Below are 72,089 nucleotides of genomic sequence, written 5' to 3'. Positions count from 1 at the left end.
CTTGGCTACAAATTTAATTTAAGGAAAACTAAAATAGCATCTCTCAGCGTATTGTTCCTGGTACACGAGCTATCAAACGAGGGGAAGAGCATTACATCCACGCTGGATTCAGTGGGCATCCTCCCTGACTGCCACCGATGTAGACTACATCTTTGATCCAAAACTTCAGACACAAGAATTTCTCCTCTGATACGAACAGGAGTACCCCGATCCTCTAGACATTTTGCCCTTTTGACAGTTACCCTACTGTCATTTACACTGATGGTTCAGCACAACCGGCTGTAGGTACTAAACATCAATACTCAGCCGCTTGCGCAGTTGTGACCGGAGTGATGAAGGATGGTGTATTCCACCCTCACAATACCTACACGCAGACCCTAGGGGACTGCACAGCTCATCTGGCTGAACTCATATCCCTTATTTTAGCGCTAGCACATACAGAGCCAGTATTACAGACTTTAACTGTCTGTGACTCATACTACTGCGTCCAGTCCTACAAAGATTATCTTAATCATTGGCGATTGAACGGGTTCAGAGATTCTGAAGGGAACACCATAAAACACAAAACATTGTGGGGGAGGGTGGCTGATCTTAAGGATAAGCTACCAGATGTCCATGTAGTACATACATTGGGCCATCAACGTGTAGGAGTACACGTTATCGGCAATACTTTGCCTGGTGAAGCAGCCAAATCTGTAGTAGCTACATCTTCTGTGACTGCAGTGACTCGTTCTCAGATGAGATTGGAAAATGAAATTCTGACTGCCGTGAAAGTTTCAGCTGAAAGCAAGTCTCTCCCAAAAGCATACCCTACAAAATACTCTTACCATATCAGTGCACAGAATGTTGCCTATGCAACACTTCTTGGGGTTGGAGATCAGGTGATCCCCAACCAAGACCAGAGATTAACTCTCATCAAGGTACCGCATGAGGGTGTCACTTCTGCTCATGCTGGTATTTTGGCCACAGTAACACTCTTACAGAAACGCTTTTGGTGTCCAGGTCTATAAAAACAGACAAAACAATGCGTCCTTTGTTGTGCATTTGCCAGCAAATCGGGGGATCCAACATCAAATGCCCACCGCAGACATCCCTCTTAGTGTCCAACAGGCCACTACAATGTGTGTACATGGACCATTGAGGTCCTCTTCAACCTGATGGTGCATATAAATACATCTTAGTCGCTGTTGATTCTTGTTGTATATTCCTGTGGGTATGGCCACAGCGGTCGGCTGACGCTCGAACTGTTATAAAAGACTTGATGATCTTTATCGGTACTTACGCGGTTGCAGCTTTCCATTCAGACCAGGACCTGGCCTTTGCCTCCAAGGCATTCAGGGACACCATGGGGACAATAGGTGTTAAATTTCATTACTCCTCACCATACCATCCCGAGGGAAATTCGGTTGGGGAGAGGCGGAACCGTAATCTAAAGCAGTCCTTAACAGCTAGAGTATTAGGTTCAGGCCGCAGTTGGTTACATCACCTATATGGGGTCCAGAGAGCACTGAATAATCTGCCAAGACGGTCCTTGGGGGCACGCACTCCTTATGAGGTTCTCTTTGGGATACCTATGTATGTCCCAGATCTTGATGGCCCTGGTTTGGTGGCAGCAGACACACCTTTTGACATAAATAAACTTCTCACTGTTTTACAGGAGCTTCAGCAATTTTGTGATGATAATTCATCCACCAGTGCTGCCACCTTAGGAATAAGGGATTTACTAACAACTTCCACTGGCTGGATTCCTAAAGTCCGGGATCTGGGGTGGGAGAAGATCGCTGTGAAGAAGGAATTCGGTCCATCCTACAGAGCACCGGTCCCAGTCCTGGGAGTACAAGGTACTAGAACTGTCATCTTACCACCACTGCCTGGTTCCAGAGCAAACAGATGAATTTCCATTGATGACATCAAAGTTCACCATGTGGCCGATCCTGCACAGTAGACCCAGAGGTCCCTTGGGTAGTTCCCAGTCCCCTCTCACTACCCAACAGGACATACCTCTTCAAAGCAGAGATAGCAACACTTCTTCTGACTACACAAGCATGTCCAACAATGCTACAAATACCTCCTCGACCGCGGTGAGGGTGGAAAATGAGCTTTTGCTGATTTCAGTTACCACGTCAACAACAGCACCTGTCTAAGATTTGGCTGTTTTCTACACCAACACAACACAACACATATTGATGAAACTGTCTACTAGGAGCCTCCACACAAAGTGGATCCATCCACCGGTAATGCACCTGCTCCTGCATTTGCAGAGACTGCTTCTGATTATTTCATCAACATTGATGACTTTTCTTCAGATTCATCCACTCCTGCGATTGAAAATGTTTCAAAGACACGTAAGCTGTATTTATGGCTTAAAAATAACTATTTAATTCACTACTGGGACTATTTATGGTTCTGCTTGACATTTTTTGCATTTTTTTCTATGGATTGGTTTCGTGACTGTTTTCTTTTTGCTTATAAATGGTCATTACCTTCCTGAACGCTCCTCTGTTGAGCCTGTGGATGAAGTCTTAACTCCATATCATTCCTCACATAAGGTCCGAAGAGACTTGTCCCTTGTGAACATTTCAGCTGTACCAATTCCTGATGGGATTGTGTGGGACAACATTCCATTTAGTATATACGGGCCCACTGAGGTCATTCAAATTCCATATGTCTTCAAAATTTCTGTGACTGATGAAATTACACCTGGTGTTGTATCTGATGATTGGGATGTGCATACAGTTGATTCTATGTTAACTTAAATGAAGGACTATTCAGTGTTTGAAAGTGATGATGTATACACAAGTACAATGAATTATGTGGAAATGTTCTGCTGTAATAACGGGGGACATTAATACCTGCACTGTGCCACTAGACATTGGCCAGTACTTAACTAGACACAGTGGGAGCACTGTTCTACACCACCTGTGGGGAGCCCAAAACGCTATTCAGATAAATGTACTTATTTTTCTGGGCATGATACAAAACATCCAGAGTCATACTATTTTAAATTACCTCCTTCAAAAATTAGAAAAAAATTTTGCTAACCGATACAAAACAGATTTTTTCCGGTTCCTTTGTTTCCCGTCTTGCAGTTGAAGGTTACTAATACTGGCAACACACTATTGATTTGAAGAGTGTATGGGGAACACAAGATTTGTAAATACAGGGTAGGGAAGCTTTGTATAGAACGTGCCTGATTCCTGTGCAAAGGATCTTTTTAAATTATACCATTCAACAGACTTCGTGTCTGGGGTAAGCAAAAATAAAGGAAATTAACACGCCTAGTATTCCCACACCGGCAAAGTTTGATAATTGGCAATCCTTCCTGAATGTCACTGAGGAAGAACTAGATACAAAGGTTCAGGCTGGTACCTATAATTCCTCACTTTCTAGTCCAGGCGGGTGGTTGATATGGCCATAAACCAAATGGGTGTCAGGCATGTTTTGTGAATTCCTCAGGGGGTTTCAGGATTAGCCAGCCAGACCCTCGCTTTGTTTCGGGTCAACACATGGGTGTAGCTACAACAGACAGTGTGGGTAAACTTTGCCAACAATGGATACAGACTAACACGTTAGCCACAGTTGAGAAACATCTTAACACTCTTTCTGAAGATACAGACTTGCAGGACTTTTTGTTAGGTCCTAGGAAGCCACGCTCTAAAAGATTCATCTATGCTATGTATAATGAGATCTGGAAACTTTCCCAGATAGAAGCTTCTGCACGTTTAAGGCAAATAGAGAAGGAAATCTTAGAAACGGCTTTAGCTGTTGTCTACAACTGCATGAACACTCCAACAGGATTTATTCCCTGACAAACATAGTATCATCTGCGATAGACATCATTCACACAGACATGTCCCTTTTTATATCATGGGCAAAATCAGCTGCGTTCCGTTATGCAGTTAGGTTGTACATCGCAAGCTTTAAAAAAAATGGCCGAGTGCCATGGAAATACATTACTGGTAGTGACTTGTTTACTGCTTTTAATTTATCAGAGGAACAACAGACAATGGCTAAAAGGGAAGCGAGTTTCACCATGTTTCATATAGAGAAGTTAGAAAAGTTGCCTTTCACAGTTGCGGAGAGTCCTTCAACAGTCTGGCTCCTACATGGCAATATTAATCTGCCCATTTCCACTTTTCGTTTTTCAAAATGTCTGAAACATCTTGCCGTGGCTGTTATGAGCAACTGGGCGATAGCTATATTAAAGATGAGTGGGAGTTGCCCTTTGATCACAGATGTCTGAACAGCGAAACAGAGGTCTTTCCTAGCGGAATCGAATGCAAGACTACTGTTAGTCATTCAATGATCTGCAAGCAGGTGTCACTTCACAGCCTTTGCAATGCCATGGTCGCGGCCTTGGCCTGTTTTCTGAAGGGCACTCCCGTCCCTTTGATTCGACCAGCATTTCATGTACTTTCAAATGGAAGTTATGTGGTGCTGAGCGACCAAAACTGTTGCGGCATGCGACCAGGATTTGCCTACGCAATTTCAGTCTATAAGGTTGTTACGTGTTGTGCACAAGTTTTATTTCCCCCACACGAGATAAAAGTATCAGAAATGTGGCGGCACATTGATGCTGCTACTGTAAATTATAACAAGCTGAGCAGACTAAAGGCGCTACTGTTCCTAAAACAAGTCGTGTTGACATCAGCTAGAGAGACGTATGATCTCCAGATTGCAAGATCATCATCCAAGATACAATCACTATTAAATACCAACTTCCCCAAGCACTTTGGAGAGCTGGTATCCAGAATTTTAATGCCTCGAACACTACTAGGATTGTCCACTTCTTTAAGGCCGTAGGGTCTGTTTTTGTGTCCATCTTCCAGAGTGTCTTCGGAGTCATTCCATCCGCCATACATTCACTCTTTTCAAGTGTGTTGGCGGCTTCCCTATATTTTTGGCATTGATTGGTGGGATACTGCTGCTATTTCTTCTGATTCGCAGTGGTTGTGTCTTTTCAGCTACACAAAGCAATGGATCCGCTGCCACCAGCCCAACTGTGCCATGAACGCATGCTTCAGATCTTTAATGCACCGTTCCTGGAGGAATTGGAGTGTGATTGGTCATTGTCATTCCGACCACTCCTATGGTGCGTGCAACCAGTTTTTTGCTGCATATGGTGCCTCATCGAACACTTGCCTACCGTGTATCTTGCTGTTACAATAGTGCCTCCTGTGGACCAAGCACTGCTGATGTCTCCGATGAGGGTACATTCACGGTCGTGCCCTTTGAGAGTAAGGCTGATTCACAAGGCCACTTATGAGCCACCCTTGGTGAACGATCTGGCTCTTTTTAGCGCTGTGGAGAGTGGCACTCCTGCAAGTGGACATGCACAAGAGACTACTACGCACTACTGCTCTGTGGATCCGTCTGCCTATCCTGTGATCGATCTAACATCTGACAATGTGGCCTCTTTCCTGAGGTCCTTTCCATTCCATGGCTTCGAAGATGCTCTTCATGATCGTGATTCTTGTTAGGAAGATTTGATGATTGGCTTATTATATCAAATTCTAAATTTGCATTTATTGCCCTTACTTTGGCCTGCTGTGCTTGTCATGGTCGACATTATTTCTCTTTGTATGTTTTTTAGCCATTAGGTTTTTAACATGTTTTTAAATATGATTTTTGCCTACATTTTATGCTTTTAGCTTTTAGTCCAGAGCACTTTTTAGCATCGGATTCATTCACCTTCGGTGGCGTCAATAGTATGGCATCATACTTGTTACGGCAATGGGGAGGGTGTAGTGAATCCTAGTTTGTTTTCATGGGATACAGGAGTTAGCTTAGCCTTTGGCTTGCAGACTCGTGCCCCCGTCACCTAGTGACTTTTACCCTACTTAGTTTGCTCTGTTTTAGCACATTTATTTAATTAAATCTTTTAAATGGCTGCCTTATTTCTAATTAGGCCAATGTTTTAGTTTCACGTTATCAGTACCACCACGTTAAAGCGCCAATATCAAGTGAGAAAGATAAACAAACTGTAGGTGTTCACATTAGGTACTTGCCCTCTTCACGCCTTCGAGGGATTGTTTACATAAATTGCCATCCAAAGCCTATCATGGTATCTATTGTTTGGGAACAACCTACATCAGGGGTCCGAGCAGATCTGTATAAATACTCCTCACTTAGACAGATAGTCAGAGGGATTCCGACCAGATGCCATCGCTGCTATCGATGCTGCACGTTGCCTCGACGCTGACCCAGTCTTCGTGTCCCTACAAAGTCTGAGCTAGAGACCTCATTCCAAGGTAACAAGGGTTGGGGGCTCTCCTCATGGACATGGTACTGGCAGATTAGGTTTAACATACCTAGCTCTCTCCTGGGTTAGGGGTTAGGCCTACATGCTAGGGTATTAAGACCTATCACACACTTCATGTTATTTCGTGATATTGCAAGATGGTGGGGGTCTTTGTATTCATGACTCTTGTCTTTACCATTCTGTATCTTGCACTGTTCATTATCCTAATCATTGCAGCCCATGCAACTTATAGCAGATTGCAGTTTTGTTAAATAAAACCTATTGAAACTTTACTGCATCTCCTTCATTGCCTGTGTGTGATTGAGACATGTTGTTAATGTGAGAAAGGGGTCATCTCCGTTTAACCACGACACTCCCTGAGATGTCACACTCTTGAGTCCATGCATGAAGGCTGCCACAAATCACCTTTTACTGTTTGGGTTTTTGGGGAGGTGCTGCTTGTGAGCCGGGAGGGTTGGGACAACAGTTGCAACTTGTTGTAGGACTGGCATAGTCACCCACAAACATAAGTACTTCCTTAAACCAGCAGTCTTGCCTAGAGCAAGAGTCAAACTACGACACATCCCCCAACAGGGACTGATGACACCCCCCTTGCCCCATCCACTCATAGGGAGTGATGGCAGCCCGTCCCTCCATCCATCCACAGGGAGTGTTGACATTACCCCCACTTCATCCACCCACAGGGACTGATGACAGCCCCCCCCTCCATCCACCCACAGGGAGGGAGGACTGCCTTCTCCTCATCCACCAATAGGGAGTGATGACAGCCTCCCCCCTCTATCCACCCACAGGGACTAATGACAGCCCCCCTCCCTCCATCCACCCACAGGGAGTGATGACAGTGCCCCCATCCACCCACAAGGAGAGATGACAGCGCCCCCTCCATCTGTCCACCCACAGACACTGATGACAGACTGTAGGAAGTTGGCTCTGTATATACTATTTCAAAGTAAGAAATAGTGTGCACAGAGTCCAAGGGTTCCCCTTAGAGGTAAGATAGTGGCAAAAAGAGATAATTCTAATGCTCTATTTTGTGGTAGTGTGGTTGAGCAGTAGGCTTATCAGAGGGTAGTGTTAAGCATTTGTTGTACACACACAGGCAATAAATGAGGAACACACACTCAAAGACTTACTCCAGGCCAATAGATTTTTTTTATATAAAAATATATTTTCTTAGTTTATTTTAAGAACCACAAATTCAAGATTTACAAGTAATACTTCAAATGAAAGGTATTTCACTTAGGAACTCGAGGAACTTTGAATAATCACAATATCATGCACAGTCTTGGGAAAAATGGCAATAAGCTATTTTAAAAGTGGACACAGTGCAAAGATCAACAGTTCATGGGGGAGGTAAGTAAATGTTAAGTTTGCAGGTAAGTAAAACACTTACAGGGTTCAAAGTTGGGTCCAAGTTAGCCCACCGTTGGGGGGTCAATGCAATCCCAAAGTTACCACACCAGCAGCTCAGGGCCGGTCAGGTGCAGAGGTCAAAGAGGTGCCCAAAACCCATAGGCTTCAATGGAGAACAGGGGTGCCCTGGTTCCAGTCTGCCAGCAGGTAAGTACCCGCGTCCTCGGGGGGGCAGACCAGGGGGGTTTTGTAGGGCACCGGGGGGGGGGAGACAAGCAGGCACAGAAAGTACACCCTCAGCGGCACAGGGGCGGCCAGGTGCAGAGTGCAAACAGGCGTCAGGTTTCTGATAGGAATCAATGGGGAGACCCGGGGGTCTCTTCAATGATGCAGGCAGGCACAGGGGGGGCTTCTCTGGGTAGCCACCACCTGGGCTAGGCAGAGGGTCGCCTGGGGGTCACTCCTGCACTGGAGTTCGGTTCCTTCAGGTCCTGGGGGCTGAGGGTGCAGTGTTGGTTCCAGGCATTGGGTCCCTTGTTAAAGGAAGTCGCGATCAGGGGGAACCCCTGGATTTCCTCTGCAGTGGGGCCTCAGGGGGGTCGTCTCTGGCTACTCACGGGTTCGCAGTCGCCGGGGAATCCTCCCTGTAGTGTTGGTTTTCCGCAGGTCGAGCCGGGGGCGTAGGGTGCAGAGTGGAAAGTCTAACGCTTCCGGCGGGAAACGTGAAGTCCTTAAAGTTGTTTCTTTGTTGCAAGAAAGTTGCAGATTGGTGAACAGGGCCGCTGTTCACAGGAGTTTCTTGGTCCTTGGTTGCAGGGCAGTCCTCTGAGGCTTCAGAGGTCGCTGGTCCCTGTTGGATGCATCACTGTTGCAGTTTCTTCGAAGTTGTGAGACAGGACAGTAGAGGTGGAGCTAAAGCAGTTGTCGTCTCCGTCTTCACTGCAGGGCTTCAGGTCAGCAGTCCTTCTTCTTCTTAAGGTTGCAGGAATCTGATTTCCTGGGTTCTGGGGTGCCCCTAAATACTGAATTTAGGAGTGTGTTTAGGTCTCGGAGGGCAGTAGCCAATGGCTACTGTCCTTGAGGGTGGCTACACCCTCCTTGTGCCTCCTCCCTGAGGGGAGGGGGGCACATCCCTAATCCTATTGGGGGAATCCTCCAAAATCAAGATGGAGGATTTTCTAAGGCAGGGGTCATCTCAGCTCAGGGCACCTTAGGGGCTGTCCTGACTGGTGGGTGACTCCTCCTTGTTTTTCTCATTATCTCCCCTGGACTTGCCGCCAAAAGTGGGGGCTCGTCCGGGGGGGGGGGCAGGCATCTCCACTAGCTGAAGTGCCCTGGGGCATTGTAACACGAAGCCTGAGCCTTTGAGGCTCACTGCTAGGTGTTACAGTTACTGCAGGGGGGAGGTGTGAAGCACCTCCACCCAGAGCAGGCTTTGTTTCTGTCCTCAGAGAGCGCAAAGGCTCTCACCCCAGGGGATCAGAAACTCGTCTCTCAGCAGCAGGCTGGCACAGGCCAATCAGTCCTGCACTGAAGGATTGGGTAAAATACAGGGGGCATCTCTAAGATGCCCTCTGCGTGCATTTTTTAATAAATCCGACACTGGCATCAGTGTGGGTTTATTATTCTGAGAAGTTTGATAACAAACTTCCCAGTATTCAGTGTAGCCATTATGGAGCCGTGGAGTTCGTTTTTGATAAACTCCCAGACCATATACTTAATATGGCCACACTGTACTTACAATGTCTAAGAATAGACTTAGACACTGTAGGGGCATATTGCTCATGCAGCTATGCCCTCACCTGTGGTAGAGTGCACCCTGCCTTAGGGCTGTAAGACGTGCTAGAGGGGTGACTTACCTATGCCACAGGCAGCATTTTGTGTGCATGGCATCCTGAGGGGGATGCCATGTCGACTTTGCCTTTTTCTCCCCACCAACACACACAATCTGCAATGGCAGTGTGCATGTGTTAGGTGAGGGGTCCCTTAGGGTGGCACAACATATGCTGCAGCCCTTAGGGACCTTCCCTGGTCACCTGGCCCTTGGTACCACTGGTACCTTTTACAAGGGACTTATCTGTGTGCCAGGGGTGTGCCAATTGTGGAAACAATGGTACATTTTAGGTGAAAGAACACTGGTGCTGGGGCCTGGTTAGCAGGGTCCCAGCACACTTCTCAGTCAAGTTAGCATCAGTATCAGGCAAAAAGTGGGGGGTAACTGCAACAGGGAGCCATTTCCTTACACAGACCCACCCACATTCCACCCACAGTGAGTGATGGCAGCCCCCCATCCACCCACCTACAGGGAGAGAGGACAGTCCCCTCCCTCCATCCACCCACAGGGAGTGATGACAGCCCCCCATCCACCCACAGGGGGTGATGACAGCCCCCCTCGATCCACCCACAGGGACTGATGACAGTCCCTCCTCCTCCTCCCATTCACCCACAGGGAGTGATGACAGCTCACCCTCCCTCCATCCAAGCACAGGGAGAGATGACAGCCCCCTTCCTCCACCCACCAACAGGGAGTGATGACAGTCCCCATCCCTCCATCCACCCACAGGGACTGATGATAGCCCCTCTCCCTCCACACACCCACAGGAAGTGATGACAGCCCCCCTACCTCCATCCACCCGCAGCAGGGGGTGATGACATCCCCCCTCCCTCTATCTACCCACAGGGACAGATTAAAGCCCCTCTCCCTCCATCCACCCACAGGGAGTGATGACAGCCCCACTCCCTTGTAGGAGGCTGGCCTGGTTTGCAGTGGGTACCTTGGGTACTTACACCTTACACCAGATCCAGTTATCCCTTGTTAGTGAATGTAGTAGTGTTCTAGCAGCTTAGGCTGATAGAGGTAGCTATAGCAAAGCAGTTTAGGCTGAACTAGGAGACATGCAAAGCTCATGCAATACCACTTATAGTTACACAGTACTTATACACAAGTAAAGACAATACTCAGTGTTACCAAAAATAAAGGTATTTATTTGGGTGACACAGTAGCAAAAATATCTTAGAGACAATACTCCTTCTGGAGGTAAGTATTATACACAATATATACACTAGACACCAAAATTAGACAAGTAAATAGTCATAGTACAATGCAAACAGTAGGAAATCCTATAGAATGCAATGAGAGAAAATAGGTCTAGGGGCAACACAAACCATATACTAAAAAGTGCAATGCGAATCACGAATTCCCCCCTAGACAAGTGTAGTGTGTGCAGAATCACTGGGAGAGTAAGAATATAGTAAAGGTAAGTAAATTACCCCACCCCAGAGACCAGAAAAGCAGGAGTAAAGTACTGCTAGTTTCCTTAGGACACACTACACCTTGTTTAGGGGATTTTGCAGCAGCCAACCAAGTTTGCAAAAAACAACTGCTGGATTATTGGACCTAAAGACCTGCAAAGGAAGGGGACCAAGTCCAGAAATCAAAAGAAGTTCCAGGAAGGACAGGAGCCCCTGCCAACCCAGAAGAGGGTGCAAAAGAAAAGTCCACTATTAGTTGAAGACTGCAGAAATGCACCCTAGGAAGATACCAGCAGGTTCCTGTGTGATGCAATAGATGTCTCACGGTGTGAAGATCGTTGCAGATGAGATTTCGTGTGGGAAGGTGCCAACATGCCTTGGCTATGGCAAAAGTGTGTTTTTCATCAAAATGGCACTGGATGGACCAAGGAGGTACCTGGGGGCCGCAACTCTGTGTGAGGAGGAAGAGGAGGCTCTCAGCACTTTAGAGAGCCCTCAGGATGCCAGCCAGCACCCCCAGAAGCTGCAGGATCTGGGTTCAAAGGAGGTGCAAAATGCAATTGATGCAGCACAACAAGAAAAGGTCCCATGCCGCCGGAGAACAACTCAGTGAGTTGAGCATCGTAGGATAGAGTGCTGGGGACCTGGGCCAGGCTGTGCATGAAGGAATTTTGGAAAGAGTGCACAGAGGCCTCAGGAGGCAAAGAAGACACAATACACAGGGGTACCATCGTTCTTGGGGAAAGCAAGGTCTTACCTCCTCCAAATTGGATCAGCAGGACCTCAGGACAGTCTATGTCAATTATGTCCACCCTCTGTGTCCTTAGGAGCATGCTCGTCGCCGTGAGAGGAGTCTCAGGGTACCGGTCGTCGCCTTGGAAGGTGCCTGCTTAGAAAAGGGGAGTGACTCCGTCACGCCAAGGAAGATTTCTTCGGTCCTTCTGGTGCAGGATGAAGACAGGGAGTCCCCAGAGCATGCACACCATGGAAACTGTTGCAGTTGCTGACTTGGATCTGAGGTTGCTGAAGAAAAGTGTCTCTTGTAGACACTTTGTTGCAGTTACAGCGCTTCTTGGAGCAGGCTGCGGTTGATCCGAGGTCAGAGGATGCTGAAGTTGTTGCAGAGGATTCCTGAAGGAAACTTGCAAGCAGAATCTGAAGAGAACCCACATGAGAGGTTCTAAATAGCCATGAGAGGGGGATTGGCTACCTTCTCAGGTATGGACCTATTGGGAGGGGTCTCTGACGTCACCTGCTGGCACTGGCCACTCGGAGCCCTCCAGAGTGCCCCCACACCTTGCAAAGCAAGATGGCTGAAATCTGGGACACACTGGAGGAGCTCTGAGCACCACCCCTGGGGTGGTGATGGACAGGGGAGTGGTCACTCCCCTTTCCTTTGTCCAGTTTTGCGCCAGAGCAGAGACTGGGGTCCCTGAACCAATGTAGACTGGCTTATGCAAGGAGGGCACCATCTGTGCCCTTCAAAGCATTTCCAGAGGCTGGGGGAGGCTACCTCTCCCCAGCCTGTAACACCTATTTACAAAGGGAGAGGGTGTAACACCCTGCTCCCAGAGAAAATGCTTTGTTCTGCCTTCCTGGGACTGGGCTGCCCAGACCCCAGAAGGGTAGAACCATGTCTGTGAGGTGGCAGCAGCTGTAGCTACAGTGCAAGCCTCAGAGAGCTGGTTTGGCAGTACTTGGGGTCCATGGTGGAGCCCCCAGGATGCATGGAATTGGCTCCCCAATGCCAGATTTGGAATGGGGGGACAATTCCATGATCTTAGACATGTTACAAGGCCATATTTAGAGCTACCATCGTGAAGCTACATATAGGTCTTGACCTATATGTAGTGGCGTCTCCGCACTCACAAAGTCTGGGGAAAAGGCCCTGAACTATGTGGGAGCACCTTTGCTAGTGCAAGGGTGTCCTCACACTTAGTAACTTTGCACCTAACCTTCAGCAAGTGAAGGTTAGACATATAGGTGACTTATAAGTTACTTAAGTGCAGTGAAAATGGCTGTGAAATAGTGTGTGCACTATTTCACGCAGGCTGCAATGGCAGTTCTGTGTAAGGGTTTGTCTGAGCTCCCTATGGGTGGCAAAAGAAATGCGGCAGCCCATATGGATCTCTTGGAACCCCAATGCCCTGGGTACCTAGGTACCATATACTAGGAGATTATAAGTGGGGTCTAGTGTGTCAATTGAAATTGGTAAATGAAGTCACTGGCCTACAGTGACAAATTTAAAAGCAGAGAGAGCGTAAGCACTGAGATTCTGTTTAGCAGAGCCTCAGTGAGACAGTTAGGCACTACACAGACATACACATGTAGGCCACAAACTATGAGCACTGGGGTCCTGGCTAGCAGGATCCCAGTGAGACAGGCAAAACAATACTGACATATAGGTTTTTATCTATGAGCACTGGGGTCCTGGCTAGCAGGATCCCAGTGACACAGTAAAAACACACTGACACACACTCACAAGCAGGCCAAAAGTGGGGGTAACCATGCTAGAAAGAAGCTACTTTCTCACATCCTTCCACCCAGAGGAAGTGATGACAGCCCCCCTCCCTCCATCCACCTACAGGGACTGATGACAGCCCCCTCCCTCCATCCACCAACAGGGAGTGATGACAGACCCTCTCCCTCCATCCACCTGCAGGGGGTGATGACGGTACTCCTCCACCACAGGGACTGAAGATAGCCCCGTACCACCACATGCATTGACAGCAACCCTCCTCCCTATCCACCTGCAGGCACTGATGACAGCCCCCTCATGCGTCTACCAACCTCCACTTCTACCCACAGGATATGATGACGGCGCTCCACATCCACCCACAGGAAGTGATGACGGTGCTCCACTTCCACCCCAGCCTGTAACACCTATTTCCAGAGGGAGAGGGTGTAACACCCCTCTCCCAAAGGAAATCCTTTGTTCTGCCTTCCTGGGCTTGAGCTGCTCAAGCAACAGGAGGGCAGAAACCTGCCTGAGAGGTGGCAGCAGCTGGGGCTGCCTGGAAAACCTCAGAAGGCTGGAATGGCAATACTGGGGGTCTTCTAAGGAGCCCCCGGAGTGCATGGAATCATACAATCAATGCCTGCAAAAGCCTTGGAGTATGATTCCAACATGTTTCATTCTTATAAAGGGGTACCAGTATGCCAATTTGGGTGAAATACTGGGTTACCAGTATACAACAACAAACATTAGAGGGGAGAGGGCATAATCACTGGGGTCCTGGTTAGCAGGATCCCAGTGAACACAGTCAAGCACACTGATATGAGGCAGAAAATGGAGATAACCATGGCAGAAAGAGGGTACTTTAATACACAGCATTGCTGCTGCCCTCAGTGTGCACCCTTCAGAGAAAGACCCTTGTGACAGCGGTGCTGCTGCCCTCAGTGTGCAGCCCTAAGAGACAGACCATTGTGACAGCGGTGCAGCTGTCCTCAGTGTGCACCCCTCAGAGACAGACCCTTGTGACAGCGGTGCTGCTGTCCTCAGTGTGCACCCTTCAGAGACAGACCCTTGTGACAGCGGTGCTGCTGCTGTGAGTGTGCTCCCTTCAGAGACAGACCCTTGTGAGAGCAGTGCTGCTACCCTCAGTGTGCTCCCCTCAGAGACAGACCTTTGTCATAGCGGTGCTAGTGACCTCAGTGTGCACACTTCAGAGACAGACCCTTGTGACAGCGGTGCTGCTGCCCACAGTGTGCACCCTTCAGAGACAGACCCTTGTGAGAGCAGTGCTGCTGCCCTCAGTGTGCACTCCTCAGAGACAGACCCTTGTGACAGCGGTGCTGCTGCCCTCAGTGCGCTCCCCTCAGAGGCAGACCCTTGTGACAACGGAGCTGCTGCCCTCAGTGTACACCCTTCAGGGACAGACCCTTGTGACAGCGGTGCTGCTGCCCTCAATGTGCATCCCTCAGAGACAGACTCTTGAAAAAGCCGTGCTGCTGTCCTCAGTGTGCACCCTTCAGAGTCAGACCCTTGGGACAGCAGTGCTGTTGCCCTCAGTGTGCATGCTTCAGAGACAGACCCTTGTGAGAGCAGTGCTGCTGCCCTCAGTGTGCACCCCTCAGAGACAGACCCTTGTGACAGCGGTGCTGCTGTCCTCAGTGTGCACCCTTCAGAGACAGACCCTTGTGACAGTGGTGCGGCTGCCCTCAGTGTGCATTGCTGAGAGACAGACCTTTGTGACAGCGGTGCTGCTGCTCTCGGTGTCCACCCTTCAGAGACAGACCCTTGTGACAACGGTGCTGCTGCCCTCAGTGTGCTCCCTTCAGAGACAGACCCTTGTGACAGCAGTGCTGCTACCCTCAGTGTGCACCCTTGAGAGACAGACCCTTGTGACAGCGGTGCTGTTGCCCTCAATGCGCATGCTTCGGAGACAGACCCTTGTGACAGCGGTGCTGCTGCCCTCAGTGTGCACCCCTCAGAGACAGACCCTTGTGACAGCGGTGCTGCTGTCCTCAGTGTGCACCCTTCAGAGACAGACCCTTGTGACAGTGGTGCGGCTGCCCTCAGTGTGCATTGCTGAGAGACAGACCTTTGTGACAGCGGTGCTGCTGCTCTCAGTGTCCACCCTTCAGAGACAGACCCTTGTGACAGCGGTGCTGCTGCCCTCAGTGTGCTCCCTTCAGAGACAGACCCTTGTGACAGCAGTGCTGCTACCCTCAGTGTGCACCCTTGAGAGACAGACCCTTGTGACAGCGGTGCTGTTGCCCTCAGTGCGCATGCTTCGGAGACCGACCCTTGTGACAGCGGTGCTGCTGCCCTCAGTGTGCATCTTTCAAACACAGATCCTTGTGACAGCGGTGCAGCTTCCCTCAGTGTGCACTGCTCAGAGACAGACCCATGTGACAGCGGTGCTGCTACCCTCATTCTGCACTTTTCAGATACAGACCCTTGTGACAGCGGTGCTGTTGGCCTCAGTGTGCATTGCTCAGAGACAGACTGTTGTGACAGTGGTGTTGCTGGCCTCAGTGTGCTCCCTTCTGAGACAGACCCTTGTGACAGCGGTGCTGCTGCCCTCAGTGTTCACCCTTCAGAGGCAGACCCTTGTGAGAGCGCTGCTGCTACCCTCAGTGTCCACCCTTCAGAGACAGACCCTTGTGAGAGGGGTGCTGCTGCCCTCAGTGTGCACCCTTCAGAGACAGACCCTTGTGAGAGCAGTGCTGCTACCCTCAGTGTGCTCCCTTCAGAGGCAGACCCTTGTGAAAGCGGTGCTGCTGTCCTCAGTGTGCACCCCTCAGAGACAGACCTTTGTGACAGCGGTGCTGCTGTCCTCAGGGGGGACGCTTCAGAGACAGACCCTTGTGAGAGCAGTGCTGCTGCACTCAGTGTGTTCCTTTCTGAGATAGACCCTTGTGACAGCGGTGCTGCTGCCCTCAGTGTTCACCCTTCAGAGACAGACCCTTGTGAGAGCGGTGCTGCTGCTCTCAGTGTGCACCCCTCAGAGAAGGACCCTAGTGACAGCGGTGCTGCTGCCCTCAGTGTGCACCCTTGAGAGACAGACCCTTGTGACAGCGGTGCTGGTGCCCTGAGTGTGCTCCCCTCAGAGACAGACCCTAGTGACAGCAGTGCTGCTGCCCTCAGTGTGCATCCTTCAGAGACAGACCCTTGTGACAGCGGTGCTGATGCCCTCACTGTGCACCCTTCAGAGACAGACCCTTGTGACAGCAGTGCTGCTGTCCTCAGTGTGCACCCTTCAGAGACAGACCCTTGTGACAGCGGTGCTGCTGCCCTCAGTGTGCATCCTTCAGAGACAGACCGTGGTGAGAGCGGTGCTGCTGCTCTCAGTGTGCACCCCTCAGAGAAGGACCCTAGTGACAGCGGTGCTGCTGCCCTCAGTGTGCACCCTTGAGAGACAGACCCTTGTGAAAGCAGTGCTGGTGCCCTGAGTGTGCTCCCCTCAGAGACAGACCCTAGTGACAGCAGTGCTGCTGCCCTCCGTGTGCATCCTTCAGAGACAGACCCTTGTGACAGCGGTGCTGATGCCCTCACTGTGCACCCTTCAGAAACAGACCCTCGTGACAGCAGTGCTGCTGTCCTCAGTGTGCACCCTTCAGAGACAGACCCTTGTGACAGCAGTGCTGCTGCCCTCAGTGTGCATCCTTCAGAGACAGACCCTGGTGACAGCGGAGCTTCTGCCCTCAGTGTGCTCCCTTCAGAGACAGACCCTTGTGACAGCTGTGCTGCTTCCCTCAGTGTGCACCCTTGAGAGACAGACCCTTGTGACAATGGTGCGGCTGCCCTCAGTGTGCATTGCTGAGAGACAGACCTTTGTGACAGCGGTGCTGCTGCTCTCGGTGTCCACCCTTGAGAGACAGAGCCTTGTGACAGCGGTGCTGCTGCCCTCAGTGTGCACCCTTGAGAGACAGACCCTTGTGACAGCGGTGCTGCTGCCCTCAGTGTGTTTGTTTCAGACACAGACCCTTGTGAGAGCAGTGCTGCTGCCCACATTGTGCATCCTTCTGAGACAGACCCTTGTGACAGTGGTGCTGCTGCCTTCAGTGTGCCCCCCTCAGAGACAGACCCTTGTGACAGCGGTGCTGCTGCCCTCAGTGTGCACTGCTCAGAGACAGACCCTTGTGAGAGCAGTGCTGCTACCCTCAGTGTGCTCCCCTCAGAGACAGACCCTTGTCATAGTGGTGCTAGTGCCCTCAGTGTGCTCCCCTCAGAGACAGACCCTTGTGACAGCGGTGCTGTTGCCCTCAGTGTGCTCCGTTCAGAGACAGACCCTTGTGACAGCGGTGCTGCTGCTCTCAGTGTGCACCCGTCAGAGACAGACCCTTGTGACAGCAGTGCTGCTGCCCTCAGTGTGCTCCCCTCAGAGACAGACCCTTGTGACAGCGGTGCTGCTGCCCTCAGTGTGCACCCTTCAGATACAGACCCTTGTGACATCGGTGCTGCTGCCCTCAGTGTGAATGCTTCCCACACAGACCCTTGTGACAGCGGTGCTGCTGCCCTCAGTGCGATCTGCTCAGAGACAGACCCTTGTGACAGCGGTGCTGCTGCCCTCAGTATGCACCCTTCAGAAACAGACCCTTGTGACACCTGTGCTGCTGCCCTCAGTGTGCACCTGTCAGAGACAGACCCTTGTGACAACGGTGCTGCTGCCCTCAGTGTGCACCCTTCAGAGACAGACCCTTGCGACAGTGGTGCTTCTGCCCTCAGTGTGCACCCATCAGAGACAGACCTTTGTGAGAGCAGTGCTGCTGCCCTCAGTGTGCTCCCTTCAGAGACAGGCCCTAGTGACAGTGGTGCTACTGCTCTCAGTGTGCACACTTCAGAGACAGATCCTAATGACAGGGGTGCTGCTTCCTTCAGTGTGCACTGCTCAGAGACAGACCCTCATGACAGCGGTGCTGCTGCCCTCAGTGTGCACCCTTGAGAGACAGACCCTTCTGACAGCGGTGCTGCTGCCCTCAGTGTGCACCCCTCAGAGACAGACCCTTGTGGCAGTGGTGCTGCTGTCCTCAGGGGGCACGCTTCAGAGACTGACCCTTGTGACAGCGGTGCTGCTGCTCTCAGTGTGCACCCTTCAGAGACAGACCCTCGTGACAAGGGTGCTGCTCCTGCCCTCAGTGTGCTCCCCTCAGAGAAAGACCCTAGTGACAGCGGTGCTACTGCTCTCAGTGTGCACCCTTCAGAGACAGACCCTTATGACAGCGGTGCTGCTTCCTTTAGTGTGCACTGCTCAGAGACAGACCCTCGTGACAGCAGTGCTGCTGCCCTCAGTGTGCACCCTTCAGAGACAGACCCTTGTGAGAACGGTGCTGCTGCCCTGAGTGTGCTCCACTCAGAGAAAGACCCTTGTGAGAGCAGTGCTGCTGCCCCAGTATGCACGCTGCAGAGACAGACCCTTGTGACAGCGGTGCTGCTGCCCTCAGGGTGCATCCTTCAGAGACAGACTCTTGTGCGAGCGGTGCTGCTGCCCTCAGTGTGCACCCTTGAGAGACAGACCCTCGTGACAGCAGTGCTGCTGCCCTCAGTGTGCACCCTTCAGAGACAGACCCCGGAGACAGCGGAACTGCTGCCCTTAGTGTGCTCCCTTCAGAGACAGACCCTTGTGACAGCTGTGCTGGTTCCCTCACTGTGCACCCTTCAGAGACAGACCCTTATGAGATTGGTGCTGCTGCCCTCAGTGTGCACCCTTCAGAGACAGACCCTTGTGACAGCAGTGCTGTTGCCGTCAGTGTGCATGCTTCAGAGACATACCCTTGTGAGAGCAGTGCTGCTGCCCTCAGTGTGCACCCCTCAGACACAGACCCTTGTGACAGCGGTGCTGTTGCCCTCAGTGTGCACCCTCCAGAGACAGACCCTTCTGACAGCGGTGCTGCTGCCCTCAGTGTGCACCCTTGAGAGACAGACCCTTCTGAGAGCGGTGCTGCTACCCTCAGTGTGCACTCTTCAGATACAGATCCTTGTGACAGCAGTGCTGCTGCCCTCAGTGTGCACCCTTCAGAGATAGACCCTTATGACAGTGGTGCTGTTGCCCTCAGTGTGCATTGCTCAGAGACAGACTGTTGTGACAGCGGTGCTGTTGCCGTCAGTGTGCATGCTTCAGAGACATACCCTTGTGAGAGCAGTGCTGCTGCCCTCAGTGTGCACCCCTCAGACACAGACCCTTGTGACAGCGGTGCTGTTGCCCTCAGTGTGCACCCTCCAGAGAAGGACCCTTCTGACAGCGGTGCTGCTGCCCTCAGTGTGCACCCTTGAGAGACAGACCCTTCTTAGAGCGGTGCTGCTACCCTCAGTGTGCACTCTTCAGATACAGATCCTTGTGACAGCAGTGCTGCTGCCCTCAGTGTGCACCCTTCAGAGATAGACCCTTATGACAGTGGTGCTGTTGCCCTCAGTGTGCATTGCTCAGAGACAGACTGTTGTGACAGCGGTGCTGCTGCCCTCAGTGTGCACCCTTCCGAGACAGACCCTTGCGACAGCGGTGCTTCTGCCCTCAGTGTTCACCCTTCAGAGACAGACCCTTGTGACAGCGGTGCTGCTGCCCTCAGTGTGCACCCCTCAGAGACAGACCCTTGTGACAGCGGTGATTTTGCACTCACTGTGCACCCTTCAGAGACAGACCCTTATGAGAGTGGTGCTGCTGGCTTCAGTGTGCAACCTTCTGAGTCAGACCCTTGTGGCAGCAGTCCTGTTGCCCTCAGTGTGCATGCTTCAGAGACAGACCCTTGTGACAGCGGTGCCGTAGCCCTCCGTGTGCATGCTTCAGAGACAGACCCTTGTGACAGCGGTGCTGCTGCCATCAGTGTGCATCCTTCAGAGGCAGACCCTTGTGACAGCAGTACTGCTTCCCTCAGTGTGCACCCCTCAGAGACAGACCCTTGTGACAGCGGTGCTGCTGCCCTCCGTGTGTACCCCTCAGACACAGACCCTTGTGACAGCGGTGCTGTTGCCCTCAGTGGGCATGCTTCAGAGACAGACCCTTGTGACAGCGGTGCTGCTACCCTCATTGTGCACTCTTCAGATACAGATCCTTGTGACAGCAGTGCTGCTGCCCTCAGTGTGCACCCTTCAGAGACAGACCCTTGTGACAGCGGTGCTGTTGCCCTCATTGTGCATTGCTCAGAGACAGACTGTTGTGACAGTGGTGCTGCTGCCCTCAGTGTGCACCCTTCAGAGACAGACCCTTGTGACAGCGGTGCTTCTGCCCTCAGTGTTCACCCTTCAGAGACAGACCCTTGTGACAGCGGTGCTGTTGGCCTCAGTGTGCACCCCTCAGAGACAGACCCTAGTGACAGAGGAGCTGCTTCCTTCAGTGTGCACTGCTCAGAGACAGACCCTCGTGACAGCGGTGCTGCTGCTCTCAGTGTGCACCCCTCAGAGAAGGACCCTAGTGACAGCGGTGCTGCTGCCCTCAGTGTGCACCCTTGAGAGACAGACCCTCGTGACAGCGGTGCTGCTGCCCTCAGTGCGCACCCTTCAGATACAGACCCTTGTGACAGCAGTGCTGCTGCCCTCAGTGTGCACCCTGCAGAGACATACCCTTGTGAGAGCAGTGCTGCTGCCCTCAGTGTGCACTCCTCAGACACAGACCCTTGTGACAGCGGTGCTGTTGCCCTCAGTGTGCACCCTCCAGAGACAGACCCTTCTGACAGCGGTGCTTCTGCCCTCCGTGTTCACCCTTCAGAGACAGACCCTTGTGACAGCGGTGCTGCTGCCCTCAGTGTGCACCCCTCAGAGACAGACCCTTGTGACAGCAGTGCTGTTGCCCTCACTGTGCACCCTTCAGAGACAGACCCTTATGAGAGTGGTGCTGCTGCCCTTTGTGTGCACCCCTCAGACACAGACCCTTGTGACAGCGGTGCTGTTGTCCTCAGTGTGCATGCTTCAGAGACAGACCCTTGTGACAGTGGTGTTGCTACCATCAGTGTGCACTGCTCAGAGACAGACCCTTGTGACAGCGGTGCTGCTACCCTCAGTGTGCACTCTTCAGATACAGATCCTTGTGACAGCAGTGCTACTGCCCTCAGTGTGCACCCTTCAGAGATAGACCCTTGTGACAGCGGTGCTGTTGCCCTCATTGTGCATTGCTCAGAGACAGACTGTTGTGACAGCGGTGCTGCTGCCCTCAGTGTGCACCCTTCAGAGACAGACCCTTGTGACAGCGGTACTGCTGCCCTCAGTGTGCACCCTTCAGAGACAGACCCTTGTGGCCGCCGTGCTGCTGCCCTCAGTGTGCACCCCTCAGAGACAGACCCTTGTGACAGCGGTGCTGGTACTCTCAGTGTGCACCCCTCAGACACAGACCCTTGTGACAACGGTGCTGCTGCCCTCAGTGTGCAACCTTCTAAGTCAGACCCTTGTGACAGCAGTGCTTCTGCCCTCAGTGTTCACCCTTCAGAGACAGACCCTTGTGACAGCGGTGCTGCTGCCCTCAGTGTGCACCCCTCAGAGACAGACCCTTGTGACAGCGGTGATTTTGCACTCACTGTGCACCCTTCAGAGACAGACCCTTATGAGAGTGGTGCTGCTGGCTTCAGTGTGCAACCTTCTGAGTCAGACCCTTGTGGCAGCAGTCCTGTTGCCCTCAGTGTGCATGCTTCAGAGACAGACCCTTGTGACAGCGGTGCCGTAGCCCTCCGTGTGCATGCTTCAGAGACAGACCCTTGTGACAGCGGTGCTGCTGCCATCAGTGTGCATCCTTCAGAGGCAGACCCTTGTGACAGCAGTACTGCTTCCCTCAGTGTGCACCCCTCAGAGACAGACCCTTGTGACAGCGGTGCTGCTGCCCTCCGTGTGTACCCCTCAGACACAGACCCTTGTGACAGCGGTGCTGTTGCCCTCAGTGGGCATGCTTCAGAGACAGACCCTTGTGACAGCGGTGCTGCTACCCTCAGTGTGCACTCTTCAGATACAGATCCTTGTGACAGCAGTGCTGCTGCCCTCAGTGTGCACCCTTCAGAGACAGACCCTTGTGACAGCGGTGCTGTTGCCCTCATTGTGCATTGCTCAGAGACAGACTGTTGTGACAGTGGTGCTGCTGCCCTCAGTGTGCACCCTTCAGAGACAGACCCTTGTGACAGCGGTGCTTCTGCCCTCAGTGTTCACCCTTCAGAGACAGACCCTTGTGACAGCGGTGCTGTTGGCCTCAGTGTGCACCCCTCAGAGACAGACCCTAGTGACAGAGGAGCTGCTTCCTTCAGTGTGCACTGCTCAGAGACAGACCCTCGTGACAGCGGTGCTGCTGCTCTCAGTGTGCACCCCTCAGAGAAGGACCCTAGTGACAGCGGTGCTGCTGCCCTCAGTGTGCACCCTTGAGAGACAGACCCTCGTGACAGCGGTGCTGCTGCCCTCAGTGCGCACCCTTCAGATACAGACCCTTGTGACAGCAGTGCTGCTGCCCTCAGTGTGCACCCTGCAGAGACATACCCTTGTGAGAGCAGTGCTGCTGCCCTCAGTGTGCACTCCTCAGACACAGACCCTTGTGACAGCGGTGCTGTTGCCCTCAGTGTGCACCCTCCAGAGACAGACCCTTCTGACAGCGGTGCTTCTGCCCTCCGTGTTCACCCTTCAGAGACAGACCCTTGTGACAGCGGTGCTGCTGCCCTCAGTGTGCACCCCTCAGAGACAGACCCTTGTGACAGCAGTGCTGTTGCCCTCACTGTGCACCCTTCAGAGACAGACCCTTATGAGAGTGGTGCTGCTGCCCTTTGTGTGCACCCCTCAGACACAGACCCTTGTGACAGCGGTGCTGTTGTCCTCAGTGTGCATGCTTCAGAGACAGACCCTTGTGACAGTGGTGTTGCTACCATCAGTGTGCACTGCTCAGAGACAGACCCTTGTGACAGCGGTGCTGCTACCCTCAGTGTGCACTCTTCAGATACAGATCCTTGTGACAGCAGTGCTACTGCCCTCAGTGTGCACCCTTCAGAGATAGACCCTTGTGACAGCGGTGCTGTTGCCCTCATTGTGCATTGCTCAGAGACAGACTGTTGTGACAGCGGTGCTGCTGCCCTCAGTGTGCACCCTTCAGAGACAGACCCTTGTGACAGCGGTACTGCTGCCCTCAGTGTGCACCCTTCAGAGACAGACCCTTGTGGCCGCCGTGCTGCTGCCCTCAGTGTGCACCCCTCAGAGACAGACCCTTGTGACAGCGGTGCTGGTACTCTCAGTGTGCACCCCTCAGACACAGACCCTTGTGACAACGGTGCTGCTGCCCTCAGTGTGCAACCTTCTAAGTCAGACCCTTGTGACAGCAGTGCTGTTGCCCTCAGTGTGCATGCTTTAGAGACAGACCCTTGTGACAGCGGTGCTGGTGCTCTCAGTGTGCACCCTTGAGAGACAGACCCCTGTGAGAGCAGTGCTGTTGCCCTCAGTGTGCACCCTTGAGAGACAGACCCCTGTGAGAGCAATGCTGCTGCCCTCAGTGTTTTTGTGTACCTTCTCATCCCTCAGTGTTTGTAGGACCCAGTTTGTAGACTAGTGTCAGAGTAGAGGAGGGGGTCCCAACATTCTTGTGACCGGGGGCTCTCCAAACCCCCTTGAGATTTGGAGGAGATGGCGGTGGGAAACCTTTGAATTGTCTCTTCAGATTCCTGCGATGTCTCTCCTCTCCCGAGCACCCTCTCCTCCCGGGTCCTACTGTTCTGTAGTGACCTGTGAGTCACTGGCTTTGCAGCCCCTTTTGGTGATGAATATGGAGTCATTGAGATCACTCGGGGGAAGGAGGCTGACGAGTAGATCTGCAGTGTGCCTTTTCTGTAAGAAGACAGTGTGTGGTCGGTCCAGAAGAGCCGTGCGATGCAGCCCCCATCTGTCAGCTTCTGACCGGGGGGTGTCTAGTGGCTGTAACCTCGGCCCCTCAGCCATTGAGGGGGTGCTGGGACCTAATGGGAGGTGCTGGAGCACTATTCCAGCATCAGGCCATTTAAGATGTTGTTTAGTCATTCCATCTGTGGTCCCCTCGCCAGTGGTTAATTGGTGAAAAAAAACGTTGCGGTGCCCAGAGCCCTCCTGTGAAACTCGTGCTGCTGTGTTCAAATGTGCGAGCACGGAATACTGAGGCGGCGGAATCCTGAAGCCACCTAGGTCCCCTTTAATCCATTTACAGGCACTCCCTGCCCCTTCAGCTCACTCTTGCAGCTTTCTGCTTTCTCCCTTTGTGACTCTTTCTGGTTTTCTCTTCCTCCCTCTTTCCCATGTGTGTCTTTTGCTCACAGTAATTTCCTGATTCAGAAAAATAAGTGCTGGCCCTCAAAAATAAGTGCTGATGCCCCGCACCGGAAACCACCGGCTCAAATAGAGCAATGCTCCTGCCCTGGTTATGGAGGACTCGGAGAGAAACCGGAGGCACCCCTATGACACTATAGATCTTGGAGCTTCTTTACAAACACCGGCCCATATTTATACTGTTTTAGCGACGCATTTGCGACTTTTTTTGTACGCAAAAGTGGTGCAAACTTACAAAATACAATTGTGTTTTGTAAGTTTGCGCCTCTTTAGCGTCAAAAAGTGGCGCAAATGTGGTGCTAAAAAAGTATAAATACGGGCCACCGTGCGCTGCTGGTGCGTTACTTTTTGTTGACGCTTCAGCAGTGCAGACTGCAGACCCTTATCCATGAGACCACACAACGCTTGCGTGGTTTTTCATAGCTCATAGATATGGTGTGTGGCAACGCTGCATATGTCTCTGCATTGCCTGACACTGCCTTAGGGAGGTGTATTATGCGCGTAGTGGTACATTTTCCCGCACAACATCATGGATTTTGACACAGCCCCAGATTTACAACATAATGTAAATCTGGGGCATCGCCAAAAACTTTCACCTCCCCAGAGCAGGTGTACAGAGCAGAAATGCTTCCGTGTGTCCTAGTTTTTCCCTCTTTGCATGTGGGCTGCATCCTGCAGCACACATAGAGCGTGGAAAATACGTCTCATGATTGTCTTTCTGCAGGAAGATGCCCCGTCCTGCACAAAAACAATCCTGCATGCACCGCAGACACCCTTGCACCATGATGCAAGTGTGTGTACATTGGCGCCTGGCTGCAATTAGTGCGCCGTCGCTGGCTGAAAGGGCAGGATTGCGCCAGGTCTTGTAGATATGGTGCATTGCTGCCTTTCGAATTAGTGTAGGACAGCGCTGCAAAAAGACTTGCGGCGCTGCCCTACGTAAACTGTTTGTAGATGAGGTCCCTTGTTTACAGCTGATGAAGAAAGATGGCCCTATTCGGGGTTATCAGAGTCCGAAGAGCCTGACCCACAAGCTCATCTTCTGACCTCTTGAAGGCAATCAGTGCGCCCCTAAACTGTCTTGATACCTCAGCTGCCAGGAAGCCTGCAGGAGTACCCGCTGATGACCCGTCAAGCCATGCCCCAGGAGGAGAAGAAAGCATCTGAAAGGCACTGACCAGGCTGCAGAGGGAAGGGAGCCACTCCCGATGGCTCAGCGGAAGGAGCTGACCTCACCTCGCTTCTTACTCTCAGCGTGCAGAGTGCACAACAGTCTCACTGTACGTGCACGGCAGTGGCACTGAGACTTGGGGCATATTTGCAATCCCAGTGCTCGTGACTTTTGTTGGCTCTCTGGTGACGCAGACTGCAGAACCATGTCTACGAGGCCACGTTAGAGTGGCTTTTTATGGCTCATAGAGATGGTGTGAGGCAACGCATGCAAGTTGCTGCGTTGCCTTCCACTGTGTCGGGGTGGCATTCAATACACATTGCAGGGGGTATCCCCATGTAACCCTCATGGGTTTAGACACATACCCAGAATTACAAGATTCTGTAAACCTAGGAATACTGTATGTCAAAATCTTACGCCTCCTCAGGGGAGGCGTAACAAGGAAATATATCTTTATTTCTCCTCCTTTTTTCCTCTTTCTAAGTGTGCTGCATTCTGTAGCACATATAGCAGGGGGAGAGAGCCTTCTTGGATTGTTTTTGTGCAGGAAGGTGCCCCATCCTGCACAAAAACAATCCTGCATGCAATGGTGCCAGGGGCCTGTGTTGTCACTCGGATGCTTTTCTGTGGTGCAGGGCAGCAAAGTAACTTTCTTGTGTGCCCTGCACCACTGTTCCAGTAAAAATGCCCCTTAGGGTTCCTCAGGGGTGTAGCTTAGGCTCCGATGTTAGGGGCAGCCCACCTGTGAAGAGTAAGATACACAGGGAGGCAGAGAAGGTTCATGACTGCCTCAAATTAGGGTGGTCAGGATACTAGCCAGAAGAGTTTGTGAGCACTGCCAGAGTCTGTGGTCAAGCCCAATTGTGGTCATTTCTAAACAAAGGAGAACACGCATTTTACATGGACTATGAGGCCTCAATCCTGTTAGAAGGAATGTAGCCCACTGTACTTCTAGGCACACATACACATATAGCGCTTCCCGGGTGCTATATTTGCAGACCAAGGACAGAAATTAAACACCAGTCATCTCACACTGGCCACTGGGAGAACACTTGTAGGCCGCAAACAAGGCTGGCAGCAGTAGATGTTGAGGCCAGCACCCTACAGGCAGGTAGGGGTGGTTCCTCCTGGCAGTCCAGCAGTGTGCAGGGGGACCAAAGTCAGGCAGCAGCTGGCAGCAGGGCAAGAAGCAGAAAAGCAATCCAGATTAACCCTTTATGCCACCCAGCAGCAACAGGAAGCAGAGCAACAAATAGAAGAACAGTCCAAATGAGTCCTTCGTGCAGTCCAGCAGTCCTTCTGTCAGAGGTTCCATCCCAGTTCCAAAACTGCTCTAAAAATCAGGGGGCAGAGCATCTGTACTTACAATAAAAAATGTCTTTGTTCAGGGGTTAACTAATGTTTGGCACTTCAGCCACCCTTGTAAATCCCTAGTAAATGGTAACCCTGGTACCTAGGGCATGGGTACTGAAGAGGGTCCCCCAGAGCTGCAGCACCAATTGTGCCACACTAAGAGGCCCCACACCTTCCTCATACAGACTGCCATTGCAAGTGCATGACCAATTGTATTTAAAAATTGAAAACTTGACATGGCAGTCACCAAGAGTGCCCGGTCCACTAACACTGCATGCACTATAGCTAAGTCACCTCTCTGGCAGGCCCTACAGCGAGCCCTAAGGCAGGATGCACTGTAATGCATGTGAGGGGACATGTTTGCATGAGCAAATATGCCCCTACTGTGTCTTTACAAAACCTTAAGACATAGTAAGTGTACAGGGAAGCCATAGCAAGTACATGTGCTGGACAATGGTCATTACAAGTTCCCCAGCTACATGATGGCCTCTCTGAATACTGGGTAATAAATGCCAGTGTTAGATTTATTATAACATGTGCCAGGAGGGCACCATAGAGGTGCCCCGTGCAAAAACCTAACAGCCCTGACATGGTTGCTGACTGGTTGAGGTGTTACACCTCCTCCCCAAAGCAGGTACCCAGGCCCAGTGGTCCTCTTCAAAGGCTTCACCGCCTTTGAAATCTGGCCACCCTATGGTTTTTGCCCCACATTGAGTGGGAAACCTGGTGGGAAAACTTAGCCAAAGTAGCCTGCACCACCCCAGGTGTGGCAGGCGAGGTGACCACCTCATTTAATTTTCCTCCATTTTGGATGGTAGGAAAATAGCCTATTAGGGATGTGACCCCTTTCCGCAGGAAGTGGTCACATAGTAGGTGTAGCCACCCTAAGGTAGATGGCCCATTGGCCACTACCAGGTTCTACCCGTAGCACCCACTAAATGCAGTATTTAGTAGGCATCCCTAGGCCTGCAGATCAGATTCGACTGACACAAGAAGGCCAGCAACAAAGAACACCCAAGGCTCAACAACAGAAGTCCCCCTGCAAGAAGAAAGGTGCCAAACCCTGCCTGCTGCACCCAGGACTCGACAATCACCGCTGAGGGATCGTACCAAGAACCTTCTTCCAGAGTGAAGACATCACTCCCTTCACCCTTCAGGCAAGAAACCAGTGAATTCCATTTCACTGACCGTCCGCTGACCAACGAACCAGACACAGCAGCCCAACCAAATTCCATGCAACAGACCTGGAGGATAAACCCTGCCAGTGTGCCAGGTTTGGTGGCACTGCGACCTCCAGTGGCTGAGACGTGTTATAGCCCAGGGTACTGGACACCCAATATCAGACACCCAGAAGAAAAGTCCACTCCGGACTCTCTGTGGACCAGAAAGAAGCTCCAGTAGGGGGACTTCACCCAAGACCAACCCCACAGAGTGGCCCTGCTGACCTGCAATCCACCCTCAAATTGACCTACACCTCGCTCCAAGGACCCATGACCCCTGGCTGACCTATCTGCACTGCAACCGGCCTCCCTCGCCCCGTATCAGAAAACCAGCTGTGCTCTAGGAGTCCCTACCCCCTTGCAACCTCTACACTCCAAGGGGACTCACTAGACTTACCTTTAAGCCCACCTGTGCAGTGTGTTTCCAAGTGGTTCTCTTCTCCATTCTGCATCAGCTCCACAACTTTCAGCTGCTGCTCCTGCTTGAACCGGGAACTGCCGGAACTTCTCCGGCTGTCACACAGGACATATTGACGACCTCAACCTAAAAATAAGAGGTGACACTGTGAGAGCATTGCCTGATTTTATATGAATTTTAAAAGTTTTTCTAATTGATTCCAATGGTGCGTAATTATGCACAAAAAGACTAGTTTTGCAAAACTTTGAAAAATCATAACTTAAAAAGTACTTACCCAAGTTTGATGATCTTGGTCTTAAAAACTGTATAAAAATCTGAAGAAATTTTGTAAAATGGTCTTGCTTTATTCTTTTGAGTGTGTGTGTGTCCACATTTATTGAAACAGGGAGTTCAACAGATGCTTAACACATCTCCAAGATTAGCCTAACTGCTCAACCAAGCTACCACTAAAAATAAAGCATTAGGTGGTCTACCTAATAGTTCTGGATTGCAAAGTGGATTTGGCTTGGACTCTCTGCACAGTGCACATCATTTTTGTACACTATATAGAGAGCCAGCCTCCTACAGTAATAACAATAATCACCCCACGGGTAAGCAGGATATCTCACTACCATTCCAAACATACTAAACATGCCCATGCTACTCCTTACAGATCAGAAATTGCCACTTAGACATATATAATGGGATTCCCAATATAAACCTATGATAGGTGTAGCACTCACAGCAGTGAAAAACAAAATAGGCTGTTTGTCACTATAGGATATGTAACACATAAAGATATATGTTCTACCTTTTATATACACCACATCCTGTCCATAGGGCTTTCTGGGGCCTACCTTTGGGTGACTCTAGTATAGTAAAAAGAAAGTTAAGCCTTGGCAAGTAGTTTACCTTGCCAAGTCAATGTGGCAGTGAACTGCACATGCAGGCATTGCCGTGGCAGGCCTGAGACAAGTTTGAAAGGCTACTTCTGTGGGTGGTGAAATCAGCACTGCAGGCCCCCAAGTAGCATTTAATTTACAGGGCCTGGGTATGTGGTATACCACTGTAGGAACTTTCAGGTAAATTAAATAAGCCAAATAGTTGCAAACCAATTATGCCACATTTTAGGGGGGAGAGGGCACATCCACTTTAGCACAACAAAAAGAGGGTAAAAAAATAGAAGGATAAAGGCAAAATGTTTGGGGATAACCCTGCAGAAACGGCCATTTCCAACTATTGTGGGTACACTACACACATCCAAGAGCTCGATTACAGTGAGGTGCTATTGCTTGCAACATTCAGACGTATTTGGGCATATTCATTACATTCTTGAATAGCAAGTTTCAATAACCAAAGCTTGTTAAATGTCACCTTTATTATAACCAACACTTTATGATTATGAACATTGTATCCCACCTGATAAACTTGTGCCAACTTTAACTGCCAAAACATGTGCTCTGTACAATGTGATCTGTATTGAACATGTGCCACAATCAGGAGGATAATTGCTCATTTCTTTAACAAGAAACCAACTGCCTTTACACCTGCTCCAACTGTAACTGCCAAAACATGTGCTCTTCACAATATGATCTGTATTGAACATGTGCTACAATCAGGAGGATAATTGCTCATTTCCTTAACAAGCAATCAACTGCCAAAAGGCACATGTGCACATTTTATTATTTAAGAATGCTTGTGAGTCTGAGGCCTTGCTTCGCTTCGAACCTTTTGCTCTGCTCACCTGTTTCCAGTCAAGTCAAGTTCCTTATCCTCCAGCCTGCCTCCAGTCATGTTCCCTGCAAGTCAAGTTCCTTGTTCTCCAGCCTGCCTTCAGTCGAGTTCCAGTGTTCCTCGTTCTCTGACCGGCTTCCAGTCGAGTTCCAGAAAGTGGAGGAAAACCATTGGGTGGCCAGATTTCAAAGGTGGTAAAGCCTTTGAAGCGGTCCAATGGGCCTGGGTACCTGCATGCGGGAGGAGGTGTAACACCTCCAACCAGGAAAGGCTTTGTGTTCTGGTTCCTTAGAGCAGAGGCTGTCACCCCAGGAATCCAGATTTGTGTCAGGTGGTGGCAACATGGTACAAACTTCATGTGGTAACATAAGTACTTTATTTCTGATGCCCTCTGGCACCACCTGCAGATTTGAATGAAATGAAATACCATTGACAATTGATAGTTCGTCCAAGAAGTGTTTGTACCATTCCTGGGCATCACTCTTGGAATTCCACCTTGACAAATGCCCTTCTTCACATCTCTCATTTCCTGATCTACTTCACTGGCATCAATCCACTCTTGTTGGGTAATGGCACCTTCAGAATGACTTTCCATCGTGCACACAGATTCCATATCATCCTCCTCTGATTTGTCACTTTCTATGTCACACTCACTACATGGCAATTGGGATAAAGAATGTGCTATTAAATTCCTCTTTCCTGGCACATACTCTACCTTGAATTTGTATTCTTGAAGTCTGTATTGCCATTTAGCAATTCTAGGAGTAGCACGCTCCCCCCTTTGGTAGTAAACGATTGCACCAAAGGTTTGTGGTGTACCCTTACTGTGAACCGTGACCCCCACAAATACTGTTTGAAGTGAACAATTCTCCACCAACATGCTAGCGCTTCACGTTCTGTCACAGAATAAGTAGATTCTGCACCTTTCAAACTCCTAGATGCAAATGAAACTACTTCCTCTCTTCCATTCCTGCATCGCATGAGGACTGCTCCCAATCCTCTCCGACTAACATCAGTCTTGATTATTGTTTGATCTCTTGTTTCGAAAGATTTAAATGGAATTGCATGCACAATCTCCTTTTAAATCAGATTAAACTCCTGCTCACAATCGTTATTCCATGCAAATTTACATTTTTTTTAAAAGACACCTCATGTTGTATGTCTTCTCTGCACATTTTAGGACAAATCTAAAATTCAATTAGACCCACAAATGACCTCAACTGGTCCTTGTTTTCTGGCATACAAAAACCTTCAATGACCTTGACTAAGCTAGTTTTTGTTTCAATCCCTTTGGCTGACAACTTGTACCCTAAGTACGGTATAGCGGTGCTGTTCATTCTACATTTTTCCATAATGAGAGTTATCCCCTTACTCTTTAGTGTTGATAACACTCGGTGTAACCTCTCATCATGTTGAGCCTGATCTTCTCCATATACCAACACATCCCCCTGAAATGCTTCCTCACCGACCATACCTTTAAAATAGCTTTCAACTGCTCTCTGGAAAACATCTGAAGCCAATCTGAAAGGTATGCGTTTAAATTTATATAAACCTTCTGGAGTGATAAATGAAGTATAATGCCTATAGTTTGGATGTACATTTACCTGACGGTTTGCGGATGTCATATCAAGCCAACTAAAAACATTAACTCCCTTAAGTGTTGACAGCATTTATTTGATATTGGGTAAGGGGCAACAATCCACCCATATTTGGTCATTTAAGTCCTGCAAGTCTACACACATTCTAATAGAACCATTTGCTTTACAAGCCTAAACAATCAGTGCTACCCAGTCTTATGACTCAATTGGTTCTATTACTCCCTGTTTGCAAATTTGTCTAGTGCTTTCCTCAATTCTTCTCATAATGCTAAGGGCACTCTTCGAACCCTAATCACAATAGGTTGCTCACTATCCTTGAACCTTATCTTGTGCATGAATCCCTTGAATATTCCTAAATCTTTTTTTAAACTTCAGGATAGCATTCCTCCCACATATGTTTCTCCACTGTTAGGACTTAAGCGTAATCTTTCTTCAGTATCACTTTATCTGGATTGTTGGAATCTAGTAAGATGCCCAAATTTCCTTGGTCATACCAACCCAATAGACAGGCATCATCCCTGGCTCCATATGCTACTACTTGTGAAGTGTTATTCCTAAAACTAAATTCTGCCTCAAATTCTCCCACCTCTTTAATGGGCTTCCTCCCGTAGCCTACTGGTTGAATGGCTGAATTTTTACATTGAATTCCTCGCTTGATGAAAGTTTCCATCCATTTCTTTCCACTCAATAATGTGAAAGGAGATCCAGAATCTGCCATGACTTTGACATCTACACCAATTTTGGTCAACACACAAAATGTTTTTCTTTTCTCACATAATGTTGTGTTAGATGTGCTCTCTTTGAGTTGGCCTACATTCACATCATTAACAGTGAGTATCTCATCTTCTTCGCTAGAAGATGTCTCAACAACCTTATGTTTGTTTGATTGAATTGTATGTATTTTATTAGATAATGGCTTGCCTATTGACCTACACACCCTTGCAAAGTGTCCCTTCTTTCTACGTTTGGCACACAGTTTCTCAATAGCTGGACATCCATTTGCATTGCCTACATGGGATGTATTCACACATTTGTGAAAATCTACTGTTTATAGTTAGATTTCTTGTTTGTGTTTTCATTCTTATTTGATGTATCTGACTCATCCTTTGTTTTCCCTTTTTTATATTTACTTTTTACGGCTTGTACCCCATGTTAGTGTGAGACTGATTTGACACCTGATACCAACACTTGCTCCCTATGCGATGTGGTATTTTTATTTCTAGTTTCAATTTCTATTGCATAGTCAAATTTGGGGTAGATAAAAAGGCTTCTTGCACTTTTTTGTTATTCGCTTTCTGTATTAACTCTTCCCTGATCATTTCCTCCTCAAAGGTTTTGTACTCACATGATATAGCTAAAATTCTTAAAGCACGACATACCTTGTTGGGGATTCGCCTGCTATTTGTGGTCTGTAAAATTTGTGTCTTTCCATTATGACATTCTTACATGCTTTAAATCTCATATCCAGAGACTTGATGGTTGATACATATTCATCTTCTCCACCATTCCCTTCTCCAAAAAGTACAACTTCCTTGGGAGTGTGTTTTAAAATGTTCCGGCCTTCCGTACCTAAACAATGTTTTAATGTGGCACATTCTTTCTTCTGCGTAAATGACTCTCCATCAAGAGCATCTAAATATGCCTCAAACCCTTCTTTCCATTGCTCCCAATCAGTTTCAGGTGAGGATGGATTTGGTGAACATTCCGTAGGTGGTGCTATCCATTGTTCATTTTGGATCAAAGTATTATAATTGGTATGCCTAAAATGTAGATGCTATGACATTGTTTTTTGTAATACTCCGCTATGTGAACATTGAGTCGTTTAGTATAGTGATATGCATATCTCCCAATGCACACTGTTCAGTAAATCTGTTCTACAGGGTTTAATGCAACCTCTGAGAAGCAATGATGTACAAAATATGTGATTCCCAGGGTATTATGGTGTGCACATCACCAGCAGGTGCACTCAGATGCTGAAAACTGTGGCTTCACAGATTAATTGGTGTGTGCATCGCTGATGAGCTTCGTTCCAATAAATTAGACAATTCGTCTGACAAGTTTAGAACTGCCATGGTGTGCACATCACCGATGTGCATTGTTCCTGTTTTGTTTAAGTTTCCTGATCTCAAATGGCCGCTGCGTATCATTCAATGTAGCAATGTTCTCATTAGTTTTATTTGACAATGGTGTGCACATCACCAATGCACATTATCTTGCAGTATATTTAAGTACCAACAACATGTGAATTTTAAGTGAACAATGGTGTATGTATCACTGATACACGCCACTCCCACTGAGTTCCCATTGTCTTCAACCTAATCAATATGCCCCCTGCACAGCGTGATGTATCAGGGACATCCTAGCAACTTAAGACAGTCACGATGAATCGTGTGCTGTAATTGCAGCGGCCGTACAGACCATCAATGTGCAAGGTGCAATGGTAAAGTTAGGAGGCATGGGCTTAACTAAACAATAAATGCCATAGAATAAAGGATGCTGAGTTTTACTGCTGCGCTTAGAATTAGGAGCAATTACAGTACTTTGTAACTCATCATACACATCTCGTTCAAAGATGAGGTCTCTTCGCATCGCCTGAATCACTGCCATTGGATAGACTGAAGGCAAAGCCTAATCCTGACGGTCACACATGGTACGAGAGTGCCCTGTTGTTGGCAGCCTGTTGCAAATATTGAATACTGGGTGTCAGGTAAGTACAAAGTCCGTTATTTCAATAACAACAGGGCACTGAAGTGAAGCGATCGTCTCTTTTCTCTCCGCCAGCTGACTGCCGTCTCTACATTCTTTCCCTCCCTAGCCATACATTCTACTGAGAGACCTCATAGCCATACATTCTATTGAGAGAACTCCATAGCCATACAGTCTACTGAGAGAACTCCACAGCCATACATTCTACAGAGATAACTCATAGCCATACATTCTACTGAGAGAACTCCACAGCCATACATTCTACTGTGAGAACTCCACAGCCATACATTCTACTGCGAGAACTCCACAGCCATACATTCTACTGTGAGAACTCCACACCCATACATTCTACTGTGAGAACTCCACAGCCATACATTCTACTGCGAGAACTCCACAGCCATACATTCTACTGTGAGAACTCCACAGCCATACATTCTACTGAGAGAACTCCATAGCCATACATTCTACTGCGAGAATTCCGTTGGCATATATTCTACTGAGAGAACTCCACAGCCATACATTCTACTGCGAGAGCTCCATAGCCATACATTCTACTGCGAGAATTCTGTAGAATACATTCTACTGAGAGACCTCAGTAGCCATACATTCTAATGAGAGAACTCCATAGCCATATATTCTACTGAGAGAACTCCATAGCCATACATTCTACTGAGAGAACTCCATAGCCATACAGTCTACTGAGAGAACTCCTTAGCCATACATTCTACTGAGAGAACTCCATAGCCATACATTCTACTGAGAGAACTCAATAGCAATACATTCTACTGAGAGAACTCAGTAGCCATACATTCTACTGAGAGGACTTCACAGATATACATTGTACTGAGAGAACTCCACAGCCATACATTTTACTGAGAGACCTCCACAGCCATACATTCTACTGAGAAACCTTCATAGCCATACATTCTACTTAGAGACCTTCTTAGCCATACATTCTACTGAGAGAACTCCACAGCCATACATTCTACTGAGAGACCTTCATAGCCTTACATTCTACTGAGAGAACTCCGTAGCCATACATTCTACTGAGAGAGCTCCGTAGCCATACATTCTACAGGAGGACTCCATAGCCATACATTCCACTGAGAGAACTCCATAGCCCTACATTCTACTGAGAGAACTCCATAGCCATACATTCTACAGAGAGAACTTATAGGCATACATTCTACTGAGAGAACTCATAGCCGTACATTCTACTGAGAGAACTCCATAGCCATACATTATCTGAGAGAACTCCACAGCCATACATTCTACAGAGAGAACTCATAGCCATACATTCCACTGAGAGAACTCATAGCCGTACATTCTACTGAGAGACCTTCAGAGACATACATTCTACTGAGAGAACTCTGGAGCCATACATTCTACTGAGACACCTCCACAGCCATACAGTCTACTGAAAGAACTCCCTAGCCATTCATTCTACTGAGAGAACTCCATAGCCATACATTCTACTGAGAGAACTCCATAGCCATACATTCTACTGAGAGAACTTATATTCAATATTTTGAGAGAACTCCGTAGCTACACATTCTACTGAGAGAACTCCATACCCATACATTCTACTGGCAGAACTCATAGCCACACATTTTACAGTGAGAACTCATTAGCCATACTTTCTACAGAGAGAAGTCCATAGCCATACATTCTACTGAGAGACCTTCATGGCCATACATTCCACTGAGAGAACTCCACAGCCATACATTCTACTGAGAGAACTCATAGCCATACATTCTACTGAGAGAACTCCGTAGCCACACATACTACTGAGAGAACTCCATAGCCATACATACTACTGAGAGAACACTGTAGCTATACATTCTACTGAGAGAACTCCATAGCCATACATTCTATTGAGAGAACTCCACAGACATACATTCTACTGAGAAAACTCCCTTGCCATACATTCTACTGAGAGAACTCATAGCCATATATTCAACAGAGAAAGCTACACAGCCATACATTCTACTGAGAGAACTCCATAGTCATACATTCTACTGAGAGAAGTCCACAGATATACATTCTTCCAAGAGAACTCTAGCTATACATTCTACTGAGATAACTCCACAGTCATACATTATACTGAGAGATCTCCACAACCATACATTCTACTGAGAGAACTCCGTAGCCATACATTCTGCTGTGAGAACTCATAGCCATACATTCTACTGGGAGACGTCAAAAGCCATACATTCTGCTGAGAGACATTCATAGCCATACATTCTACTGAAAGACCTTCATAGCCATACATTCTACTGAAAGACCTTCATAGCCATACATTCTACTTAGAGAACTCCACAGCCATACATTCTACTGAAGACCTTCATCGCAATACATTCTACTTAGAGACCTTCTTAGCCATACATTCTACTGAGAGAACTCTGTATCCATACATTCTACTGAGAGAACTCTGTAGCCATACATTCCACTGAGAGAACTCCATAGCCATACATTCTACTGAAAGTACTCCACCGCCATACATTCTGCAGAGAGAACTCATAGCCATACATTCTACTGAGAGAACTCATAACCGTACATTCTACTGAGAGAACTCCATAGCCATATATTCAACTGAGAGAACTCCACACCCATACATTCTACAGAGAGAACTCATAGCCATACATTCTACTTAGAGAACTCATAGCCGTACATTCTACTGAGAGACCTTCATAGCCGACATTCTACTGAGAGAATGCCGTAGCCATACATTCTACTGAGACACCTCCACAGCCATACAGTCCACTGAGAGAACTCCCTAGCCATACATTCTACTGAGAGAACTCCATAGCCATACATTCTACCGAGAGAACTCCACTGTCATACATTCTACTGAGAGAAATCTGTAGCAATACATTCTACTGGGAGAACTCCACAGCCATACATTCTACTGAGAGAATTCAATAGAAATATATTGTACTGAGAGAACTCTGTAGCCATACATTCTACTGAGAGGACTTCACAGATATACATTGTACTGAGAGAACTCCTCAGCCATACATTTTACAGAGAGACCTCCACAACTATACATTCTACTGAGAGAACTCCGTAGCCATACATTCTGCTGAGAGAAGTCATAGCCATACATTCTACTGTGAGACCTCGATAGCCATACATTCTACTGAGAGAACTCATAGCCATACATTCTACTGTGAGAACTCCGTAGCCATACATTCCACTGAGAGGACTTCACAGATATACATTGTACTGAGAAAACTCCACAGATATACATTGTACTGAGAGAACTCCACGGCCATACATTCTACTGAGAGAACTCAGTAGCCATTCATTCTACTGAGAGAACTCCGTAGCTATACATTCTACTGAGAGAACTCCGTAGCCATACATACTACTGAGAGAACTCCGTAGCCATACATTCTACTGAGAGAACTCCACAGCCATACCTTTTACTGAGAGAACTCCGTAGCCATACATACTACTGAGAGAACTCTGTAGCCATACATTCTACTGAGAGAACTCATAGCCATACATTCAACTGAGAGAACTACACAGCCATACATTCTACTGAGAGAACTCCATAGTCATACATTATACTGAGAGAAGTCCACAGATAAACATTTTTCCAAGAGAACTCTGTAGCTATACATTGTACTGAGAGGACTTCACAGATATACATTGTACTGAGAGAACTCCACAGCCATACATTCTACTGAGAGAACTCCGTAGCCATACATTCTGCTGTAAGAACTCATAGCCATACATTCTACTGGGAGAAGTCAAAAGCCATAGATTCTGCTGAGAGACATTCATAGCTATACATTCTACTGAAAGACCTTTATAGCCATACATTCTACTGAGAGAACTCCGTATCCATACATTCTACTGAGAGAACTCCGTAGCCATACATTCTACTGAAGAACTTCATAGCCATACAATCCACTGAGAGAACTCCATAACCATACATTCTACTGAAAGTACTTCACTGCCATACATTCTGCAGAGAGAACTCATAGCCATACATTCTACTGAGATAACTCATAGCCGTACATTCTACTGAGAGAACTCCATAGCCATACATTCTACTGAGAGAACTCCACACACATACATTCTACAGAGAAAACTCATAGCCACACATTCTACTGAGAGAACTCATAGCCGTACATGCTACTGAGAGATCTTCATAGCCATACATTCTACTGAGAGAACCCCATAGCCATACATTCTACTGACACACCTCCACAGCCATACAGTCTACTGAGAGAACTCCCTAGCCATACATTCTACTGAGAGAACTCCATAGCCATACATTCTACCGAGAGAACTCCACTGTCATACATTCTACTGAGAGAACTCTGTAGCTATACATTCTACTGAGAGACCTCCACAGCCATACATTCTACTGACAGAACTCAATAGCAATACATTCTACTGAGAGAACTCCGTAGCCATACATTCTACTGAGAGGACTTCACAGATATACATTGTACGGAGAGGACTCCACAGCCATATATTTTACTGAGAGACCTCTACAACCATACGCTCTACTGAGAGAACTCCGTTGCCATACATTCTGCTGAGAGAAGTCATAGCCATACATTCTACTGTGAGACCTCCATAGCCATACATTCTACAGAGAGATCTCATAGCCATACATTCTACTGATAGAACGCCATAGCCATACATTCTACTGAGAGGACTTCACAGATATACATTGTATTGAGAGAACTCCACAGCCATACATTCTACTGAGAGACCTCTGTAGCCATACATTCTACTGAGAGAACTCCACAGCCATACCTTCTACTGAGAGAACTCCGTAGCCATACATACTACTGAGAGAACTCCGTAGCTATACATTCTACTGAGAGAACTCCGTAGCCATACATTCTACTGAGAGAACTCATAGCCATACATTCAGCTGACAGAACTACACAGCCATACATTCGACTGAGAGAACTCCATAGTCATACATTATACTGAGAGAAGTCCACAGACAGATATACATTTTTCCAAGAGAACTCTGTAGCTATATATTCTACTGAGAGGACTTCACAGATATACATTGTACTGAGAGAACTCCACAGCCATACATTCTACTGAGAGACCTCCACAACAATACATTCTACTGAGAGAACTCCGTAACCATACATTCTACTGAGAGAACTCCACAGCCATCCATTCTACTAAGAGAACTGCACAGCTATACATTCTACTGAGAGAACTCCGTAGCCATACATACTACTGAGAGAACTCCGTAGCTATACATTCTACTGAGAGAACTCCGTAGCCATACATTCTACTGAGAGAACTCCACAGCCATACATTCTACTGAGAGGACTTCACAGATATACATTGTACTGAGAGAACTCCACAGATATACCTTGTACTGAGAGAACTCCACAGCCATACATTATACTGAGAGAACTCCGTAGCTATATATTTTACTGAGAGTACTCCATAGCCATACATTCTCCTGAGAGAACTCTGTAGCCATACATTCTACTGAGAGAACTCCACAGCCAGACATTCTACTGCGAGAACTCCATAGCCATACATTCTACTGCGAGAATTCAGTTGGCATACATTCTACTGAGAGAACTCCACAGCCATATATTCTACTGCGATAGCTCCATAGCCATACATTCAACTGCAAGAATTCTGTAGCATACATTCTAGTGAGAGAACTCAGTAGCCATACATTCTAATGAGAGAACTCCATAGCCATACATTCTACTGAGAGGACTCCATAGCCATACATTCTACTGATAGAACTCCGTAGCTATACATTCTACTGAGAGAACTCCACAGACATACATTCTACAGAGAAAACTTATAGCCATACATTCTACTGAGAGAACTCCACAGCCATACATTCTACTGTGAGAACTCCACAGCCAGACATTCTACTACGAGAACTCCATAGGCATACATTCTACTGCGAGAATTCTGTAGCATACATTCTAGTGAGAGAACTCTGTAGCCATACATTCTAATGAGAGAACTCCATAGCCATACATTCTACTGAGAGGACTCCATAGCCATACATTCTACTGATAGAACTCCGTAGCTATATATTCTACTGAGAGAACTCCGTAGTCATACATTCTACTGAGAGAACTCCACAACCATTCATTCTACGGAAGGAACTCCATAGCCATACATTCTACTGAGAGAACTCCCTAGCCATACATTCTACTGAGAGAACTCCGTAGCCATACATTCTACTGACAGAACTCATAGCCATACATTCTACTGAGAGAACTCAAAAGCCATACATTCCACTGAGAGAACTCATAGCCATACATTCTACTGAGACAACTCCATAGCCATACATTCTACTGAGACAACTCCGCAGCCATACATTCTACTGAGACAACTCCATAGCAATACATTATTTCTAAGACAACTCCGTAGCCATACATTCTACTAAGAGAACTCATATTTATTCTATTGAGAGAACTCCATAGCTATACATTCTACTGAGAAGAACTCCATAGCCATACATTCTACTGAGAGAACTCAGAGCCATACATTCTACTGAGAGAACTCAGAGCCATACATTCTACAGCGAGAACTCGTTAGCCATACATTCTACTGAGAGAACTCCATAGCCATACATTCTACTGAGAGAACTCCATAGCCATACATTTTACTGAGAGAACTCCCTAGCCATTCATTCAACTGAGAGAACTCATAGCCATACATTCAACTGAGAGAACTCCATAGTCATACATTACACTGAGAGAAGTCCACAGACATACATTCTACTGAGAGAACTCCATAGCCATACATTCTACTGAGAGAACTCCCTAGCCATATATTCTACTGAGAGAACTCATAGCCATACATTCAACTGAGAGAACTACACAGCCATACATTCTAATGAGAGACCTCCACAACCATACATTCTACTGAGAGAACTCTGCAGCCATACATTCTGGTGAGATAAGTCATAGCCATACATTCTACTGTGAGAACCCATAGCCACACATTCTACTGGGAGAAGTCAAAAGCCATACATTCTGCTGAGAAACATTCATAGCCATAGATTCTACTGAGAGAACTTCATAGCCATACATTCTACTTAGAGACCTTCTTAGCCATACAGTTTACTGAGAGAACTCCACAGCCATTCATTCTACTGAGAGACCTTCATAGCCTTACATTCTACTGAGATAACTCCGTAGCCATACATTCTACTGTGAGAACTCTGTAGCCATACATTCTACTGGAGAACTCCATAGCCATACTTTCCACTGAGAGAACTCCATAGCCATACATTCTACTGAGAAAACTCCACAGCCATACATTCTACAGAGAACTCATAGCCATACATTCTACTGAGAGACCTCATAGCTGTACAATCTACTGAGAGAACTCCATATCCATACATTCTACTGAGAGACCTTCATAGCATACATTCTACAGAGAGAACGCCGTAGCCATACATTCTACTGAGACACCTCCACAGCCATACAGTCTACTTAGAGAACTCCCTAGCCATACATTCTCCTGAGAGAACTCTGGAGCCATACATTCTACTGAGACACCTCCACAGCCATACAGTCTGCTGAAAGAACTCCCTAGCCATACATTCTAATGAGAGAACTCCATAGCCATACATTCTACTGAGAGAACTCTGTAGTCATACATTCTACTGAGAGAACTCATATTCATTCTTTTGAGAGAACTCCATAGCTATACATTCTACAGAGAGAACTCCATAGCCATACATTCTACTGACAGAACTCATAGCCACACATTCTACAGTGAGAACTCATTAGCCATACATTCTACTGAGAGAAGTCCATAGCCATACATTCTACTGAGAGACATTCATGGTCATACATTCTACTGAGAGAACTCCACAGCCATGCATTCTCCTGAGAGAACTTATAGCTATACATTCTACTGAGAGAACTCCGTAGCCATACATACTACTGAGAGAGCTCTGTAGCTATACATTACACAGAGAGAACTTGGTAGCTAAACATTCTACTGAGAGAACTCCATAGCCATACATTCTACTGAGAGAACTCCACAGACATCCATTCTACTGAGAGAACTCCCTTGCCATACATTCTACTGAGAGAACTCATAGCCATACATTCAACTGAGAGAGCTACACAGCCATACATTCTACTGAGAGAACTCCGTAGCCATACATTCTACTGAGAGAACTCCACAGCCATACCTTCTACTGAGAGAACTCCGTAGCCATACATACTACTGAGGGAACTCTGTAGCTATACATTCTACTGAGAGAACTCCGTAGCCATACATTCTACTGAGAGAACTCATAGCCATACATTCAACTGAGAGAGCTACACAGCCATACATTCTACTGAGAGAACTCCGTAGCCATACATTCTACTGAGAGAACTCCACAGCCATACCTTCTACTGAGAGAACTCTGTAGCCATACATACTACTGAGAGAACTCTGTAGCTATACATTCTACTGAGAGAACTCCGTAGCCATACATTCTACTGAGAGAACTCATAGCCATACATTCAACTGAGAGAGCTACACAGCCATACATTCTACTGAGAGAACTCCGTAGCCATACATTCTACTGAGAGAACTCCACAGCCATACCTTCTACTGAGAGAACTCTGTAGCCATACATACTACTGAGAGAACTCTGTAGCTATACATTCTACTGAGAGAACTCCATAGCCATACATTCTACTGAGAGAACTCATAGCCATACATTCAACTGAGAAAACTACACAGCCATACATTCTACTGAGAGAACTCCATAGTCATACATTATACTGAGAGAAGTCCACAGATATACATTTTTCCAAGAGAACTCTGTAGCTATACATTGTACTGAGAGGACTTCACAGATATTCATTGTACTGAGAGAACTCCACAGCCATACATTCTTCTGAGAGAACTCTGTAGCCATACATTCTGCTGTAAGAACTCATAGCCATACATTCTACTGGGAGAAGTCAAAAGCCATAGATTCTGCTGAGAGACATTCATAGCCATAGATTCTACTGAAAGACCTTTATAGCCATACATTCTACTGAGAGAACTCCGTAGCCATACATTCTACTGAAGAACTTCATAGCCATACATTCCACTGAGAGAACTCCATAGCCATAAATTCTACTGAAAGTACTCCACCGCCATACATTCTGCAGAGAGAACTCATAGCCATACATTCTACTGAGATAACTCATAGCCGTACATTCTACTGAGAGAACTCCATAGCCATACATTCTACTGGGAGAACTCCACGCCCGTACATTCTACAGAGAGAACTCATAGCCACACATTCTACTGAGAGAACTCATAGCCGTATATTCTACTGAGAGACCTTCATAGCCATACATTCTACTGAGAGAACGCCATAGCCATACATTCTACTGACACACCTCCACAGCCATACAGTCTACGGAGAGAACTCCAAAGCCATACATTCTACTGAGGGAACTCCATAGACATACCTTCTACTGAGAGAACTCCATAGCCATACATTCTACCGAGAGAACTCCACTGTCATACATTCTACTGAGAGAACTCTGTAGCTATACATTCTACTGAGAGACCTCCACAGCCATACATTCTACTGACAGAACTCAATAGCAATACATTCTACTGAGAGAACTCCGTAGCCATACATTCTACTGAGAGGACTTCACAGATATACATTGTACGGAGAGAACTCCACAGCCATACATTTTACTGAGAGACCTCTACAACCATATGCTCTACTGAGAGAACTCCGTTGCCATACATTCTGCTGAGAGAAGTCATAGCCATACATTCTACTGTGAGACCTCCATAGCCATACATTCTACAGAGAGATCTCATAGTCATACATTCTACTGAGAGAACTCCGTAGCCATACATTCTACTGAGAGGACTTCACAGATATACATTGTACTGAGAGACCTCCGTAGCCATACATACTACTGAGAGAACTCTGTAGCTATATATTCTACTGAGAGAACTCCACAGCCATACCTTCTACTGAGAGAACTCCGTAGCTATACATACTACTGAGAGAACTCCGTAGCTATACATTCTACTGAGAGAACTCCGTAGCCATACATTCTACTGAGAGAACTCATAGTCATACATTCAGCTGACAGAACTACACAGCCATACATTCGACTGAGAGAACTCCATAGTCATACATTATACTGAGAGAAGTCCACAGACAGATATACATTTTTCCAAGAGAACTCTGTGGCTATATATTCTACTTAGACGACTTCACAGATATACATTGTACTGAGAGAACTCCACAGCCATCCATTCTACTAAGAGTACTCCATACCTATACATTCTACTGAGAGACCTCCGTAGCCATACATACTATTGAGAGAACTCCGTAGCTATACATTCTACTGAGAGAACTCCGTAGCCATACATTCTACTGACAGAACTCCACAGCCATACATTCTACTGAGAGGACTTCACAGATATACATTGTGCGGAGAGAATTCCACAGATATACCTTGTACTGAGAGAACTCCACAGCCATACATTATACTGAGAGAACTCCGTAGCTATATATTTTACTGAGAGAACTCCATAGCCGTACATTCTCCTGAGAGAACTAAGTAGCCATACATTCTACTGAGAGAACTCATAGCCATACATTCTACTGAGAACTCATAGCCATACATTCTACTGAGAGAACACCGTAGCCATACATTCTACTGAGAGAACTCCATAGCCATACAGTCTACTGAGATAACTCCACAGACATACATTCTACAGAGAGAACTCATAGCTATACATTCTACTGAGAGAACTCCACAGCCATACATTCTACTGTGAGAACTCCACAGCCATACATTCTACTGCGAGAACTCCACAGCCATACATTCTACTGAGAGAACTCCACAACCAGACATTCTACTGCGAGAACTCCATAGCCATAGATTCTACTGCGAGAATTCCGTTGGCATACATTCTACTGAGAGAACTCCACAGCCATATATTCTACTGCGAGAGCTCCATAGCCATACATTCTACTGCGAGAATTCTGTAGCATACATTCTAGTGAGAGAACTCAGTAGCCATACATTCTAATGAGAGAACTCCATAGCCATACATTCTACTGAGAGGACTCCATAGCGATACAATCTACTGATAGAACTCCGTAGCTATACATTCTACTGAGAGAAATCCGTAGTCATACATTCTACTGAGAGAACTCATAGCCATACATTCTACTGAGAGAACTTATAGCCATACATTCTACTGAGAGAACTCCACAGCCATACATTCTACTGTGAGAACTCCACAGCCATACATTCTACTGCGAGAACTCCACAGCCATACATTCTACTGAGAGAACTCCACAGCCAGACATTCTACTACGAGAACTCCATAGCCATACATTCTACTGCGAGAATTCTGTAGCATACATTCTAGTGAGAGAACTCAGTAGCCATACATTCTAATGAGAGAACTCCATAGCCATACATTCTACTGAGAGGACTCCATAGCCATACATTCTACTGATAGAACTCCGTAGCTATACATTTTACTGAGAGAACTCCGTAGTCATACTCTTCTACTGAGAGAACTCCACAACCATACATTCTACTGAAGGAACTCCATAGCCATACATTCTACTGAGAGAACTCCATAGCCATACATTCTACTGAGAGATCTCCGTAGCCATACATTCTACTGACATAACTCATAGCCATACATTCTACTGAAAGAACTCAATAGCCATACATTCTACTGAGAGAACTCATAGCCCTTCATTCTACTGAGACAACTCCATAGCCATACATTCTACTGAGACAACTCCGTAGCCATACATTCTACTTAGACAACTCCATAGCAATACATTATTTCTAAGACAACTCCGTAGCCGTACATTCTACTGAGAGAACTCATATTTATTCTATTGAGAGCTCTCCGTAGCTATACATTCTACTGAGAAGAACTCCATTGCCATACATTCTACTGAGAGAACTCAGAGCCATACATTCTACAGCGAGAACTCATTAGCCATACATTCTACTGAGAGAACTCCATAGCCATACATTGTACTGAGAGAACTCCACAGTCATACATTCTACTGAGAGAACTCCATAGCCATACATTTTACTGAGAGAACTCTCTAGCCATACATTCTACTGAGAGACCTCATAGCCATACATTCAACTGAGAGAACTCCATAGTCATACATTATACTGAGAGAAGTCCACAGACATACATTCTACTGAGAGAACTCCATAGCCATACATTCTACTGAGAGAACTCCCTAGCCATACATTCTACTGAGAGAACTCATAGCCATACATTCAACTGAGAGAACTACACAGTCATACATTCTAATGAGAGACCTCCACAACCATACATTCTACTGAGAGAACTCTGTAGCCATACATTCTGGTGAGATAAGTCATAGCCATACATTCTACTGTGAGAAGTCATAGCCATACATTCTACTGGGAGAAGTCAAAAGCCATACATTCTGCTGAGAAACATTCATAGCCATAGATTCTACTGAAAGACCTTCATAGCCATATATTCTACCTAGAGAACTCCACAGCCCTACATTCTACTGAGAGAACTTCATAGCCATACATTCTACTGAGAGGACTCCATAGCCATACATTCTACTGATAGAACTCCGTAGCTATACATTCTACTGAGAGAACTCCACAGACATACATTCTACAGAGAAAACTTATAGCCATACATTCTACTGAGAGAACTCCACAGCCATACATTCTACTGTGAGAACTCCACAGCCAGACATTCTACTACGAGAACTCCATAGGCATACATTCTACTGCGAGAATTCTGTAGCATACATTCTAGTGAGAGAACTCTGTAGCCATACATTCTAATGAGAGAACTCCATAGCCATACATTCTACTGAGAGGACTCCATAGCCATACATTCTACTGATAGAACTCCGTAGCTATATATTCTACTGAGAGAACTCCGTAGTCATACATTCTACTGAGAGAACTCCACAACCATTCATTCTACGGAAGGAACTCCATAGCCATACATTCTACTGAGAGAACTCCCTAGCCATACATTCTACTGAGAGAACTCCGTAGCCATACATTCTACTGACAGAACTCATAGCCATACATTCTACTGAGAGAACTCAAAAGCCATACATTCCACTGAGAGAACTCATAGCCATACATTCTACTGAGACAACTCCATAGCCATACATTCTACTGAGACAACTTCGCAGCCATACATTCTACTGAGACAACTCCATAGCAATACATTATTTCTAAGACAACTCCGTAGCCATACATTCTACTAAGAGAACTCATATTTATTCTATTGAGAGAACTCCGTAGCTATACATTCTACTGAGAAGAACTCCATAGCCATACATTCTACTGAGAGAACTCAGAGCCATACATTCTACTGAGAGAACTCAGAGCCATACATTCTACAGCGAGAACTCGTTAGCCATACATTCTACTGAGAGAACTCCATAGCCATACATTCTACTGAGAGAACTCCATAGCCATACATTTTACTGAGAGAACTCCCTAGCCATACATTCAACTGAGAGAACTCATAGCCATACATTCAACTGAGAGAACTCCATAGTCATACATTACACTGAGAGAAGTCCACAGACATACATTCTACTGAGAGAACTCCATAGCCATACATTCTACTGAGAGAACTCCCTAGCCATATATTCTACTGAGAGAACTCATAGCCATACATTCAACTGAGAGAACTACACAGCCATACATTCTAATGAGAGACCTCCACAACCATACATTCTACTGAGAGAACTCTGCAGCCATACATTCTGGTGAGATAAGTCATAGCCATACATTCTACTGTGAGAACCCATAGCCACACATTCTACTGGGAGAAGTCAAAAGCCATACATTCTGCTGAGAAACATTCATAGCCATAGATTCTACTGAGAGAACTTCATAGCCATACATTCTACTTAGAGACCTTCTTAGCCATACAGTTTACTGAGAGAACTCCACAGCCATTCATTCTACTGAGAGACCTTCATAGCCTTACATTCTACTGAGATAACTCCGTAGCCATACATTCTACTGTGAGAACTCTGTAGCCATACATTCTACTGGAGAACTCCATAGCCATACTTTCCACTGAGAGAACTCCATAGCCATACATTCTACTGAGAAAACTCCACAGCCATACATTCTACAGAGAACTCATAGCCATACATTCTACTGAGAGACCTCATAGCTGTACAGTCTACTGAGAGAACTCCATATCCATACATTCTACTGAGAGACCTTCATAGCATACATTCTACTGAGAGAACGCCGTAGCCATACATTCTACTGAGACACCTCCACAGCCATACAGTCTACTTAGAGAACTCCCTAGCCATACATTCTCTTGAGAGAACTCTGGAGCCATACATTCTACTGAGACACCTCCACAGCCATACAGTCTGCTGAAAGAACTCCCTAGCCATACATTCTAATGAGAGAACTCCATAGCCATACATTCTACTGAGAGAACTCTGTAGTCATACATTCTACTGAGAGAACTCATATTCATTCTTTTGAGAGAACTCCGTAGCTATACATTCTACAGAGAGAACTCCATAGCCATACATTCTACTGACAGAACTCATAGCCACACATTCTACAGTGAGAACTCATTAGCCATACATTCTACTGAGAGAAGTCCATAGCCATACATTCTACTGAGAGACATTCATGGTCATACATTCTACTGAGAGAACTCCACAGCCATGCATTCTCCTGAGAGAACTTATAGCCATACATTCTACTGAGAGAACTCCGTAGCCATACATACTACTGAGAGAGCTCTGTAGCTATACATTACACAGAGAGAACTTGGTAGCTAAACATTCTACTGAGAGAACTCCATAGCCATACATTCTACTGAGAGAACTCCACAGACATACATTCTACTGAGAGAACTCCCTTGCCATACATTCTACTGAGAGAACTCATAGCCATACATTCAACTGAGAGAGCTACACAGCCATACATTCTACTGAGAGAACTCCGTAGCCATACATTCTACTGAGAGAACTCCACAGCCATACCTTCTACTGAGAGAACTCCGTAGCCATACATACTACTGAGAGAACTCTGTAGCTATACATTCTACTGAGAGAACTCCGTAGCCATACATTCTACTGAGAGAACTCATAGCCATACATTCAACTGAGAGAGCTACACAGCCATACATTCTACTGAGAGAACTCCGTAGCCATACATTCTACTGAGAGAACTCCACAGCCATACCTTCTACTGAGAGAACTCCGTAGCCATACATACTACTGAGAGAACTCTGTAGCTATACATTCTACTGAGAGAACTCCGTAGCCATACATTCTACCGAGAGAACTCATAGCCATACATTCAACTGAGAGAGCTACACAGCCATACATTCTACTGAGAGAACTCCGTAGCCATACATTCTACTGAGAGAACTCCACAGCCATACCTTCTACTGAGAGAACTCCGTAGCCATACATACTACTGAGAGAACTCTGTAGCTATACATTCTACTGAGAGAACTCCATAGCCATACATTCTACTGAGAGAACTCATAGCCATACATTCAACTGAGAAAACTACACAGCCATACATTCTACTGAGAGAACTCCATAGTCATACATTATACTGAGAGAAGTCCACAGATATACATTTTTCCAAGAGAACTCTGTAGCTATACATTGTACTGAGAGGACTTCACAGATATACATTGTACTGAGAGAACTCCACAGCCATACATTCTTCTGAGAGAACTCCGTAACCATACATTCTGCTGTAAGAACTCATAGCCATACATTCTACTGGGAGAAGTCAAAAGCCATAGATTCTGCTGAGAGACATTCATAGCCATAGATTCTACTGAAAGACCTTTATAGCCATACATTCCACTGAGAGAACTCCGTATCCATACATTCTACTGAGAGAACTCCGTAGCCATACATTCTACTGAAGAACTTCATAGCCATACATTCCACTGAGAGAACTCCATAGCCATAAATTCTACTGAAAGTACTCCACCGCCATACATTCTGCAGAGAGAACTCATAGCCATACATTCTACTGAGATAACTCATAGCCGTACATTCTACTGAGAGAACTCCATAGCCATACATTCTACTGGGAGAACTCCACACCCGTATATTCTACAGAGAGAACTCATAGCCACACATTCTACTGAGAGAACTCATAGCCGTACATTCTACTGAGAGACCTTCATAGCCATACATTCTACTGAGAGAACGCCATAGCCATACATTCTACTGACACACCTCCACAGCCATACAGTCTACGGAGAGAACTCCAAAGCCATACATTCTACTGAGAGAACTCCATAGACATACCTTCTACTGAGAGAACTCCATAGCCATACATTCTACCGAGAGAACTCCACTGTCATACATTCTACTGAGAGAACTCTGTAGCTATACATTCTACTGAGAGACCTCCACAGCCATACATTCTACTGACAGAACTCAATAGCAATACATTCTACTGAGAGAACTCCGTAGCCATACATTCTACTGAGAGGACTTCACAGATATACATTGTACGGAGAGAACTCCACAGCCATACATTTTACTGAGAGACCTCTACAACCATATGCTCTACTGAGAGAACTCCGTTGCCATACATTCTGCTGAGAGAAGTCATAGCCATACATTCTACTGTGAGACCTCCATAGCCATACATTCTACAGAGAGATCTCATAGTCATACATTCTACTGAGAGAACTCCGTAGCCATACATTCTACTGAGAGGACTTCACAGATATACATTGTACTGAGAGACCTCCGTAGCCATACATACTACTGAGAGAACTCCGTAGCTATATATTCTACTGAGAGAACTCCACAGCCATCCCTTCTACTGAGAGAACTCCGTAGCCATACATACTACTGAGAGAACTCCGTAGCTATACATTCTACTGAGAGAACTCCGTAGCCATACATTCTACTGAGAGAACTCATAGCCATACATTCAACTGACAGAACTACACAGCCATACATTCGACTGAGAGAACTCCATAGTTATACATTATACTGAGAGAAGTCCACAGACAGATATACATTTTTCCAAGAGAACTCTGTGGCTATATATTCTACTGAGACGACTTCACAGATATACATTGTACTGAGAGAACTCCACAGCCATCCATTCTACTAAGAGAACTCCATACCTATACATTCTACTGAGAGACCTCCGTAGCCATACATACTATTGAGAGAACTCCGTAGCTATCCATTCTACTGAGAGAACTCCGTAGCCATACATTCTACTGACAGAACTCCACAGCCATACATTCTACTGAGAGGACTTCACAGATATACATTGTGCGGAGAGAATTCCACAGATATACCTTGTACTGAGAGAACTCCACAGCCATACATTATACTGAGAGAACTCCGTAGCTATATATTTTACTGAGAGAACTCCATAGCCGTACATTCTCCTAAGAGAACTCCGTAGCCATACATTCTACTGAGAGAACTCATAGCCATACATTCTACTGAGAACTCATAGCCATACATTCTACTGAGAGAACACCGTAGCCATACATTCTACTGAGAGAACTCTATAGCCATACAGTCTACTGAGATAACTCCACAGACATACATTCTACAGAGAGAACTCATAGCCATACATTCTACTGAGAGAACTCCACAGCCATACATTCTACTGTGAGAACTCCACAGCCATACATTCTACTGCGAGAACTCCACAGCCATACATTCTACTGAGAGAACTCCACAACCAGACATTCTACTGCGAGAACTCCATAGCCATAGATTCTACTGCGAGAATTCCGTTGGCATACATTCTACTGAGAGAACTCCACAGCCATATATTCTACTGCGAGAGCTCCATAGCCATACATTCTACTGCGAGAATTCTGTAGCATACATTCTAGTGAGAGAACTCAGTAGCCATACATTCTAATGAGAGAACTCCATAGCCATACATTCTACTGAGAGGACTCCATAGCGATACAATCTACTGATAGAACTCCGTAGCTATACATTCTACTGAGAGAAATCCGTAGTCATACATTCTACTGAGAGAACTCATAGCCATACATTCTACTGAGAGAACACCGTAGCCATACATTCTACTGAGAGAACTCCCTAGCCATACATTCTACTGAGAGAACTCCACAGCCATACAGTCTACTGAGAGAACTCCACAGACATACATTCTACAGAGAGAACTTATAGCCATACATTCTACTGAGAGAACTCCACAGCCATACATTCTACTGTGAGAACTCCACAGCCATACATTCTACTGCGAGAACTCCACAGCCATACATTCTACTGAGAGAACTCCACAGCCAGACATTCTACTACGAGAACTCCATAGCCATACATTCTACTGCGAGAATTCTGTAGCATACATTCTAGTGAGAGAACTCAGTAGCCATACATTCTAATGAGAGAACTCCATAGCCATACATTCTACTGAGAGGACTCCATAGCCATACATTCTACTGATAGAACTCCGTAGCTATACATTTTACTGAGAGAACTCTGTAGTCATACTCTTCCACTGAGAGAACTCCACAACCATACATTCTACTGAAGGAACTCCATAGCCATACATTCTACTGAGAGAACTCCATAGCCATACATTCTACTGAGAGATATCCGTAGCCATACATTCTACTGACATAACTCATAGCCATACATTCTACTGAAAGAACTCAATAGCCATACATTCTACTGAGAGAACTCATAGCCCTTCATTCTACTGAGACAACTCCATAGCCATACATTCTACTGAGACAACTCCGTAGCCATACATTCTACTTAGACAACTCCATAGCAATACATTATTTCTAAGACAACTCCGTAGCCATACATTCTACTGAGAGAACTCATATTTATTCTATTGAGAGCACTCCGTAGCTATACATTCTACTGAGAAGAACTCCATTGCCATACATTCTACTGAGAGAACTCAGAGCCATACATTCTACAGCGAGAACTCATTAGCCATACATTCTACTGAGAGAACTCCATAGCCATACATTGTACTGAGAGAACTCCACAGTCATACATTCTACTGAGAGAACTCCATTGCCATACATTTTACTGAGAGAACTCTCTAGCCATACATTCTACTGAGAGACCTCATAGCCATACATTCAACTGAGAGAACTCCATAGTCATACATTATACTGAGAGAAGTCCACAGACATACATTCTACTGAGAGAACTCCATAGCCATACATTCTACTGAGAGAACTCCCTAGCCATACATTCTACTGAGAGAACTCATAGCCATACATTCAACTGAGAGAACTACACAGTCATACATTCTAATGAGAGACCTCCACAACCATACATTCTACTGAGAGAACTCTGTAGCCATACATTCTGGTGAGATAAGTCATAGCCATACATTCTACTGTGAGAAGTCATAGCCATACATTCTACTGGGAGAAGTCAAAAGCCATACATTCTGCTGAGAAACATTCATAGCCATAGATTCTACTGAAAGACCTTCATAGCCATACATTCTACCTAGAGAACTCCACAGCCCTACATTCTACTGAGAGAACTTCATAGCCATACATTCTACTTAGAGACCTTCTTAGCCATACATTCTACTGAGATAACTCCGTAGCCATACATTCCACTGTGAGAACTCTGTAGCCATACATTCTAATGGAGAACTCCATAGCCATACTTTCCACTGAGAGAACTCCATAGCCATACATTCTACTGAGAAAACTCCACAGCCATACATTCTACAGAGAACTCATAGCCATACATTCTACTGAGAGAACACCGTAGCCATACATTCTACTGAGAGAACTCCCTAGCCATACATTCTACTGAGAGAACTCCACAGCCATACAGTCTACTGAGAGAACTCCACAGACATACATTCTACAGAGAGAACTTATAGCCATACATTCTACTGAGAGAACTCCACAGCCATACATTCTACTGTGAGAACTCCACAGCCATACATTCTACTGCGAGAACTCCACAGCCATACATTCTACTGAGAGAACTCCACAGCCAGACATTCTACTACGAGAACTCCATAGCCATACATTCTACTGCGAGAATTCTGTAGCATACATTCTAGTGAGAGAACTCAGTAGCCATACATTCTAATGAGAGAACTCCATAGCCATACATTCTACTGAGAGGACTCCATAGGTGGGAAACCTTTGAATTGTCTCTTCAGATTCCTGCGATGTCTCTCCTCTCCCGAGCACCCTCTCCTCCCGGGTCCTACTGTTCTGTAGTGACCTGTGAGTCACTGGCTTTGCAGCCCCTTTTGGTGATGAATATGGAGTCATTGAGATCACTCGGGGGAAGGAGGCTGACGAGTAGATCTGCAGTGTGCCTTTTCTGTAAGAAGACAGTGTGTGGTCGGTCCAGAAGAGCCGTGCGATGCAGCCCCCATCTGTCAGCTTCTGACCGGGGGGTGTCTAGTGGCTGTAACCTCGGCCCCTCAGCCATTGAGGGGGTGCTGGGACCTAATGGGAGGTGCTGGAGCACTATTCCAGCATCAGGCCATTTAAGATGTTGTTTAGTCATTCCATCTGTGGTCCCCTCGCCAGTGGTTAATTGGTGAAAAAAAACGTTGCGGTGCCCAGAGCCCTCCTGTGAAACTCGTGCTGCTGTGTTCAAATGTGCGAGCACGGAATACTGAGGCGGCGGAATCCTGAAGCCACCTAGGTCCCCTTTAATCCATTTACAGGCACTCCCTGCCCCTTCAGCTCACTCTTGCAGCTTTCTGCTTTCTCCCTTTGTGACTCTTTCTGGTTTTCTCTTCCTCCCTCTTTCCCATGTGTGTCTTTTGCTCACAGTAATTTCCTGATTCAGAAAAATAAGTGCTGGCCCTCAAAAATAAGTGCTGATGCCCCGCACCGGAAACCACCGGCTCAAATAGAGCAATGCTCCTGCCCTGGTTATGGAGGACTCGGAGAGAAACCGGAGGCACCCCTATGACACTATAGATCTTGGAGCTTCTTTACAAACACCGGCCCATATTTATACTGTTTTAGCGACGCATTTGCGACTTTTTTTGTACGCAAAAGTGGTGCAAACTTACAAAATACAATTGTGTTTTGTAAGTTTGCGCCTCTTTAGCGTCAAAAAGTGGCGCAAATGTGGTGCTAAAAAAGTATAAATACGGGCCACCGTGCGCTGCTGGTGCGTTACTTTTTGTTGACGCTTCAGCAGTGCAGACTGCAGACCCTTATCCATGAGACCACACAACGCTTGCGTGGTTTTTCATAGCTCATAGATATGGTGTGTGGCAACGCTGCATATGTCTCTGCATTGCCTGACACTGCCTTAGGGAGGTGTATTATGCGCGTAGTGGTACATTTTCCCGCACAACATCATGGATTTTGACACAGCCCCAGATTTACAACATAATGTAAATCTGGGGCATCGCCAAAAACTTTCACCTCCCCAGAGCAGGTGTACAGAGCAGAAATGCTTCCGTGTGTCCTAGTTTTTCCCTCTTTGCATGTGGGCTGCATCCTGCAGCACACATAGAGCGTGGAAAATACGTCTCATGATTGTCTTTCTGCAGGAAGATGCCCCGTCCTGCACAAAAACAATCCTGCATGCACCGCAGACACCCTTGCACCATGATGCAAGTGTGTGTACATTGGCGCCTGGCTGCAATTAGTGCGCCGTCGCTGGCTGAAAGGGCAGGATTGCGCCAGGTCTTGTAGATATGGTGCATTGCTGCCTTTCGAATTAGTGTAGGACAGCGCTGCAAAAAGACTTGCGGCGCTGCCCTACGTAAACTGTTTGTAGATGAGGTCCCTTGTTTACAGCTGATGAAGAAAGATGGCCCTATTCGGGGTTATCAGAGTCCGAAGAGCCTGACCCACAAGCTCATCTTCTGACCTCTTGAAGGCAATCAGTGCGCCCCTAAACTGTCTTGATACCTCAGCTGCCAGGAAGCCTGCAGGAGTACCCGCTGATGACCCGTCAAGCCATGCCCCAGGAGGAGAAGAAAGCATCTGAAAGGCACTGACCAGGCTGCAGAGGGAAGGGAGCCACTCCCGATGGCTCAGCGGAAGGAGCTGACCTCACCTCGCTTCTTACTCTCAGCGTGCAGAGTGCACAACAGTCTCACTGTACGTGCACGGCAGTGGCACTGAGACTTGGGGCATATTTGCAATCCCAGTGCTCGTGACTTTTGTTGGCTCTCTGGTGACGCAGACTGCAGAACCATGTCTACGAGGCCACGTTAGAGTGGCTTTTTATGGCTCATAGAGATGGTGTGAGGCAACGCATGCAAGTTGCTGCGTTGCCTTCCACTGTGTCGGGGTGGCATTCAATACACATTGCAGGGGGTATCCCCATGTAACCCTCATGGGTTTAGACACATACCCAGAATTACAAGATTCTGTAAACCTAGGAATACTGTATGTCAAAATCTTACGCCTCCTCAGGGGAGGCGTAACAAGGAAATATATCTTTATTTCTCCTCCTTTTTTCCTCTTTCTAAGTGTGCTGCATTCTGTAGCACATATAGCAGGGGGAGAGAGCCTTCTTGGATTGTTTTTGTGCAGGAAGGTGCCCCATCCTGCACAAAAACAATCCTGCATGCAATGGTGCCAGGGGCCTGTGTTGTCACTCGGATGCTTTTCTGTGGTGCAGGGCAGCAAAGTAACTTTCTTGTGTGCCCTGCACCACTGTTCCAGTAAAAATGCCCCTTAGGGTTCCTCAGGGGTGTAGCTTAGGCTCCGATGTTAGGGGCAGCCCACCTGTGAAGAGTAAGATACACAGGGAGGCAGAGAAGGTTCATGACTGCCTCAAATTAGGGTGGTCAGGATACTAGCCAGAAGAGTTTGTGAGCACTGCCAGAGTCTGTGGTCAAGCCCAATTGTGGTCATTTCTAAACAAAGGAGAACACGCATTTTACATGGACTATGAGGCCTCAATCCTGTTAGAAGGAATGTAGCCCACTGTACTTCTAGGCACACATACACATATAGCGCTTCCCGGGTGCTATATTTGCAGACCAAGGACAGAAATTAAACACCAGTCATCTCACACTGGCCACTGGGAGAACACTTGTAGGCCGCAAACAAGGCTGGCAGCAGTAGATGTTGAGGCCAGCACCCTACAGGCAGGTAGGGGTGGTTCCTCCTGGCAGTCCAGCAGTGTGCAGGGGGACCAAAGTCAGGCAGCAGCTGGCAGCAGGGCAAGAAGCAGAAAAGCAATCCAGATTAACCCTTTATGCCACCCAGCAGCAACAGGAAGCAGAGCAACAAATAGAAGAACAGTCCAAATGAGTCCTTCGTGCAGTCCAGCAGTCCTTCTGTCAGAGGTTCCATCCCAGTTCCAAAACTGCTCTAAAAATCAGGGGGCAGAGCATCTGTACTTACAATAAAAAATGTCTTTGTTCAGGGGTTAACTAATGTTTGGCACTTCAGCCACCCTTGTAAATCCCTAGTAAATGGTAACCCTGGTACCTAGGGCATGGGTACTGAAGAGGGTCCCCCAGAGCTGCAGCACCAATTGTGCCACACTAAGAGGCCCCACACCTTCCTCATACAGACTGCCATTGCAAGTGCATGACCAATTGTATTTAAAAATTGAAAACTTGACATGGCAGTCACCAAGAGTGCCCGGTCCACTAACACTGCATGCACTATAGCTAAGTCACCTCTCTGGCAGGCCCTACAGCGAGCCCTAAGGCAGGATGCACTGTAATGCATGTGAGGGGACATGTTTGCATGAGCAAATATGCCCCTACTGTGTCTTTACAAAACCTTAAGACATAGTAAGTGTACAGGGAAGCCATAGCAAGTACATGTGCTGGACAATGGTCATTACAAGTTCCCCAGCTACATGATGGCCTCTCTGAATACTGGGTAATAAATGCCAGTGTTAGATTTATTATAACATGTGCCAGGAGGGCACCATAGAGGTGCCCCGTGCAAAAACCTAACAGCCCTGACATGGTTGCTGACTGGTTGAGGTGTTACACCTCCTCCCCAAAGCAGGTACCCAGGCCCAGTGGTCCTCTTCAAAGGCTTCACCGCCTTTGAAATCTGGCCACCCTATGGTTTTTGCCCCACATTGAGTGGGAAACCTGGTGGGAAAACTTAGCCAAAGTAGCCTGCACCACCCCAGGTGTGGCAGGCGAGGTGACCACCTCATTTAATTTTCCTCCATTTTGGATGGTAGGAAAATAGCCTATTAGGGATGTGACCCCTTTCCGCAGGAAGTGGTCACATAGTAGGTGTAGCCACCCTAAGGTAGATGGCCCATTGGCCACTACCAGGTTCTACCCGTAGCACCCACTAAATGCAGTATTTAGTAGGCATCCCTAGGCCTGCAGATCAGATTCGACTGACACAAGAAGGCCAGCAACAAAGAACACCCAAGGCTCAACAACAGAAGTCCCCCTGCAAGAAGAAAGGTGCCAAACCCTGCCTGCTGCACCCAGGACTCGACAATCACCGCTGAGGGATCGTACCAAGAACCTTCTTCCAGAGTGAAGACATCACTCCCTTCACCCTTCAGGCAAGAAACCAGTGAATTCCATTTCACTGACCGTCCGCTGACCAACGAACCAGACACAGCAGCCCAACCAAATTCCATGCAACAGACCTGGAGGATAAACCCTGCCAGTGTGCCAGGTTTGGTGGCACTGCGACCTCCAGTGGCTGAGACGTGTTATAGCCCAGGGTACTGGACACCCAATATCAGACACCCAGAAGAAAAGTCCACTCCGGACTCTCTGTGGACCAGAAAGAAGCTCCAGTAGGGGGACTTCACCCAAGACCAACCCCACAGAGTGGCCCTGCTGACCTGCAATCCACCCTCAAATTGACCTACACCTCGCTCCAAGGACCCATGACCCCTGGCTGACCTATCTGCACTGCAACCGGCCTCCCTCGCCCCGTATCAGAAAACCAGCTGTGCTCTAGGAGTCCCTACCCCCTTGCAACCTCTACACTCCAAGGGGACTCACTAGACTTACCTTTAAGCCCACCTGTGCAGTGTGTTTCCAAGTGGTTCTCTTCTCCATTCTGCATCAGCTCCACAACTTTCAGCTGCTGCTCCTGCTTGAACCGGGAACTGCCGGAACTTCTCCGGCTGTCACACAGGACATATTGACGACCTCAACCTAAAAATAAGAGGTGACACTGTGAGAGCATTGCCTGATTTTATATGAATTTTAAAAGTTTTTCTAATTGATTCCAATGGTGCGTAATTATGCACAAAAAGACTAGTTTTGCAAAACTTTGAAAAATCATAACTTAAAAAGTACTTACCCAAGTTTGATGATCTTGGTCTTAAAAACTGTATAAAAATCTGAAGAAATTTTGTAAAATGGTCTTGCTTTATTCTTTTGAGTGTGTGTGTGTCCACATTTATTGAAACAGGGAGTTCAACAGATGCTTAACACATCTCCAAGATTAGCCTAACTGCTCAACCAAGCTACCACTAAAAATAAAGCATTAGGTGGTCTACCTAATAGTTCTGGATTGCAAAGTGGATTTGGCTTGGACTCTCTGCACAGTGCACATCATTTTTGTACACTATATAGAGAGCCAGCCTCCTACAGTAATAACAATAATCACCCCACGGGTAAGCAGGATATCTCACTACCATTCCAAACATACTAAACATGCCCATGCTACTCCTTACAGATCAGAAATTGCCACTTAGACATATATAATGGGATTCCCAATATAAACCTATGATAGGTGTAGCACTCACAGCAGTGAAAAACAAAATAGGCTGTTTGTCACTATAGGATATGTAACACATAAAGATATATGTTCTACCTTTTATATACACCACATCCTGTCCATAGGGCTTTCTGGGGCCTACCTTTGGGTGACTCTAGTATAGTAAAAAGAAAGTTAAGCCTTGGCAAGTAGTTTACCTTGCCAAGTCAATGTGGCAGTGAACTGCACATGCAGGCATTGCCGTGGCAGGCCTGAGACAAGTTTGAAAGGCTACTTCTGTGGGTGGTGAAATCAGCACTGCAGGCCCCCAAGTAGCATTTAATTTACAGGGCCTGGGTATGTGGTATACCACTGTAGGAACTTTCAGGTAAATTAAATAAGCCAAATAGTTGCAAACCAATTATGCCACATTTTAGGGGGGAGAGGGCACATCCACTTTAGCACAACAAAAAGAGGGTAAAAAAATAGAAGGATAAAGGCAAAATGTTTGGGGATAACCCTGCAGAAACGGCCATTTCCAACTATTGTGGGTACACTACACACATCCAAGAGCTCGATTACAGTGAGGTGCTATTGCTTGCAACATTCAGACGTATTTGGGCATATTCATTACATTCTTGAATAGCAAGTTTCAATAACCAAAGCTTGTTAAATGTCACCTTTATTATAACCAACACTTTATGATTATGAACATTGTATCCCACCTGATAAACTTGTGCCAACTTTAACTGCCAAAACATGTGCTCTGTACAATGTGATCTGTATTGAACATGTGCCACAATCAGGAGGATAATTGCTCATTTCTTTAACAAGAAACCAACTGCCTTTACACCTGCTCCAACTGTAACTGCCAAAACATGTGCTCTTCACAATATGATCTGTATTGAACATGTGCTACAATCAGGAGGATAATTGCTCATTTCCTTAACAAGCAATCAACTGCCAAAAGGCACATGTGCACATTTTATTATTTAAGAATGCTTGTGAGTCTGAGGCCTTGCTTCGCTTCGAACCTTTTGCTCTGCTCACCTGTTTCCAGTCAAGTCAAGTTCCTTATCCTCCAGCCTGCCTCCAGTCATGTTCCCTGCAAGTCAAGTTCCTTGTTCTCCAGCCTGCCTTCAGTCGAGTTCCAGTGTTCCTCGTTCTCTGACCGGCTTCCAGTCGAGTTCCAGAAAGTGGAGGAAAACCATTGGGTGGCCAGATTTCAAAGGTGGTAAAGCCTTTGAAGCGGTCCAATGGGCCTGGGTACCTGCATGCGGGAGGAGGTGTAACACCTCCAACCAGGAAAGGCTTTGTGTTCTGGTTCCTTAGAGCAGAGGCTGTCACCCCAGGAATCCAGATTTGTGTCAGGTGGTGGCAACATGGTACAAACTTCATGTGGTAACATAAGTACTTTATTTCTGATGCCCTCTGGCACCACCTGCAGATTTGAATGAAATGAAATACCATTGACAATTGATAGTTCGTCCAAGAAGTGTTTGTACCATTCCTGGGCATCACTCTTGGAATTCCACCTTGACAAATGCCCTTCTTCACATCTCTCATTTCCTGATCTACTTCACTGGCATCAATCCACTCTTGTTGGGTAATGGCACCTTCAGAATGACTTTCCATCGTGCACACAGATTCCATATCATCCTCCTCTGATTTGTCACTTTCTATGTCACACTCACTACATGGCAATTGGGATAAAGAATGTGCTATTAAATTCCTCTTTCCTGGCACATACTCTACCTTGAATTTGTATTCTTGAAGTCTGTATTGCCATTTAGCAATTCTAGGAGTAGCACGCTCCCCCCTTTGGTAGTAAACGATTGCACCAAAGGTTTGTGGTGTACCCTTACTGTGAACCGTGACCCCCACAAATACTGTTTGAAGTGAACAATTCTCCACCAACATGCTAGCGCTTCACGTTCTGTCACAGAATAAGTAGATTCTGCACCTTTCAAACTCCTAGATGCAAATGAAACTACTTCCTCTCTTCCATTCCTGCATCGCATGAGGACTGCTCCCAATCCTCTCCGACTAACATCAGTCTTGATTATTGTTTGATCTCTTGTTTCGAAAGATTTAAATGGAATTGCATGCACAATCTCCTTTTAAATCAGATTAAACTCCTGCTCACAATCGTTATTCCATGCAAATTTACATTTTTTTTAAAAGACACCTCATGTTGTATGTCTTCTCTGCACATTTTAGGACAAATCTAAAATTCAATTAGACCCACAAATGACCTCAACTGGTCCTTGTTTTCTGGCATACAAAAACCTTCAATGACCTTGACTAAGCTAGTTTTTGTTTCAATCCCTTTGGCTGACAACTTGTACCCTAAGTACGGTATAGCGGTGCTGTTCATTCTACATTTTTCCATAATGAGAGTTATCCCCTTACTCTTTAGTGTTGATAACACTCGGTGTAACCTCTCATCATGTTGAGCCTGATCTTCTCCATATACCAACACATCCCCCTGAAATGCTTCCTCACCGACCATACCTTTAAAATAGCTTTCAACTGCTCTCTGGAAAACATCTGAAGCCAATCTGAAAGGTATGCGTTTAAATTTATATAAACCTTCTGGAGTGATAAATGAAGTATAATGCCTATAGTTTGGATGTACATTTACCTGACGGTTTGCGGATGTCATATCAAGCCAACTAAAAACATTAACTCCCTTAAGTGTTGACAGCATTTATTTGATATTGGGTAAGGGGCAACAATCCACCCATATTTGGTCATTTAAGTCCTGCAAGTCTACACACATTCTAATAGAACCATTTGCTTTACAAGCCTAAACAATCAGTGCTACCCAGTCTTATGACTCAATTGGTTCTATTACTCCCTGTTTGCAAATTTGTCTAGTGCTTTCCTCAATTCTTCTCATAATGCTAAGGGCACTCTTCGAACCCTAATCACAATAGGTTGCTCACTATCCTTGAACCTTATCTTGTGCATGAATCCCTTGAATATTCCTAAATCTTTTTTTAAACTTCAGGATAGCATTCCTCCCACATATGTTTCTCCACTGTTAGGACTTAAGCGTAATCTTTCTTCAGTATCACTTTATCTGGATTGTTGGAATCTAGTAAGATGCCCAAATTTCCTTGGTCATACCAACCCAATAGACAGGCATCATCCCTGGCTCCATATGCTACTACTTGTGAAGTGTTATTCCTAAAACTAAATTCTGCCTCAAATTCTCCCACCTCTTTAATGGGCTTCCTCCCGTAGCCTACTGGTTGAATGGCTGAATTTTTACATTGAATTCCTCGCTTGATGAAAGTTTCCATCCATTTCTTTCCACTCAATAATGTGAAAGGAGATCCAGAATCTGCCATGACTTTGACATCTACACCAATTTTGGTCAACACACAAAATGTTTTTCTTTTCTCACATAATGTTGTGTTAGATGTGCTCTCTTTGAGTTGGCCTACATTCACATCATTAACAGTGAGTATCTCATCTTCTTCGCTAGAAGATGTCTCAACAACCTTATGTTTGTTTGATTGAATTGTATGTATTTTATTAGATAATGGCTTGCCTATTGACCTACACACCCTTGCAAAGTGTCCCTTCTTTCTACGTTTGGCACACAGTTTCTCAATAGCTGGACATCCATTTGCATTGCCTACATGGGATGTATTCACACATTTGTGAAAATCTACTGTTTATAGTTAGATTTCTTGTTTGTGTTTTCATTCTTATTTGATGTATCTGACTCATCCTTTGTTTTCCCTTTTTTATATTTACTTTTTACGGCTTGTACCCCATGTTAGTGTGAGACTGATTTGACACCTGATACCAACACTTGCTCCCTATGCGATGTGGTATTTTTATTTCTAGTTTCAATTTCTATTGCATAGTCAAATTTGGGGTAGATAAAAAGGCTTCTTGCACTTTTTTGTTATTCGCTTTCTGTATTAACTCTTCCCTGATCATTTCCTCCTCAAAGGTTTTGTACTCACATGATATAGCTAAAATTCTTAAAGCACGACATACCTTGTTGGGGATTCGCCTGCTATTTGTGGTCTGTAAAATTTGTGTCTTTCCATTATGACATTCTTACATGCTTTAAATCTCATATCCAGAGACTTGATGGTTGATACATATTCATCTTCTCCACCATTCCCTTCTCCAAAAAGTACAACTTCCTTGGGAGTGTGTTTTAAAATGTTCCGGCCTTCCGTACCTAAACAATGTTTTAATGTGGCACATTCTTTCTTCTGCGTAAATGACTCTCCATCAAGAGCATCTAAATATGCCTCAAACCCTTCTTTCCATTGCTCCCAATCAGTTTCAGGTGAGGATGGATTTGGTGAACATTCCGTAGGTGGTGCTATCCATTGTTCATTTTGGATCAAAGTATTATAATTGGTATGCCTAAAATGTAGATGCTATGACATTGTTTTTTGTAATACTCCGCTATGTGAACATTGAGTCGTTTAGTATAGTGATATGCATATCTCCCAATGCACACTGTTCAGTAAATCTGTTCTACAGGGTTTAATGCAACCTCTGAGAAGCAATGATGTACAAAATATGTGATTCCCAGGGTATTATGGTGTGCACATCACCAGCAGGTGCACTCAGATGCTGAAAACTGTGGCTTCACAGATTAATTGGTGTGTGCATCGCTGATGAGCTTCGTTCCAATAAATTAGACAATTCGTCTGACAAGTTTAGAACTGCCATGGTGTGCACATCACCGATGTGCATTGTTCCTGTTTTGTTTAAGTTTCCTGATCTCAAATGGCCGCTGCGTATCATTCAATGTAGCAATGTTCTCATTAGTTTTATTTGACAATGGTGTGCACATCACCAATGCACATTATCTTGCAGTATATTTAAGTACCAACAACATGTGAATTTTAAGTGAACAATGGTGTATGTATCACTGATACACGCCACTCCCACTGAGTTCCCATTGTCTTCAACCTAATCAATATGCCCCCTGCACAGCGTGATGTATCAGGGACATCCTAGCAACTTAAGACAGTCACGATGAATCGTGTGCTGTAATTGCAGCGGCCGTACAGACCATCAATGTGCAAGGTGCAATGGTAAAGTTAGGAGGCATGGGCTTAACTAAACAATAAATGCCATAGAATAAAGGATGCTGAGTTTTACTGCTGCGCTTAGAATTAGGAGCAATTACAGTACTTTGTAACTCATCATACACATCTCGTTCAAAGATGAGGTCTCTTCGCATCGCCTGAATCACTGCCATTGGATAGACTGAAGGCAAAGCCTAATCCTGACGGTCACACATGGTACGAGAGTGCCCTGTTGTTGGCAGCCTGTTGCAAATATTGAATACTGGGTGTCAGGTAAGTACAAAGTCCGTTATTTCAATAACAACAGGGCACTGAAGTGAAGCGATCGTCTCTTTTCTCTCCGCCAGCTGACTGCCGTCTCTACATTCTTTCCCTCCCTAGCCATACATTCTACTGAGAGACCTCATAGCCATACATTCTATTGAGAGAACTCCATAGCCATACAGTCTACTGAGAGAACTCCACAGCCATACATTCTACAGAGATAACTCATAGCCATACATTCTACTGAGAGAACTCCACAGCCATACATTCTACTGTGAGAACTCCACAGCCATACATTCTACTGCGAGAACTCCACAGCCATACATTCTACTGTGAGAACTCCACACCCATACATTCTACTGTGAGAACTCCACAGCCATACATTCTACTGCGAGAACTCCACAGCCATACATTCTACTGTGAGAACTCCACAGCCATACATTCTACTGAGAGAACTCCATAGCCATACATTCTACTGCGAGAATTCCGTTGGCATATATTCTACTGAGAGAACTCCACAGCCATACATTCTACTGCGAGAGCTCCATAGCCATACATTCTACTGCGAGAATTCTGTAGAATACATTCTACTGAGAGACCTCAGTAGCCATACATTCTAATGAGAGAACTCCATAGCCATATATTCTACTGAGAGAACTCCATAGCCATACATTCTACTGAGAGAACTCCATAGCCATACAGTCTACTGAGAGAACTCCTTAGCCATACATTCTACTGAGAGAACTCCATAGCCATACATTCTACTGAGAGAACTCAATAGCAATACATTCTACTGAGAGAACTCAGTAGCCATACATTCTACTGAGAGGACTTCACAGATATACATTGTACTGAGAGAACTCCACAGCCATACATTTTACTGAGAGACCTCCACAGCCATACATTCTACTGAGAAACCTTCATAGCCATACATTCTACTTAGAGACCTTCTTAGCCATACATTCTACTGAGAGAACTCCACAGCCATACATTCTACTGAGAGACCTTCATAGCCTTACATTCTACTGAGAGAACTCCGTAGCCATACATTCTACTGAGAGAGCTCCGTAGCCATACATTCTACAGGAGGACTCCATAGCCATACATTCCACTGAGAGAACTCCATAGCCCTACATTCTACTGAGAGAACTCCATAGCCATACATTCTACAGAGAGAACTTATAGGCATACATTCTACTGAGAGAACTCATAGCCGTACATTCTACTGAGAGAACTCCATAGCCATACATTATCTGAGAGAACTCCACAGCCATACATTCTACAGAGAGAACTCATAGCCATACATTCCACTGAGAGAACTCATAGCCGTACATTCTACTGAGAGACCTTCAGAGACATACATTCTACTGAGAGAACTCTGGAGCCATACATTCTACTGAGACACCTCCACAGCCATACAGTCTACTGAAAGAACTCCCTAGCCATTCATTCTACTGAGAGAACTCCATAGCCATACATTCTACTGAGAGAACTCCATAGCCATACATTCTACTGAGAGAACTTATATTCAATATTTTGAGAGAACTCCGTAGCTACACATTCTACTGAGAGAACTCCATACCCATACATTCTACTGGCAGAACTCATAGCCACACATTTTACAGTGAGAACTCATTAGCCATACTTTCTACAGAGAGAAGTCCATAGCCATACATTCTACTGAGAGACCTTCATGGCCATACATTCCACTGAGAGAACTCCACAGCCATACATTCTACTGAGAGAACTCATAGCCATACATTCTACTGAGAGAACTCCGTAGCCACACATACTACTGAGAGAACTCCATAGCCATACATACTACTGAGAGAACACTGTAGCTATACATTCTACTGAGAGAACTCCATAGCCATACATTCTATTGAGAGAACTCCACAGACATACATTCTACTGAGAAAACTCCCTTGCCATACATTCTACTGAGAGAACTCATAGCCATATATTCAACAGAGAAAGCTACACAGCCATACATTCTACTGAGAGAACTCCATAGTCATACATTCTACTGAGAGAAGTCCACAGATATACATTCTTCCAAGAGAACTCTAGCTATACATTCTACTGAGATAACTCCACAGTCATACATTATACTGAGAGATCTCCACAACCATACATTCTACTGAGAGAACTCCGTAGCCATACATTCTGCTGTGAGAACTCATAGCCATACATTCTACTGGGAGACGTCAAAAGCCATACATTCTGCTGAGAGACATTCATAGCCATACATTCTACTGAAAGACCTTCATAGCCATACATTCTACTGAAAGACCTTCATAGCCATACATTCTACTTAGAGAACTCCACAGCCATACATTCTACTGAAGACCTTCATCGCAATACATTCTACTTAGAGACCTTCTTAGCCATACATTCTACTGAGAGAACTCTGTATCCATACATTCTACTGAGAGAACTCTGTAGCCATACATTCCACTGAGAGAACTCCATAGCCATACATTCTACTGAAAGTACTCCACCGCCATACATTCTGCAGAGAGAACTCATAGCCATACATTCTACTGAGAGAACTCATAACCGTACATTCTACTGAGAGAACTCCATAGCCATATATTCAACTGAGAGAACTCCACACCCATACATTCTACAGAGAGAACTCATAGCCATACATTCTACTTAGAGAACTCATAGCCGTACATTCTACTGAGAGACCTTCATAGCCGACATTCTACTGAGAGAATGCCGTAGCCATACATTCTACTGAGACACCTCCACAGCCATACAGTCCACTGAGAGAACTCCCTAGCCATACATTCTACTGAGAGAACTCCATAGCCATACATTCTACCGAGAGAACTCCACTGTCATACATTCTACTGAGAGAAATCTGTAGCAATACATTCTACTGGGAGAACTCCACAGCCATACATTCTACTGAGAGAATTCAATAGAAATATATTGTACTGAGAGAACTCTGTAGCCATACATTCTACTGAGAGGACTTCACAGATATACATTGTACTGAGAGAACTCCTCAGCCATACATTTTACAGAGAGACCTCCACAACTATACATTCTACTGAGAGAACTCCGTAGCCATACATTCTGCTGAGAGAAGTCATAGCCATACATTCTACTGTGAGACCTCGATAGCCATACATTCTACTGAGAGAACTCATAGCCATACATTCTACTGTGAGAACTCCGTAGCCATACATTCCACTGAGAGGACTTCACAGATATACATTGTACTGAGAAAACTCCACAGATATACATTGTACTGAGAGAACTCCACGGCCATACATTCTACTGAGAGAACTCAGTAGCCATTCATTCTACTGAGAGAACTCCGTAGCTATACATTCTACTGAGAGAACTCCGTAGCCATACATACTACTGAGAGAACTCCGTAGCCATACATTCTACTGAGAGAACTCCACAGCCATACCTTTTACTGAGAGAACTCCGTAGCCATACATACTACTGAGAGAACTCTGTAGCCATACATTCTACTGAGAGAACTCATAGCCATACATTCAACTGAGAGAACTACACAGCCATACATTCTACTGAGAGAACTCCATAGTCATACATTATACTGAGAGAAGTCCACAGATAAACATTTTTCCAAGAGAACTCTGTAGCTATACATTGTACTGAGAGGACTTCACAGATATACATTGTACTGAGAGAACTCCACAGCCATACATTCTACTGAGAGAACTCCGTAGCCATACATTCTGCTGTAAGAACTCATAGCCATACATTCTACTGGGAGAAGTCAAAAGCCATAGATTCTGCTGAGAGACATTCATAGCTATACATTCTACTGAAAGACCTTTATAGCCATACATTCTACTGAGAGAACTCCGTATCCATACATTCTACTGAGAGAACTCCGTAGCCATACATTCTACTGAAGAACTTCATAGCCATACAATCCACTGAGAGAACTCCATAACCATACATTCTACTGAAAGTACTTCACTGCCATACATTCTGCAGAGAGAACTCATAGCCATACATTCTACTGAGATAACTCATAGCCGTACATTCTACTGAGAGAACTCCATAGCCATACATTCTACTGAGAGAACTCCACACACATACATTCTACAGAGAAAACTCATAGCCACACATTCTACTGAGAGAACTCATAGCCGTACATGCTACTGAGAGATCTTCATAGCCATACATTCTACTGAGAGAACCCCATAGCCATACATTCTACTGACACACCTCCACAGCCATACAGTCTACTGAGAGAACTCCCTAGCCATACATTCTACTGAGAGAACTCCATAGCCATACATTCTACCGAGAGAACTCCACTGTCATACATTCTACTGAGAGAACTCTGTAGCTATACATTCTACTGAGAGACCTCCACAGCCATACATTCTACTGACAGAACTCAATAGCAATACATTCTACTGAGAGAACTCCGTAGCCATACATTCTACTGAGAGGACTTCACAGATATACATTGTACGGAGAGGACTCCACAGCCATATATTTTACTGAGAGACCTCTACAACCATACGCTCTACTGAGAGAACTCCGTTGCCATACATTCTGCTGAGAGAAGTCATAGCCATACATTCTACTGTGAGACCTCCATAGCCATACATTCTACAGAGAGATCTCATAGCCATACATTCTACTGATAGAACGCCATAGCCATACATTCTACTGAGAGGACTTCACAGATATACATTGTATTGAGAGAACTCCACAGCCATACATTCTACTGAGAGACCTCTGTAGCCATACATTCTACTGAGAGAACTCCACAGCCATACCTTCTACTGAGAGAACTCCGTAGCCATACATACTACTGAGAGAACTCCGTAGCTATACATTCTACTGAGAGAACTCCGTAGCCATACATTCTACTGAGAGAACTCATAGCCATACATTCAGCTGACAGAACTACACAGCCATACATTCGACTGAGAGAACTCCATAGTCATACATTATACTGAGAGAAGTCCACAGACAGATATACATTTTTCCAAGAGAACTCTGTAGCTATATATTCTACTGAGAGGACTTCACAGATATACATTGTACTGAGAGAACTCCACAGCCATACATTCTACTGAGAGACCTCCACAACAATACATTCTACTGAGAGAACTCCGTAACCATACATTCTACTGAGAGAACTCCACAGCCATCCATTCTACTAAGAGAACTGCACAGCTATACATTCTACTGAGAGAACTCCGTAGCCATACATACTACTGAGAGAACTCCGTAGCTATACATTCTACTGAGAGAACTCCGTAGCCATACATTCTACTGAGAGAACTCCACAGCCATACATTCTACTGAGAGGACTTCACAGATATACATTGTACTGAGAGAACTCCACAGATATACCTTGTACTGAGAGAACTCCACAGCCATACATTATACTGAGAGAACTCCGTAGCTATATATTTTACTGAGAGTACTCCATAGCCATACATTCTCCTGAGAGAACTCTGTAGCCATACATTCTACTGAGAGAACTCCACAGCCAGACATTCTACTGCGAGAACTCCATAGCCATACATTCTACTGCGAGAATTCAGTTGGCATACATTCTACTGAGAGAACTCCACAGCCATATATTCTACTGCGATAGCTCCATAGCCATACATTCAACTGCAAGAATTCTGTAGCATACATTCTAGTGAGAGAACTCAGTAGCCATACATTCTAATGAGAGAACTCCATAGCCATACATTCTACTGAGAGGACTCCATAGCCATACATTCTACTGATAGAACTCCGTAGCTATACATTCTACTGAGAGAACTCCACAGACATACATTCTACAGAGAAAACTTATAGCCATACATTCTACTGAGAGAACTCCACAGCCATACATTCTACTGTGAGAACTCCACAGCCAGACATTCTACTACGAGAACTCCATAGGCATACATTCTACTGCGAGAATTCTGTAGCATACATTCTAGTGAGAGAACTCTGTAGCCATACATTCTAATGAGAGAACTCCATAGCCATACATTCTACTGAGAGGACTCCATAGCCATACATTCTACTGATAGAACTCCGTAGCTATATATTCTACTGAGAGAACTCCGTAGTCATACATTCTACTGAGAGAACTCCACAACCATTCATTCTACGGAAGGAACTCCATAGCCATACATTCTACTGAGAGAACTCCCTAGCCATACATTCTACTGAGAGAACTCCGTAGCCATACATTCTACTGACAGAACTCATAGCCATACATTCTACTGAGAGAACTCAAAAGCCATACATTCCACTGAGAGAACTCATAGCCATACATTCTACTGAGACAACTCCATAGCCATACATTCTACTGAGACAACTCCGCAGCCATACATTCTACTGAGACAACTCCATA

The sequence above is a fragment of the Pleurodeles waltl genome, chromosome 9 (assembly GCF_031143425.1).
Source record: "Pleurodeles waltl isolate 20211129_DDA chromosome 9, aPleWal1.hap1.20221129, whole genome shotgun sequence".
Lineage (NCBI taxonomy): Eukaryota > Metazoa > Chordata > Amphibia > Caudata > Salamandridae > Pleurodeles > Pleurodeles waltl.
The sequence above is the reverse complement of the archived record's forward strand: the minus strand, read 5'-3'. Positions refer to the sequence as shown.